Source organism: Amblyomma americanum, chromosome 4 (assembly GCF_052857255.1).
Source record: "Amblyomma americanum isolate KBUSLIRL-KWMA chromosome 4, ASM5285725v1, whole genome shotgun sequence".
Lineage (NCBI taxonomy): Eukaryota > Metazoa > Arthropoda > Arachnida > Ixodida > Ixodidae > Amblyomma > Amblyomma americanum.
This window is the reverse complement of record NC_135500.1, coordinates 217,349,152-217,421,240: the sequence shown is the minus strand read 5'-3', so window position 1 is coordinate 217,421,240 and position 72,089 is coordinate 217,349,152. Positions and strand designations below refer to the sequence as shown.

Genomic DNA, 72,089 nt, shown 5'->3' with positions numbered 1-72,089 from the left:
GAGGGAAAAAAGTGCATTCATTTTGCAAGTACAGTAGATGGAATTGGTAAAAATATGCAGTTCAGTCTGGTAGACCTGATTATCTGTCTAAATTGTCTAAAGCTGTTCTGGTTTCAAGGGAGAATCAGATTTAACAGTGATTGTTTTTGGTCTCTTGCAGCATGTCTGTGGATACGTTATACATTTTTTTTCTATTTTTGCTGTGTTGAAGTCTCTGGAGTTCAGTGCAGTCATGTATAAAGCTGCTCTTTCACTTAAATGATCTACTAATACGAAGTGCTTCCGAGTATACGTGAGGACACTGACTTCAGATGTTTAATTTTTTGTCATTATTCTATTTACTTTATAAAGTCTGCGTGCATATTCTGTATCTTTATTGGGAGTAAGGCTATAGTTGGTTTGGAAATAACGTCTTCACCAGCCTCGGAATGTGTAAAAAAAGTTAGCACTTTCTAAAGTGCTGTTGCTGACTGGGCTGACCTGGCGCAACAATTTTCTGTTCATAATTGAAAGCTCCATGCACTAAGTTCACGTTTGTTATATGCCATTGTTTACAATATTCTTACAGGCATGCATGTTCAAGGTTAACATACTGTACTTTCGGAAAAAAAAGCATACAGTTCGCAGGGCTCAGTTACGGCTGAAAACAAAAAACCGTTACTATATTGTCCGCACCCAGTGTGTAGTCTGCAACCAGCACATAAATTTGGGCATTTCATGCTATAATGGGCCACCCTGAAAAAGGTAATGCTGTACAGGCTGCACCTATAGGTAGTCCACAAAAAACAAAAATGACATTTTTAAACATGTGCAAAAATTACATACAGTACATGCCATTTTAACAAATTTATCTAACAACATTTCGTTGTAATTCATGGGGCTCATGGAGTTGCAGTGTTCGCTGAAAACAAGTTAAACTAAGGTCCACAGCCTCGTGCAACCTTTAACTACTTGCAGTCCATACAAACAGCTTGGCACAAACAGCATCCAATGAGCATTTATACTATTGTTCACTCAGAGACAGGTCATCGTGTTATGGTGCCGTTATTTTATTTTTGGTTTGGTAGCTTTTTTTTTCCTTCCCGTGCCTGTCCTCTGTGTTTTTAGGGCGCAAGGCCTCGTATACTCAGCTGGAATTTATTTATGATTTGTATTTGCTAGAATTTAATGTTTGTAATACTGCTCGTTTGCTTTGTTTTTTTTTTGCATGCAAGTTCTTATGTTCAACTGAGTTTTAGCTTTTTTTAAACTTTGTGTATGTGCGTAACCAGTTCGTTGAGGCCTTTTTTTCAAGCTTGTGTGCTGTTTTATTGTTTGGTGCTGTGTGCATATGTGTGCATTGTTCCTGTGAGGCATAATTTCATTTGAGCAGACGAAAACGAAAGCACAAATGTACTGCAGGTTTCAGAGCATGTGCAGCTGCCGCTGCCGCTGTACCACTGCACTTTGACACGTGGTGTGGACTCTGCATCGTTGAGTTAAGCAGTAGAGGTGTCATGTTTCACCATGCCCTGAAAAGCTTAAAACTTCCTTCAAGACTATGCAGACTGCTGTAGTATGGCTTGCATATTCTGCTAATAAAAGCTATACCTTTGGCTTTTCTAACTTTCTTGCTCACTCTTGTATGTCAACCAGTTCACAGTGTACTTTCACTGTTGTTGCTTTCTTGTTTCTTCTTTGGTGTGGTTGTAAATGTTTTGTCTCAGCCAATCTGAAATTCTTTATTGATGCCGTGCAGCCCTTAAGCATATTTTGATGGGTTTAAAACAAAACCTTTAAGCAATATGTTCCAGGCTGGTGTTTGTCTTACTGTTGTGTGGCAGTAACATTAAATCAACTCTACTTGCTGATTGCTCAGTTACTACCTTCCTTGAGACAAGGTTCCCCTGACTGTTCACTTAGGTTCTGCAGGTTTCTTGTAGTGCTGTAATTTTCATAAGAAAATCATCTAAAATATGCATATTTAGAGTCACTGACTTGCATTGCAAAGTAATTTGCCATGTAATACTATGCTGTGGCCTTATTTTAGACTAATGGACCACAAGCCTCTGTTTTGTGCCTGGCTGGCAATAATTATCTGCTAAGTATTCAAGTTGGCTGTAGGGAGAGCAGTTTATGATGAGGTTTGCAAATGTCTTTGGGATGATTGCATCCACTGAAACTGAACTCTCTAAGCCAGTGCTCTTTGTGTGCGACTTCCAGTGACTTGCAGAACTTAACTGCTGTTTCAGTCAGCTTCATTAAAATTACAGCAGTTTCAATTTGTCCACTTTGCTTTCGGGGTAATTTGCCTCCTCTGGCCCTGTAAGAAACATTCCTTGTGTAATTATTTGTGCTGTGATGAGATTTTTCATTCATTGAAAAAAAAAAAAAGTTGATGTGGATGTTTTTATTATGTAGTTGTACTTGCGCAAGTTATGAGGGACAGGTTATCTCTATTTGTGACTATGACAGGCATGTACAAAAGTGTGTGTGAAATTATAAAAGTGGAATTAAATGGGGAGGTTCATCCATTATATTTTCGGAACTGTTAGTCATGGGGAATGTATGAACTTTGCTGAAGCTGTTTCTTGCAGTTTTGAGGGAGCAGTTTGTATTCTTTCTCTTTGTGATGGCTGTGCTTATGATTTTTGGATTTGTGCACCTTTTGAGCCTTGCTGTTAATGTGCATTTCTTTCTGGTGCACAATATTTTAGTGACACCAGTGTGAAAGTTGCTTGTTGAAATTATCAGTTGCTCATGTGAAGTCAGAGTGTGAAAAATGTTAGTTTATATTTTTTACTGCTTTTGTCTTCTCAACACATGTCAGGTGTTAATTCCTTATGTGTAATTACCTCGTTTTGTGATGGCCATTTCCACATAGTGTGGTTCAACCATCCTAAACAAATTTTGTGTGTTTGCCTTGAACTTCCCTTTTTTTCTAACATTTTTTTGTTGAAATAACCTTATGTTCTTTGGAACTAATTATGACATCTCCACTACCTAGCATAAGGAGAAAGTTATAACCAGAGCTCTTATATCTTACCAGTTGCAAAATTTCCATAGGACCCATGTGTTTATATTCAGTGGTATGATTGGGCCAAAATTTGGGGGTTTATCATTGCTACACCTGTGATCAATAACATAAACTGCATGTAAGTCACAAACTACAAGATTGTTGTTGATAAATGCACTTGTGCCTGGCAACAAAATCAGTGAAACAGATGCAGTAACAAAAATGCATTGATATAACATTCTGAACTGGTAAATTAAGCTAAAACAAGACAAAAAAATTTCGGCTCTTCTGAGGATAATGACGACAAAGGGTGGCAGCTTTTATTTTCCGCCTCCAGATGGCACCGCTGTTTGTAACCTTCACAAAGTGGCCACTGGGAGCAGTCAAGTTTTGAAGCAGAGTTTCACAACTGGTATGTTCAAAGCTCGGGTTGTAACCAGGTGTGTGTTAACCATTATGGCAGAAAACTAGGTAGTGACAGCATGTTTGATATTTCCATACCATGAATGCTTGCAGTCTTATCTACCATATTCTCGAGGTTTACTGCAGTTGCACAGTGTTTGAGAAAGTGCTGGCCAGGGTTGTTTTCACTGTAACTGCATCAGTTTAGTCGTTCTTTTAGTTGAAACTAATGTTCGTAATATGTCTTACGTCATGTACTTTAATTGCAGGCTTCAAGGACTGAGGGGAAGGCAGAGTAGTGGCTGAGAATTGGGGCTATATTATGGAACAACTCTAAAAGCCCCGGTTGCCATCGATGCCATCCTCTTCCTATTGTTCGCCAGCCAGCGGTGACAAATAGGAGCGGGGCTTTGAGTATGGCCTCAGTTGTAGAGCAGTATAGTAATACAGCCCCTGGTCTTTCTTGCAAGTTCTTTCTAGCCTTTGTGGTTCTTATGCGAGTTGTTCTCTGCTGGGATGCATTTCTGTGGGTAGTATTACAGAGACATTGAAGGCCCAGCTTAAAGATTACTACCAGTTGTGAGGCTCTCAAGCGTCAGTTGCCTTACCTTGCTAATGGTGTTCTTCCAGACCCTGTTTTAACAAAGTGTGGTTTTGCAGGATTCTAGATTTCAGAAATGCATTTCCTCGCTGTCAATCATGACACCGTATTGTTTCTTGATTTATGGAAACTTTTTAAAAACAAGAATTTGTGTCCTCTTGAGGCTTTTTTGAATCACAATTTGATTGTACTGCCACCCGCACGCTTAACACGAACGCTCAAGTGCGTGTCTCCCACTGATATTAGCGCCGCTGGGCGTCGGCCGTTGAGTCTGAGACAATCTTAGGGTGGAAGCAGGGCATGAGCTGTATCCAACCGCCGCAAAAGCACCATGCAGCATGCTCTCGGATTCAACGCCCAGCGCTCAAAACCTGTAATATCAGTGGAGGAAGTGCAGTCGAGAGTTTGTGCTAAGCGTGCTGACAGCGGTACATGCGTGGGACAGATTGAATGCTGACGAGTTGAGGCGGTTGGGATTTATGAGTTTTAATGAGTTATGGAAGTTGAGTTTGAGTTTAGCAAGCTGTACATAAGTCAAGGTAGTTGAGTTTAATGATTTTTGATGAGGTGCTGATGAGTCTGGCAGCAGCTCATCAATCTCTCTCCTATGTCTTTCTTCTTCCCCTCTTCCTTCATTGCAGGGCGGTCTCTGCTGGCGAGGGCCATCCGTCACATGCCGCTGGTTCCACGAATGACGCTCCCACACCAGCGGTTGGGAGCGAACAGCCGGCAGCCGCAGCCCGTGCCGTCGCATCGCTTCCGGTGCAGCTACTGCGCTTACTCGACCAACTACCAGACCAACCTCAACAACCACCTCCGTGTCCACACAGGGGAGCGGCCATTTGTATGCCCCCACTGCAGCCGCACCTTCAGCCGAAACGAGCACCTCAAGAAGCACCGGTGCCGTGCTGCAGAAGCTGGCAGCAGCTTTGACACGTGACGACTGTGACGTGCCTGCTCCATTCTGTGTGGCTTTTATTTAACTGGCTGGCTGATTCAAGCTCGTAGGCTGTTGAGAGAGTAGTCTATTTACAAAGAACGGCTGAGAGCTAGGCCTGAGAGTTGTGGTTCTCTGGCCTGCTACTTTCCACTAGGGTGGGAGAGGAAATAGAGCATTATGGTAGGTGAAGGTGAAGACAAAGGAGACGTGCTGATATCCACAAAGACATAAATGGTGTGCCTGACCACAACCAGGGGTTGAGACCTGCGCTGCGTAAAATACGAAGGACCATCAAACTACCTGAAAAGCAACTAGTGCCAGGAGTAGGGAGCTATAGAAGGGAATGGAGAGCAGTCGGGAGAGTCTTTGGCTACTGCCACCAATGTTTTGAACACACAGTGTCTTATTGAACCACAGGCAGAGTACCGTTGAAAATTTCATGGTTTCAATTAAGGAGAACCCTCACCGAATTTTGGAAGGCCCCTAGAAGATGGAAAGCATCACAGCTAAGCCTGGTCACGCTGGCTCTTTGTGCTAATTCAGTGAGTCCAAAATGAAACTGGGAGCTTGATAAAGTTATTCTAATAAACTTAGGAACTGTGCAAAGGACTGTACACAAAAAAAGAAGCAGCACACAGGCTGAGCGTCTTATGTGCTTCTCTTTTTGTGTCTCGCCCTTTGTGCAGCTTTTAAGCTTATGGAATGTCATACCAACTAGCCCCCACTCCTCTCCCGCCACACTCGACCGATAAAGTTAATTGTGCAGTGGTAGTATGCACATTTTGTTTTTATTCTTTCGTTTTATACTCAGTTATTGCTAAAAAGTATGGGCATTCCATCTACCCTTTGCTGGGTGTTAACTAGCCAGTGTAAAAGTATGTGCTTTATTTTTATTTTTTGCTTCATAAAGACTATTTTAAGCAGTGTTTTCATTTTGCCTCTTAATTTTGTTATTGCAAATGCTTTTTAGGTATTGTTGCCAGAAAACTAAGTATGGAGTCGTATCCCAGTGCAAAATGCTACTGCAGAGATTTATCAAAGAGCTTGTCATACTTAGGCTAATCATATTCTGCATGCCATGCTGAATAGGAAATGTTAAGATGTGGCTGGATCTTTAGAAAGTTATATAACATGGCACACTCTTCCTTGCCTCCTAATGGCATGGCTTTTTGGTCGCGCATCCCTTATCTGTGCCTTATCACAATCGGAGTGGTAATTTTCCTTTTTTGTTCCTGATCTGTGTTGTTAGGTAGAAAAAATTTTAAGTAAGGCAATGGGAAACAGGACGGGTGTTTTCATAGTTTGCGCCATGTTAAAACCAGTAAAAAAAATAATAATAAAATATTGGCAATCAATTGGATTGCCTTCTTTCACTGTTGCCAATCTATTCGAATTCTGATTCTATACGTACACCACTCCTGAGTCTGTCTTTCACTCCATAGTTTATTCCAATTCTGACTATGCAGAATGTGTCACACTGGTAGGTCATGGCGAGTCCTCATACCACTATCAGTGCAGTAGCCAAGCGATGCGCCACTGCACTTGCAGCTGGCTCTTTCAAACGCAGCCACGGGTGGTGGCCTGTGAAACCCAGGTTGCTCTTCCCGAGAAGCATGAGAAGGAATATCTCCTGCAAGCCTGATTTTTGCACAGATAGCTCTTTGAGAGGCTGTCTGTTTTGTATATAGGCCTGCCATTTTCCGAGTCTTTTTCTTTTCGGTCAGTTTCATTTTCGCCGAGTCATTCTTCATCCAGCGTCTCCCTTTTCACCTCTGGTTTGTCAATGTGGTTTGTCATGCCTAAGTTGCACCCCTTTCACACTTATGTCACTGAACAAATGCTGAGCATAGCTTTGTCTTCAGCTTGGTTTTTGATAAGCGCACGGCTGAAAAATGAGACCTGTGGTAGCGGACAGCTAATTACTTTTGACATGGTGCTGTAGTCTTTTCTTTGTACCTTGCTACCACTTATAGCATTTTTCTGAGGGTGTAACACAGTACGTGTGAGCACCACATGCCACAGATGATGAGCACATACACACACAAGACCTGTTATGAAATAATGATTACCATTATTAATGTTCATTACCACATGGAGGAACAACAGGTCGCATCTTGATGCTTGAAATTCAGGACAGAGGTATATGATCAAGATGATGATTTAAACAGAAATAAAGTTAAAGTGTCACCTGTGCTTCTTTCTCTTGGGAGAAGAGTTAATATGCTCTGATGCACGAGTATCTACTATTTAAATTTAATTGTGGTCATGAAATTTTCATTTCGTGTGAAAAGAACACACACTGTATGGTGTCAGATTTATAGGATGTTGTGCATTTCCTTCATGTGATATGTGCCTTAGTTGATTTCAGCCTGGAGCTAGAGGTAAAGCTGCAACCACATGATCATTTTTCAGTTGCTTTCTCTCTTTTATTTTATTTGTGCTGGTCCACAGCCCATAGGTTTGGAAGTGACAGTCTTATTTTTAAAAGGGTGCTTTGAGTGTAGTTTTTGTGCATCATTATAGCACCACATTGTGATGCATTACTGCTCTGTGCGGCTAGGGGAATTCTTTTTTACTCATTTTGTCTGACTCTTGAAGGCTGTGCATTTTGCTGTAGAGCTTGTTGCATATTGCTTGTGTCACAAAACAGCTGCTGTAAACCTAGGCTTACAATAGAAATGCCTTCCTGAGGATTGTTTTTGCGACATGGAAGTCCAGTCTTTCATCTCTGCTTCCACAATGAGCGCAGTTTTTTTCTTCCAAAACAGCTTTAAAAATCTTACGTGACTTGTGGGGCACATTCAATTCGTGAGGTAGCATACTAACAAAAAAAAAAATGTATTTTGGCAAAAAGAATAGTGGGTGTACTTATTATGGGAAAATGTCCATTGTGCACCTAAATGCAGTAAAATGGTGCAGTCAGCTTCAGACCAGTCTGTTTACAGTGTCAGCAACAGTTTGTCATTCATAAAGGAACAGGGCTGACTGGGGCTCATAGATACCAGTTTCACTCATTATTATTCGTTTCAACTAGTACAGCGAGAACAGTGTGAGCAAACACTGTGTTACTTTGCAATTGTTTTGTTTAAACCATGGCATCAATTCATATAATGAAGCAGCTACTAGTGAGGTGCTTTGATTGGTAGGAATGTTGCTTTTTTATTGTAATATAATTTGTTAATATGATTGATTAGTCAAGTTGATGTGCATAAGCCAGAGAGCACTAAGGTGATAAATTAAGTGCTTGTTCCTTTTTTCTCACTTAATTGGCTCTGGCATTTTCTTTTGAGCTTAATTAACATTTCGTTGCTTATTTCAGGGCATGTAGAGAGAGACGTGAGAGGTTAGAAATGAAGAATGAAAAACAAAAGTTAAGTTTATGAGCTGCTTATGGCTTATATCTGTCTTCTAAAAGCTTCACATTGCTGCTGTTTATGAATATTACAACTCAGAAAATAGCCAGAGCACTAGTTATAGGAAGAGCATCTGTTTGAATGTGTTATTCCTTTCCTTACATGGAGCACAGCAATTATAGCAGTGCAAGAAGCTTGCGTAGGCTTTGTTGTGTCTGTTTTTATTGTTAGGATGACAGCATCATCTCCATCGTGCACTGTTGTTATCCTGCAGTGCGTTTCAAGTTATTTCTCATTAAACAACTCCCAGAGATGTGCGAATTGTGAGGGGCTTATTGTTAAAAGCTTCTGTCAGGTACTCAAGACACATTGTGATAATGCTTGCGAGGTCATGTTGGAGATGTTGAGGTTGTGAAGTTCCTCATTTACTTGCTCTTTGACATTGCGCAGTACTTTGAGCTTTGGTAATGGACTGATATCTTAGTGTCCTGTGAAGATCAGATGTCAGTCCCCGGTGGTGCAAGTTGCAGTGCTGTGCACTGTGGTGAATGCTTTCGAGGTAGCTCAGAATGTTTCAAGGCTCACATTTCTGACAACTCGCTGCACCACGTGAAGACCAGATTATTGGGCCAATTTCATGGCATTGCTTTTTGCAGCTGGTCTAGAAGAATAGCAGTGCTATTGTCTTTTGTGTGCGTAATAGATAGACTGCTAGAACCCACTTATGCTGCTTTTCTTTCTTTTTTTTAACTGGAAATGTCTGTTTTGTGTACAGTTTGTCTGTTATATATCAGTTTCAATGAAGCTTGAGAATAGGCCATGGAAAGTAAAGAATGCAGTTTTGCTGCTATTAAAGCTTTTCTTGTTTTCTTGTGATTTTTTAGAGTATTCTGGTGAAATTTGTGAGAAGGGGGAGACTCGTGCTACTGATCGTTAAAATGGCATTCCATAATGACATAAGGGAAAATGGCTTAATGACCTGTTCCAGACATACAAAGGACCACCATATTTGTAGGTTTAGCTGCGATGTTGTTTGTTGGAGCTGTGTTTTTGCATGAATGCTTTTTGATAGTGCGATGCGATTGTCCAAATGGTATCACGGATGTCAACTTTGAGTGCTGCCCTGTGTACAAGTGGTTAGCATGCTTTCTGTGGTTGGCTCGAAAAGGTGACCTGCATCTTGTCTCTCCTAGCACTTTCTCTGTACTTTCGATGAGAAAGAAAGGTGCTGACTTGTTGGTGGGTTCGGTGCTTCAACATATTCTAAAGTGGTGTAACTCGGCTAGCAATTCTTGCCCTTGTATGGTATAGCATATTCAAAATGTGGTGACTTGGATCAAGCAAGCAAGGATCCGCTGTGCACTGTTGTTGGACTCTTGGACTCTAGTTGTTGGGCTAAAGGGTAATGGACATATCTAGATCAAAGTGATATATATATATATATATATATTGTTTGCCTTTTTTTCACATTTTGATAAAACGAAATGCTCACACAAAACTTTTTGCCTCTGGAGTTTCCAACACTGTATTCTGCAGTAGTTTGCTTGCTGATTGGCCGAGAAGTATGCTGTTGCTGTCTTGAAACCTCGACTCAAGACATACATGAGTACTTGGCATCTTGTGGCTTATATCGTTTGGATTAGCCTGAATTTCACTCTGAAGTTATAAAATTACATTGCCTTAAGGGCATGAAAAACGTACCCTGCATATAACTACGTTCAGGAGATTTTGCATGAGTAACCGAAATGCCGAAGCACTCGTAGCCAAACAAAATTACGCATTTTAAGCCTTCCATTTTTATGTAGTCAGGTTTTGTGGCTGATGCTGTCAATTATTTAGGAGGCTTTTTTCACAATCCCTCTCTGTTTGCAGGAGCTTTATATGTTGGCCTGGAATGTGTAATGCAGCTCTGAGGACTGAGGCCACAGCTAACAGGCTTGTTTTTTTTTTTTCTGAAGAAGGAATGTTTTTCTTGCATTCTACCATTACTTTACTGTTGTGGATTGGGATGCTGCTACAGATGAGACAGAAATATTTATTTTGCCAAGCAAAGGCATCTGCCACTACATATGCTTCAGCACACAGGAATTCTTAAAAGTGAATGAATGCCTTAGCTTTCAATGAGGCTTGCGTACATGTGTTACCAATTTGCAAAGAAAGGCTGACTGATCTTCATCCTTGCGATTTTTAAATCGAAGTGGCACGAACGTTATAATTCTTCAGGCAGTTTGCCTTATACTGTATTGCTATTCGTAAATGCAGCATAATTACAATTTCTTCTCTTGCTTTGTGCTGGTTCGATGACATTAAAATTTCTTTACTAAAGTTGGTATTAATGAAGCTGATGGTTTGCAGCCAGTGGTACATTTTTTTGAAGTGCCTAGCATCTTGCAATTTAGGCATCATTTGAGATATTGGCGATTACGGGAATAATGAGAACACAGTGAAGATACTTTTCCATTTGTTGCAGGCAATATCCACTATCTCTCTTGATAGAGCTGTCATTAGTTAAACTTGCCTGTAGTTGAAATTTATGTAAAAGTGAGCAGAAGAGCCCTTGCATGTGCTTTCACTTTGCGTCTCGTGCAGCAAAGCTGAAATGGAATGTGCTCTGCTAAACACTTGCATTTCAATTTGGATATCATGACTTTAGGTCTTCAGATGTCTGTTAATAATACATTAATCAAAGAGAGCAGCTGTGGTCATAAAAGCTATTGCTTTCTGTTTTTGTGTAGTATTGCTGGAAAACTTAATCACCCTCCTAGTAAGAACTGAGCATTTTAACAATTACTTCTTGGCACAGAAAATTTTGCATTGCATTATGTTTTTATGGCTGTTTGAAGTCGTGCTCAAGGTTTTGTGCTTAATGAAATGTGTAGAGACTACCAGATCGTTGTGAGGTAAATGAAATACAAAGGTGCCTATTTGCATTGCATAGTCATACATCTTTCATTGCTTTCTGTGAGCTGAACTAAACATAAAACAATGACATTGGCATCTGTGCCATCATAGTTTCATACTCTTGGCGAGTGCTTAGGAATGGCTTACTCTAAAAAAAGATGTCTTGCAAAGTTAAAAGTTATGCAAGCTTTTTCATGCTTTTTTTTCTAAATGACACACTTTGGGGGAGGCCCTGAAACACTTCTTTTTAGACAGAGACTTTTTTTTTCTTTCTGAAGCCTTTTCCTATCCCTTTGGCAGTGTCAGTATTCAGAGCATGCAGGAGTAGGCAGGCTGCAGCTGGTGCAGGGCTCTCATTGCTTCATGGAAGCGGAACTTGATTGGATTTGTCTTATTGCGTACGATAAGCTGTAAGAGGCAACTGGCCCACGTGACCATTCTAAAGGGATTACATTAACGAGTGTTAATGGACAATAACGAAGAGCCCTTGTACCTGAGCTAAGCCAGTGTGATCAAGCTTAACCAAGCAGATTGTTCCTGTTACGTTTATGCAGTAATTGCATGAGGCGATGTTTCCTCACAGTGCGGCGTAGGATGGCGATGGTCGTCGCCTACCGCAGCCGCTGGTACAACCGCGCTAAACGGCAAGACTGGCAGTAGAGTGGCGTATTTTCAGCATTGCTGGTTTGCTGCCACTTCAACATTCAGTCGCCTCGCGTTATCAGTAAAGTATTAACTGCTGTAATACCCTGCTTTCAAGACTAATCATCTAAAAGTACAGTTGGCAAAACACTGTTTGTAAAGGACACAGCGCAGTGGCGGTGAACTACATTTGTGGCAGAGACTTGTGAGAAATATGCCACAACATCCTTTCTTGTTCCACGACTCCTACCAGGCTTTCTCTGTACTGTTTGATGCATGGCTCATGACGAAGTGAACGTCGGCAGCTTCTTCGCTGAAATCAAGCTATAAAAACAAACTTCGATCGCAAAATAGCCACATCAGAAATTACATACCCGCAAGACCTTCTGCTGTTGGCTTGTCTTGCAAGCTGCTTCCAGAGGATGCCTGAGATTCTGTGCCCACCCAGATCCTAAGCGACACTAGCAATGGCATTTCGGTGGCTACCAGTACATCGTGCAGTATGTCACTGTGAATTATCGGCTCATGCAGGTAGCGCTTTTATCACCCAGAATGCACCCATTGGGTTTTTTTAAAAAATGGAGATGATGTCACAAACCTCAATACAGCTTGGGAAATGCAATAGGCAACCCTGATATTTTTTCTATCACAAACCTCAATACAGCTTGGGAAATGCAATAGGCAACCCTGATATTTTTTCTACCTTAAAATGCATCTAAATGCACGCTTGAAGCAGTCATCACAGTCTAGAGACTAGCAGCTTGATATTCTGGAATAAAAAAAGACGTGCAAAAGCTCCTTTAGAATCTTTTAATCATATGTCGTCAGGCTGTCTATTTTTTGTTGTTATTTTTTTAGTGCTGTTCTCTTCTTTGTTACTCACAGAACTGACTAATTGTAGCATTGCATTTTCACTCATGTCACAAAAGCTGTCCTGGCACAGTCAGGGGCACAAGGGATAGTTAAGATGAAACAAGTTGAGCAGTGGCCCAGTATGGACTACGGCTTACAGTGTGGCATAGTGAACGACTACAGATAGAGCAGGAGCACAGCACTGTGTTCTATTTGTTGTCTTTTGTTGTGTTATGCTTTAAGCCTCAGTAGGAACATTTACCAGCTAGCCCAGATTTCTGCCTTATGTCAGTAAGGATATTTGAGGACACCATAAGGCTGCGAGCTCATTGGTTCAAGAAAAAATAACAATGAGAAAGTCGTCTAACATGGCCAGTCAGCAGCATGCATGTCACTCCGGGACTCTCTGCAAAAGCCTGCCCCCATACTACCTGTTTCACATCATTTAGTGACAGTCTCTTCCTCTGCTTCTGTCCCTAGGCATGCAGGTTTTTGCTTCACACCTGTGGAAGTATGCAACTCAGCCCAGTGGTGCGACGGCAGGGCCGAAGCGGTATCAATGCCGATTCTGCAGCTACAGCACCGAGTACTCCACGAATAGGCTTCACCATGAGCGCCGTCACACCGGCGACAAGCCGTTCCGATGCTCAAAGTGTTCCAAAGCGTTCAGCCGCAAAGACCACCTCAAGCGCCACAGAGAGGGCCATTGCCTGTCATGTCATGATTGACACTGACATCCATTTTGGAGGTGTACACCTCTTCAGAAAGTCCAGGACTGATCAGTGAAGCATATAATTCCCCCTTTTAGCATGGTGTGCACTCATTATGGGTGCCTTTCTCCAACCCATGCATCAGAGTTTGTCAGCCTCTCTTGAAACTTGCATTCTCTTGAAACCCACCCACTTGCATTGAGCAGGTTCCAGGTTCACACAGTCAATTCTTTGTATTTGCTACCTGGAAAAGAAGCTGCTTGATGCACGTCAGCTGCCACATCGCCATATCGCTAAATATGCAAAGAGGTCTAACCGTGTTTGTGAGTGGCAAGTGATGTGGGAAAACTATGTGCAAATTATGATGTCTTCTTTTAGGTATGTTGCTTGTGGCAGTAGTAACTTATAGCGTCCCAAAGGAGGCACCTATCGTGGCATTCTGCTGATGCCGCAGCTTCTGCAATGGGGACAGATGTTGTATAAAGAAGCCATTTCAAGCGTCGTCTACTCTCGCTGATGTGGTGGGTTAGCCATGCCTTCTGATTGGGAATGCCTCCTGGACCTAACCAAAATTCTAAGGGGAATTCATGCATGAGGGATCATTTTTTAACACTTTGCAGAGGCAACAAAACTTACTTTGACTCAGGATTTTGAATTGTAACTTGTTTTATGAAATCCATGTGTTTCAGTTGAAACTTTCCCCTCTTACTTTATTTTCATGTACTGTGGAGAAGGATGCTCATAAAGCTGTCTTAAATTTCACAGGAAAAGCTTTGCACTTGTCTTTATCAGTATCATTTGCACTTTTGTAGAACAAGTGGCTTATAAAGGTGTACTTTAATATTTACATTTGAGCCATAAACTTTGTGAGATTGTCATTGTAAGGTGATCGTTAAGTCTTTTTAATCCTTTGCAGTAATGAAGTTTCACCGATACTGCACTTGCTGTTGCATGGAACAGTCTTGTGAATTTCAAGCATTATGAAGAAATTCGCTGCTGTTTACAAATGTGTAGTGAAACATTTGCTTGTACCACTCCCTCTTTCCGCTGGTGCTTGATTGATAATTTTACTGAATATGGAAGCACTTGAAGCATTATTCTGGAGCCGCTGCGGTGGCTCAGCAGTTATGATGCTCGGCTGCTGACCCGAAAGATGAGGGTTCGATCCCGGCCTTGACGGTTTCATTTCGATGGAGGTGAAATGCTAGAGGCCCGTGTACTGTGCCATGTCAGTGCGTGTTAAAGAACCCCAGGTGGTCGAAATTTTCCAAAGCCCTCCACTACAGCATCCCTCATAGCCTGAGTCTCTTTGGGACATTGAACCCCATAAATCAAACCAAACCATTATTCTGTGTAAAGGCCAGGGTCCTTGCTATGTGTTTTGCATTGAAACATCTCTCTTCTGCCACTTTTGCTTCACTGGAGTCATCAGATGAATTCCCTGTGTCTTCAAGCAGAGAAGTGCAAATGTTCTCGCAAAAAATCTTCACAGTCTCTCAACTTGCATGAGCAGAACAGAAGTGTAGGGAACTTCACCTTGATTAACCTCAGTGCCAAAGTTTATTGGCCAACTTTGTATTCCCCTCTGGGAGCAGAAATACAAAACTAAGAACTGTATAGGAAGTGCAACGTCCAGCAGCTCGGTGGTTTAGTGGGCGTGGAACAAACTGGGGAAACTTCCTGACTTACTGCCAGATCAGCCTGTCTCCACTGTCGAGTGGTGCGACCTGACTGATGACCTCAAAGAGTTTGTGGGGTTTCAGCCGTTGAAATATTTTGTGTCGTAACTATTACTGCAGTGACTTATAAAATGCAGTGCACATTTGCAGTGTTGAGGTATTCCTATATGGAAGTAGGTATGGCATGCTGTTGTCATCTGTCTTGAAGACAGGAGCAAGTCTCAACTTGCAAGCTACCGAGTGATACATGACGCACACTTTAGTCTTACGACATGTGCAGGGGTAGGTCATATGCAGTTCTTCCTATTAACAAACATTTTTCTTACGTTTTAACCTTTACTGTAAAGTGATATGATATATTTTAATAGTACTTTTAAAGATATGCTCCTTCTGGAGAACTTCTTTTACGTAATGTAGCGAAATGCATGTTCATGTCTGGAGTGTTTGCCGTTTGTTAGCTGACAACATAATTGAGAGACATTGAGTTCTAACATTAGTTTCACACTGCTTATCTTTTAAGTGCTTTCTGAAGAGATTAAGGCAGAAAGCTGGGCTAGTTGGTGTTTAGATTGTGAGGACGTTGTAGTAGCACTAAAAACAGGGACGACAGGATAGAAAACACAGGCGCTAGACATCAGCTCAATTGACAACTCCTATTAATGATAGACATCAACTGAGTTGATATCTAGCGCCTGTGTTGTCTTCTTCTATCCTGTCGTCCTTGTTTTTAATGCTACTATGTCGTCTCATTCTGAAGAGTTGTCGGCTATAGCATAGTTGTTAGTTTTAGTCAGCTGTAACATCTTATGATTGTGTGATTCGGAGAGGGCATCATTTCATGTGTTAATGTGCATTATACTGCCTATTCAAACAGGCTGTTTTTTTTCAAAATTGGCGTATTTTATGTGAAGTTGACTGAGTGAAATTTAATATTTTATTTTCATACTGCTCTTGTCACTGCTTTGAGGCCTTGCATGTAGTAAAATGGACCAGTTTATATAATCTTGTCCTGCTTTGTTCTTGAAAATGTGCATTTTGATAAGCGTAGTCGTGTTGTGCATGTGAACATGAACAAGATTATATTCGGATGTTTGCCATGTTATCAAAGGCGTAGCGCCATTCATTGAAACCCTCATATGATAGCTTTGCGCCTGATCATCAGGTCCTTCACTTGCAGTTTCCACTCTTCCTCAATGCTGAAAAACTGCAAATTATAAGCAACAACAATTAGCACAAACACATTACTAACTCAACACAAAAGCAAAACAGTAAAAGGAAAAGAGATTGGTTGAATCATTAGACATGGGCAAAAACATAAAATGGGTGACTGAACTGTTTGGCCAGTACCGACCTCTATGCATGCCCACTGTCTGTTACACGTTTTTTTTTTATATATAAGCTCCAGCTATTTATTTGCTATTTACTGCATAAGCTATGATTTTTGTCTGCTGCTGATTTTGTTTGTGTCAGCTGTGCTTCAAAGAATAATGGCAGGTTGCCAGCTTTCCCATATCAAAAAACAAGAACTGCAAAAAAGGACGGGACAAGAGAGAAGCGCACGGGTGCGCTCGTCCCGTGTGCTTCTCTCTTGTCCAGTCCTTTTTTGCGCAGTTCTTGTTTTTTATGATGTTGTACCAACTTGCCCCTCACCGCACTCTTCTAAGTTCCCATATGCTAGCCAGAACACAGCTGTTTGTGTTCTATTCACATTAAGGTATATAGTTATTTTGCTAAAGAGAAATCTGCTGCATTTTAAACTGTATGAATGGTTCACCACGATGAAGGAAGAGAGTACAGGTGTCATACCCTGGAGCCTTATTTTCCAGAACACTTCTCGCTGTGATATCTAGTGACATTTTTTGCTAGAACAAAGTGCAGTTTGTAACTGACGTAATCTTCAGGCCATAGGCATAACACAGAGAATGTGATAAGGATCCTGGTTTTATAAGCTCTTTGGACATTTCATAGTGTGCTTTGTTAGTTCAGCACATTCTTGAGATAAATGTCATTTGTGTATGTCTTTTATAATGTTGTCTATATTAACTGACCTACTATGAGGTGCTGCTCCTGTTTAGTTTGCGTTGAATTCAGATACGTTATTTTATACATAAGCCATGCCCGCTCTATAGCAGCGTGAAGCTTTCTTTTTAAATGCTTTTGAAGCTTTCTTTTTAAATGCTTTTGTTGCACTTCTACAGAAAATAAAATAAGTGCTGCTGATGACTGACGGTCTTGCAAGGCAGTGTGTTTATAGTGTTGTAGTATATGATCTCAGAGAGTTTAATTGGAAGCAATCATGTTAATGAAAGCTTACAGTTAGCCTCTACCGTTCCTCCAAAAAGAGTTGAGCTTTTTTGTACCTACTAGCATCTGGCAACCATAGACACTGTTAGCTCTTTTTCAGTGGTAATCTGCAGATGAGCTCGTATGCAATGAATCATGTGTGTCCACTGTGGCATAGTCACCAATGCTTCATTTTATTTCATTCAAAAGAAAAAAAATTCTTAGAGTAATACTGGTAACCAATATTGGTGTTTTTTAAATGTCAGCTATTTCTTTTGTGGTGGTGTGGTTAATGCATAATACACCATAAAAGATGCAAGTGTAGTGCAAAAGCGAGGCACATTGATGAAGGCTGTTTGGGGTCAGAAAACCCTCTGAAAATGATAACGGCACCTCGCCTCCTTTGCTTGCTTTTTTCTTCAGCTGCTCAAAAACCTTCCCAGAAAAAATAAAAGCTTGCCTATGTCATTGGTTCAGGGAATTACAAAAAGCAACAAAGAAGATGATGAAATGGTTGATTTTATGAAAATGGTACCATCAGAAAGCTCAATGAAAATGTAAAGTTGGAACTTCTTTCACAGCGTCTGTTCAGCAGATAAATGTGGTCCACTGTACATGCACTTAGTGGCATGTATTGTTGCTATTGCTGTTGGTAACTGTTAGTGTTTTATGATGCTACAAATGCCTCATTTTTTTTTTTTGCTTGCCAGCACTCTTGGATACCTGTTTCCTTATATTTAGCGGATAACATTTAAATTGGTTGTTTTTCACCTGCAGAGGGAGTATGGCCCTTTTTGTTGTTGTTGCTTCTCATTCTGGTACAATTATGCCTGGTGCCGTGGAGCATGACACAGTTTTGCTGATCACACTTTTATAATGTAATGTGAGCATTTTGAAACGGGAGAATGTGCTGGTATTACCAAATGGGTCATGCATGGAACGGCTGGGAAATGCATTCATTTTGCATCTAATGCTGTGAACTGAGAAAGCTGGTGAAGCCTTTTGCGTGCTTGGGATATGCGACTGTTCCGGTACCAGCCTTGCTTCTTGCTTCGTCATTGTTTCAGATCTAAAAATACCAAGTTTTCAAGGTATCTAGAAAGCATTTAGAAGGAAACTGTTTTAAAATATCTAAATCATGAGATGGGCGGCTTTATTGTCCAGAATGCCGTAACTGTAGCTTACAAATGCGCAGTGCCATTTTTTTTAGTCACATGTATAGCCTGGGTGTTCACAGAGAGCCCAGAGTGGCTCTCCGATTATGAAAGAACACGCCTTTCTACAAAGTAAGCCCAGCACCTTGTGTTGTACGATGGAGCTCAGGCTCTTGGGCAAAACAAAACAGCCTTGCTTGACGCACAGAATTCTTTTGCCAAAACCCAAATGATGGGCTCAGTGCCAGCAAAGCATTAGGATATTAATTTATTGTGCTGATCTTAGTAACAAGGAAACTTTTTGCCTAGTTACTTTCTGATTTAAAGAGTATAGACACCTAATTTTGGTGGCATGTTTTCTTCTCTACAATGATGCAGAAGACATTACTACATATGAATCACCACGCGGCATTCACTTACGACTGCTAAATAATTTATAAGCATATTTTTTCTGTCATGCTGTTTCGGTTTTGGTTTCAACAGCCGAACGATGGCTTTGACGTCAAAGAGTGCTTTTAGGTCATGTGAGGCGTGGGAAAACGCGATATAGTCGCTGCTTCATCGTTTTAATTCACTACAGTGCTGAAGGCCGCCTTTCTCAAGAGCCAGAATGACAGCGAATGTAGAAGCAGCGATTATATTGCAGTTTTTCCATGTCGCACATGACATAAAACCACTTTTTGAGTTCACAGCGATCGTTTAGCTGTTGAAACCAAAACCCAAACAGCACGACAAATAAATTCGATTATAAATTATTTAGCTGTTGTAGGAGAATACAAGGTGGTAATCCATGTATAATAATGTCTTATGCATTACAAACTAGAAAACACGAACCCAAAAGTTGGGTGTTTATACTCCTTTAATAGCAGCTTTCTTTCACCTGCTTCACTCTGCCTTTGAAGTGCACTTCATTAGTGTGGTGCAAGTTGTTACTGCATATGGAAACTATTTAGGGCACAGTAAAGAAAGAAAGTGTTGTGTTATGCTTGCGCTCTGTTCTTGATTTTTGTGGGGAGAGGGGTTGAGCAAAACGTGATGTTGTAATAATATATTGTATGTTGCATTTATTAAAAAAAAAAAACAGCGCCCGTCCAGCTTCCAAAGGACTTGACCTTAAGGCAGCTGCAGCCGTCGTGCGGGGGCCATCATCGGAGTGGAAGCGGTGGCAAGCAGCGCAAGTTTCCTTGCGAGTACTGCCCTTACATGAGTGACTATCGGTGAGTCTTGGAAGAATGTTTCATGCAAAAATTCTATCTTAAAGGGACACTGAGGACAAATAGAAGGTAGCCTATGTCAATAGGGTACCACGGTCTAATCACAGAGACCATTCTCATCGAAAACGGCGCTTTTATAATATGAAAAAGGCCAAGGAATGATATACAGATGTAGCAATCAGCGACTGATTTCTCAAATTGTGTGTAGCGGCACCAATTTTTTGGTGTGGATCTCAGAAACTACACTAAACCGCCATTCGCTTGAAAATAATGGCAACCCGTCCTTTTCGGTGAGGACATCATAAGTTTGAATCAACTGGCGGCAAGATATTTAAATCCAATTTTCTTGGCAATAAATGCATCATTTGCTGCCAGACAAACATTAACAAAGCGAGAAAGAGCCAGGGAATCAATGTTTGCTTAGAGCAGTAATTGGATGGAGTTGTCCTTCGTGTCCGTTTGACTTTGCACTGACGTCATTAAACACATCTTGTCTGCCATTTGACTTGATTGAATGCCAGATGACAGCATACCATATTTACTCGCACAATGAACTTGCTTGTTTTCCTGAAGAGTTGACATCTGTTTGAGGGGAGGGTTCATTACGCAAGGGAAAAAAAAATATTGACAGACTTTTTTGGTGTCGAAATTTCGTATCGTCTGTCTGCCCATTCGTCCATCTGTCATTAAAGGAGTATAGACACCTAACTTTGGTGGCATGTTTTCTTCTCTGCAATGATGCGGAAGACACTACTACGCATGAATCACCATGCGATATTCGCCTACGACCATAAAATAATTTATAATCGAATTTATTCCGTCATGCTGTTTTGGTTTTGGTTTCAACAGCCGAACGATGGCTGTGAAGTCAAAGAGAGCTTTTGTGTCACGTGAGGCATAGAAAAATGTCCCTATAATCGCTGCTTCATCATTTTAATTTACTGCAGTGCTGAAGCCAGCTCAAGAGCCGGAATGACAACAAATGTGGAAGCAACGATACAATTGCAGTTTTTTCATGTTTCACGTGACCTGTAAGCACACATTGACGTCACAGTCCTCATTCGGGTGTTGAAACCGAAACCAAAACAGCACGAGAAATAAATGCGATTATAAATTACTTAGCAGTCGTGGGAGAATACTAGGTCGTAAATCCATGCATAATAATGCCTCACGTATCATTACAGACAAGAAAACACACACCAAAAAGTTAGGTGTCGATACGCCTTAAACAACAGTACACGGTCAACAAGTTGCTGCGTCTGCCACGTTTCTGTCGCCAGTGTGTAGCATCGTTCACTTCAAAAGAAAACCATTTTGAGCGTTTTCCTTTTGCTGTAGCACGGCACAGTCCAGCAGTTTTAACACGACAGCGTTAAGGGCCCCGTGTTGCAGAAAAGCCAGTGTCGGCGGCGGCGGCGGCATTGGCCATGAGCGAAAAATGCTTCCTCTCCCTCCTCCTCTTCCTCCTCGTAATGTACGCCACTGCTCCAACAGATAGCACGCGACGGCAGCACCTCCTGCTCATCTCATTCGGGCACATTGGGGCCGTGCGGGCACGCAGGAATCACGCGGTGAGTGGCGAACGCAGCGCACATCCAAAGCACGCTCACCATGAAGCTTGCAGCTTGCTGCCCGTTCGTTCGGCGCAGAAACTATGTTGGCGTTCGTGGCATTGGGTTTGTCGAGAACGATGTGTCTACGAACTACAACTGCAACTTGAGTCCTGCGCATTTCGGCAAGGCGCCTGGCAGCGCTTCTACGTGGTTTGCCGCTGCGCGCGTCCGTTACACCGTGCATAGCAGAGCGATTTGTCTAACGGGCAAGGCGTCGCGCTGAACGGGCGATGGCGTTCCGTGGACTCCCTGGCAGTGCTGCAACACGCTGTCACGTTCCAATTTTAAAGGCGAAGCTTAAGTGTCCTCCAATTTTTACGATAGTCAACGGCACTGGTCAATCGCAGCGAGGTAAAGCGAACATGCTGGACACCGGCCCTGAAAGTCGGGTGAACATTTTTTATGAGGTGTGAAAAAAAATCAACAAATTCTGAACCTTGGCCCTGAAGGCCGGGTGAACCTTTTTTTTTAAGGTGTTAAAAAATAATAAATTCTGAACAACAAAAGGGAGGCGGAATCATCATGCGAGCAAGTACAGCATATAGTCGGGTACAACTCAAGTCTGCAGTGAAAGTCCTCTCACATGCCAGACTGCCGATTATAATTCCTCTGTGACAAAAAGCAGATCTCCAGGTGGTCGAAATTATTCCGGAGCCCTCCACTACAGCACCTATCTCTTCCTTTCTTCTTTCACTCCCTCCTTTATCCCTTCCCTTACCGCACGGTTCAGGTGTCCATATATGAGACAGATACTGCGCCATTTCCTTTCCCCAAAAAACCACTTATTATTATTATTATTGTTAAAGCTTTTCTTGTTGCCTAGACAAAGAGCTAACCACAAGACGTGATTATAAGCTCAGGAATTTTGATGCCTCTGGCTTGTTTGATACAGTAAAACATTAAAAAACTGATCTTGTTCACTGTTGTGATTGGCTAGTGGAGTAATACAGGACGCCATGGACCCTGTCCCATTGTTACCAACTGCAGTTCTACTACAGTACGGGCAGAGTGAAGAAGCTCGAACAGGCATGACGCTGAGGTGCTCACTATGTTATACAGTCAAGCCTGCTTATAACGGCTGCAGTTATAGTGAACGCTTGCTTATTATGAATGAGGACGGTGCTGCCATCAAAGTATGTATTAGGGCAATGGCACTGCGGGCCAGATAGAATGAACGCCTGTGGCTGCACAGCTCGCTTACAGCGAACCGGGAGGCACTGTAAACGTGGCCCCACAGTCGAAAACCGCCGCTTCTTGCCGGAGAGCGACAAGGGCCTTGTAGCCTCCATGTCATCTCCCCTTTCCTACGAAAATAATGCAGTCGCCTAAAAAAGCAAAAACAATAAATGTAAATAACAGATAAGAAATATGGGACATGTGGAATGCTGATAGAACTTTTTACCAGATGCAGCCATCAAGAATGCATGCCTTGAAAGGTGATGCCTAGCACTGGTGGAAAGGGCAGTAAGCTTCACGTTGGCGGCTATAAGTGCATGAGCATGAACGGCAGCCACGGGTTGTCACCGTTTGTCATCAAAAATGCTTGCAAGGCAAAGTGCTTCGGAAGCTACGTTCTTGAAGCTACACACACTACATAAAAGCCTGAATGATGTGTGACCTCTTTTTCTATTAGACGAGTGTGTCACTATGCAAAAGTTTTGAGGGAGCATGGAGATTACGGATGGCTTGTTTGCTGAGTGGCTTGTTGAGTTTGACTTTGACATGGGGCGAAAACAAAAATAGGAAGGTCGTTCTCATGCTCGACAACTATGCACGGCACATCCTGTGCTGCCTTCCCTTGCTCAGGTGGCTGCGTTCTTCTGCCGCTGAACATGAGGAGCAAGACCAGCAACTTGATATGGGCATAATTCATGTGCTTAGGGTGTCCTGTCGGCAGCGCATCACGAGCAGAGACTGACAGCAGTTGACAGACCAGGTGCCAGGATGTCCCAGTTCAAATTTCTTTGCTGCCCGCTGTAGAATGATAAGGTCCTGTGGATAGAACCGAATGCAGAGTGCGTCAAGAATTTCTTCCTTAAGGCAGAAGTTTATGATTCCAGGAGCAGTGGAGGGCGCTGTCAAACACCCAAGTTATCGGATGCATGTAGATTTCTGGCAATGCGTCGTGGATGTGAAGCTTGCCCAACTTGATGTCGCCTGGGATGGCTTCATTGGTGTGGATGATCATGCCGACATCGGAAAGTGCCATACACTGCCGAAAATCGTAGTGCACAAAGTATGAGAACTCCTGCACTGCCAAGAATCTGATGAGGATGATGACAAGGAGTCTGACCTACCACCTGCTACCGTGAGCGCTTCCACCACGATTAGTTATACCATATTGTGTCCCTAAACCAGCTTGTTGGTTTAGGGACACAAACCTAGCTCTCCAACCTAGCTTTCCTAGCTCTCCAGCGCAGAAGTATGTAACTGCGCTGGAGAGCTAGGAAAGTGCCATAATAGACTGCAGTTTAAATAACCAGACTTGCATAAGGGACTTACACTGTTGTTTGTTTTTGGCTTTTGGCTGTAACTTGGGAAGTCCACTTACTATGAACCTCGGATACAACGAATGCAACTCATGCGACCGTCAGGCTCGTTATAAGTGGGCTCAACTGTATTACCAAAAGTGGTCACAAAAGTGGAGGAGTGGAAAATCACTACTGTAGTCGTATTGGTGCAGCACATGTATCATATGGAGGTTGTAGATTTGGTCAGCACTGGAGCTGGAGATTTTTCTGTTTCCTTTTATTTATTTATTCACGTTGCCTCACAGGCTCCAAGCATGGAGTATTGTGTGAGGGGGGGATTACATAAATAGGGGTAATAACAGGAGCATGAATGACACGATTATATAATGCTGATTGACTGTTAGTACTCATTAAACAGTAAGAACATCATTATACAATAGTTATTGATGCGTCAGTAATTAGAAAAAATGGCTGTTATTTCGGTCCTAAAAGAAGCTGGATCACGAATATTGACGATGTGTTCCGGAAGACCATTCCAGTGAACAATAGCCTGCGGCAAAGCGGATGAATTGAATGCAACGGTTTTACCTGAAAGGCGTTTGAAGCTGAGATGGTTGTTTAAACGGCGCGAGGTGCGGTGAGGTTGGGCAAGAGGGAGAGTCGAAAGATTAGTGCTATAGACTATCTTGTGAAATAAGCAGATTAGGGCAATTAATCTTCGTGATTGCAAGGTACAAAGAGAGAGCGATAATTTAATGTTTGTGACGCTTGAGTGACGGTCATAGTTTCTGGAGATGAAACGCGCAGCACGATTTTGGACTGATTCAAGGGAGTTAATTAAATAAGCCTGGTGAGGTGACCAAATGGATGATGCATACTCGAGTTGCGGAGGAACAAATGTTTGATAGGCGAGCTTACGGGTAGTAGCAGGAGTTCCATGAAGATTCCGTTTTAGGTATCCTAAGGTCCGGGATGCTTTAGCTGTTATTTTCTGTATATGAGTGGACCAGGACAAGTTACATGAAAAATGGACACCGAGGTATTTGTAAGAAGACACCTGAGAGACTAAGCTGTTATCGAGCATGTAATTGAACGAAGAGTTAGATTTTTTGCGGCTGAATGTCATTAACTTGCATTTTTCAGTGTTAAGTGACATTTGCCATGATGAACACCAAGCGGTTACATGATCGAGGTCCCTTTGAAGTGCAAGAAGCTTATTACTCTACACATATTTATTTTTCAACGTACTGTCAACCTTGGAAGGGTTATTTAAGAAGTGGGTGAATAAGAATTGACACTTATTTACAATTCTAATTATGGCTACTGTTTAGAACCAAAACAAAAACACAGAGTAGTCTGGATTATATGCAAATATGCAAATGTTTTCAGCAATCAGTAAAACAAAAGACCTCCTTCTCTGCAAGCTCAGCAAATTTATCAGATGTATGTTCATTCCATTCACGTACAGGTTGTGCAAAGTAGGAGAACAAAAAGGTGTTATTAGTGCAGGAAAATTCTTCTAATCTATTTTGGTGTATTTATCAAGTCCCGTGAGTGCATTTAAAATTTATAAATTCGAGTAATTTAGCTTAAAGGAGCCTTGGAGTAATAAATACAAAAACTGAATGCTGCAGCTTCGCTCAGCTATCCAGAGAATGAAGGCCTGCACATTGTGAAAGTTACGCTTGTAATGGTTATAAAGCATACCATTTTTTAAATCATTTCGAGCATGTAGATGCTACTTTTCATGTGCCGAGACCAAACTACATTTGCAAATTCCGAAATCAGCCGAATAAGTGTACTGTATGCAAAGCATTTAGTTCCAAAGGTAAGACTGTCTTGAAGGTGCACTAAAGAGGAATCTGAACCCGTCTTTTTACCATGGGAGATCGATCTACATGTTCCAAGCATTCCTAGAAGGTTCAAATTATTGTCTTGTGCGGCCGATTTTGCCTAATTTATATCGGATTAAACTTTCCGGCTCCCGCCTTTTTTTTCTTAGCTTAACGCTGAAGGTAGGAGGAGTCAACCAACGCATGGAGTGCATTTCAGCCAATCCCGTGGCAGCTTGCCGCTCTTCCATCGGCGGAGTGATACGTAAATCAAAGAGTCCACGTGTATTTTTATTTCCGTGGGCCTAATTTGTGGCTATGTTGTCTGCGACTGAAACTAAAGCGAAGCCGCCACGGGACTGGCTGAAAGGCACTCCACAAGTTGGTTGACTCTTCCTACCTTCGGTGTTGAGTTAAAAAAAAAAGGCGGGAGCCGGGACACTTAATCCTATTGAAGTTAGGGAAATCGGCCGCACAGGACAATAATTTGAAGTTTCTAAGAATGTGCAGAATATGTAGATCGAGTTCCTGCAGTAAAAAGACAAGTTCAGAGTCCTCTTTAGTGCACCTTTAAGAAAAAAGAGCTTCTGCATTGCTTTGCAGGTTACCTTAGGCACACGTGCTGTCCAGGTAAAGTTGGAAGAAGTGATGACTTCCAAATAATGATGCTTAGTAACGCTTAGGATGGGGGCATTGTTAAGGAAATAAGAAATAAAATAATTTCCTTTTTTTTTTTCCTTTGTAACACTCACTGACACCATTTTTTTCTAAATTGATTGATGTCTGCCAATCATTACCCCACTGCCTAACCATTTTAATGCATTGTTAACTTTAATTTGATCATTAGTATCCTTGACATTTTAATAAGGCACACAGTCATCTGTAAGTAGTCAGATTTTAACGTCAACTTCTTTCAGGATATCATTTATAAAGAGTTAGAAAAAGAGTGGAGCTATAAGGGTGCCCTGGTGCACACCTGAAACAACTGGAATAGGATCAGAAGAATGTTCACCAAACTAGTTCTTGTCAGACAAAAATTACTTGTCCAGCAAGATCCTGGCCCATCTCGGAGTATGCTGGTAAACTTGAAAATTTGTTTAGCATGAGGGACCCGATGGAAAGCTTGTAATAAATTGAGAAAGAGCATATCAATTTGAAATTGGTCATTGTGAGCTTGTGCAAGCACGAATAGTTTCTGTTGCTTGAGTAACTGTGGATAACCCGCTGTGGAAGCCACGCTGGTTCAGATTAAGCATATTATAATTCCTAAAATTCCTGTATTAAATCTCAAGTTAATATGCTCGAGCATTTTACAACATGTACAAATTAGGGATATAGGCTGGTAATTTTAGCAATTTTTCACGCTGCAGGGTTGTCACATATTTATTCTGAGTAGTATATCAGGCACAGGTACCTTCTCATTAGTTCTGTGTACCGTGTTAAGAATTTATTTGGGACTCCATCTGGGCCGCTGCATTTTTTAATGTGAATATTCAATAACATATAGTTGGAGAGACAACTATTACTAAAGGTAAATGGGTTCTGTAAAATATACGTAATGCTTAAATACTGTCTGAAATTAGTTATTAAAAGCATCCACCTCATCTTTATTTTCTACTTTGGATTTTATATGGATACTGTGTTGAGAGTGTATATATCGCCAAAAATTATGGGGTTTTTGCATTTCCGTCTCCATCGAAGTGTGGCTGCTGTGATAGAATCCCAGCCATGGCAGCCACATTTTGATGGAGGCAGCAAGAATGCCACGGCTGTGCGTGTTCGTGAACACCAGGTGGTCGAAATTAATCCGGAGCACTCCGCTATGGCGCCTCTCATAGCCAATGTGTTGCTTCGGGATGTTAAACTCCACATGTCATGCCATTCCATAGAAACAAGCCTTGCCTTTACATTTGTTTTACAAAGCCACTGTTCGCTTGTGCATATGTGAATGTCAGTGACTGTTGGTTTCTTTTGTTTGTCTGCCTCTGCACCACAATGCAGAGCCAAGCTGAACCGGCACATGCGGCTTCACACGGGTGAACGGCCATACCAGTGCGAGGTGTGCGGGCGGGCATTCACGCGCAAGGACCACCTGCAGAAGCACCTACCAACCCACGATAGCCGCCTGCTCAAGGACATCCTCGGAACGGGGAGCGAGCGCCACCATCACCACGTGGGGAGCAACAGCACCAGCAGCACCAGCACTAGCTCTGCCACCACCAGCTTCCTGGGCAGCCTGCTCAGCACTAGCTCCCAGCACCCATATCGGTGCAAGCTGTGCGGCCGTGGCTTCATCCAGAAGCACCACTATGAGCGGCATGCCAAAACCCATGACGACCACTTTGTTGACTACTAGTGTCACCCTTTTGGACTTTTGTTCAGATGAGAAAATGGTCATGGTTAAAACCTGCCTGAGTGTAGCCATGTGGTTGCGAAAGAAAGCTATATGTTTTTTTTTTTCTAGTCGGAAAAACTTTTTGTTTTGGAGGGAGCGCCTTCAACCGTTGCCAGAACACATCTGTATCAGCTAAGCTAGCCAGTCAGCTGGAAACTGTTGGGATGAGGCAAAGTTAGTCAACAACTCAAAGTGTAAGCAACATTATTTCAGTGTGCAGCTTTCCCTTGTAGCCATCCGGCTGCATTTTTATGGCAGTTGGTTTTTGATCCTCCGGGAAAAAACTTACTTATGCGGGGAACCCTACTGAACTTACTGCTGTAACCTTGTGTTCCCTGGTTGTGTTAGGGCTATTCATTACACTACTTTCTACGCAGCTGGTGTAGTAGTGCCCATTTCACGTCTTTCGGTTGCCTTTTGCGGGTATGAGCCTAAACGGCTTGTATTGAAGGTGATGACTTCGAAAGTGGCTGACAAAATAGCTCTGAAGTGGGCTTCAAGCTGAAGTTTACTGAGTTGACAGTGGCAGTACAAAAGCAGTCACCTTGCATATTTATTAACAGTATGCATATTATTATAAACATCATAGTTTGATATAAGCCTCAACTATTGGATAGTCTAAATTGCTTATTTCATTCCTTTTTGCACATGCTGAATTGTGCCCATCTCACTTTGGCTGGCATAGAGAGTATGTTAAGTATTTTCTAAACTCTGTGACTACCAGGTCTCATTTTTAGAGGTATTTCTGTTCTCATTTCTAAGCTGCTTGATAATTAGCTTGGGGCTAGCTGTTCTTGGCTAGCCATTAGGAGCCTACTTGTGCAGCAGCTGGTCTGGGCTACTCTCACCTTTGTGGAAGAGCCAGGAACAAGTGCGGATTTGTGAACACTGCTGTGGCACCGTCTTAACCCTTGAAGTGGTGTTGTGGTGTGTGTGTGTGCCTCACACAGAGAAAGAACCTAACAAGCCGGTGCTCCTCTGAACGCTCGCCTGCCAGCAGATTTCACGATGTGCTACCCTGAGGCTGTATTCTGCAGTGACTGTTTTCAGGGATTATGTAGGAATCGCTGCATGCTGATTTGAATGCGAAGCAGAGCAGGGTGTGGCAGAAGAACTTCACAAATGACCTTGCTTGCTTTTATGCCAGTTGGATGCCTTGTCATCACTGAGCATATTAGCAGTCAGGTGTATCAGAGCATCACTTAACCACCTTTTAAAACCACGCTTGTTTCCACATTGACATCATCAGTGATAACAGTGCTCTTATCGCTATATCGGTTCATTCAGTAAGCCCTGAGAAACATGCCATTGCCACACTCGGAACTTGGTCATATTCAGTTGAGTGTGCCAGGCACATTGCATTCAGTGAAATCTGCAAGCAGCATGGCAGCATCAACAAACAATTCTTGCTTTAACAAGAAACCATGCTAAGCATCTCGTAACACAAAAGCATCAACAAGGTTTGTTCCAGAATATGGCCCCTGGTCTTGCGGCTGTTCCTGTGAATCAAGCTAACACTGGAGGTGTTGCTTAATTGGAATGGAGTTTTTCAGCCAAATTGCTAAGTTGCCTACTTTCCAAGAACTGGGGCTTTCTTTTTGTTTTGTGGAAGTGTAGTCTGCGTTTGTTGGGAAATACCAGCAGATTCACCAACATACATTACTATGTCATCGCACTTAATCGTTGTTAAGTGCTCCTAGTCAAGTTAGAAAACCTACATTGAGAGCACAGTGCACTCTTACCTTTTTGTTACTGTACAGTTCCACTGGCCTTGGCATTTGTTGAGCACATTTCATAATAGTGTCTGATGATTTTGCACAGTGCAACAGGGTAATGGCTTATGGGAAAACTAGACAAGGGAAAATTGACTTGAAAGAAGAAGGTTGGTAAGCTTTGCTTAATATTAATGCTGCTACCATTAAGTGACCATGTTGCATGTTTCATAAAGCTGTCAGGTCCGACCTAGTCTCAATAGCAAGAGTCCTTCCAGCGTTTTATTTTGGTTTGAGCAATATTATTGACAGGTGTAGTTGGATTGTAATTCACTGTTCATGGCTGCCCTCATTCACACTTCTACGGCAGCCTATTATATACAAATGCACAACAACTTTGTACATCTTTGGAAGTGGAGGTTTTTTAGAAAACTAAAACAGATGCTTGGGCGAGTTGGTATGACATATTTCTGAAAAACAGCGCGAACTTGAACACGCCCGTCTGTTGTCTTCCTTCTGTCCGTGTTCAAGTTTGCGCTGTTTTTCAGAATTAGAAAACTACTTAGCTTCTTGGATGAGTATTTCATTTGACCTGGCCAAATGGTTTAAGGTGATTTTGTGAGTGGTGCTGAGTGTTGTCATCATATTTAAAGGAGTATTGTTTTCATGACAGTGATATTGGTACTAATTTTTCTGCAGATGAAAAAATCATACAAAGTGTACTGACAATCTGTTGACAGTAATGGGCAATTGTACTTCCAGTGGTCAAAGCTTAAACTAGTACAAAGAATTGAGGACACTGACACCTATCCCACATTTTGCAGTGGGTGCTTATTTAAGGGTTGACATGAACTTCAAGGAATGAGGTGTTTTGGATGAAAATGTTGCCTCAAGGAATCATAAAGAGTTGGAGGTACATGCTAACCTGTCCGCTGTGGCGGTTTGCAATTCTTTGGTCTTCATAACTGTTGTTTTATAGCTCATGATTGGCCAGTTCAAGCTTTAATGCTGTTGAAAGTATCGATCTCAACTTACCTAGATAGTGCAGTCTTTCACTAACATGACAATCTTGTTTACTATGGCTAACAGTTAACAATCCAAGGATTCACAACACTGTAGTAAGCTGAGTCTTTTCTACTAAAATTTTAGTTGACATCTGTGCTGAGTAAGCTTTGTGGGACGTGCTTAGTACTAATTTGCCATTGATCCATTATATTGGACCATCACCAGTTTTGCTCATTTTCATTCCTTTTATATGGTTTTCCAATGCAAACGTGACAAGCATATTTTGCTATCAAAATATGTGAAGGCTTTCTTATTTGCAGTGAACGTTTAATGTTTTTGTGTGTGTAAAGTTTGTCTGCTTTTATTTGAAGCTCAGGAGGGGGGAAAGGGCAACGTGATCTCTCAAGGACTTGCAGAGTTTTATGTCATTATTTGCAATTTTTGTGCGATCACCGTAAATATTGTTGCACTGTGTATCGCTATTCTCACGCTTCACCCGAGAGAAGCATGGTGCTGCAGTCAGTCTGTTTTGTAGACGTTATACTGAAGCGCTGAAGCTTCTTTGCATGCCTTTATTTCTTCCATTATGATGAAACTGTGGTAGGTTTAGTATTGTTTGTTGTGCCATATTTATCTAATTTATTGTTATGTTGTAGCAAAAAGGTAGACAACACAGGCCTGCTTTATCCACGCTTCTAAGTGTCATTTCATACTGCCTGCCTTCTTGTTTCTTAAAACATCTGAACAGCGACAGTTCTTTTTTTTGGTTTGGCTACAGAGATGTATAGCTGCATTATCAAGCATTGTTTAAAAGTCACGCGTTATGTAAAATGTATTGGTTGTTGTCTCAGGTTTTTGTTTTCAGCATATTAAGAGACAAAAAGGCATGTTGCCTTTCCTAATGGCCCGTGTTGTGGTTGTGAAAAATATTTGAAATCACACCACTCTCTTTTCATAGTGAGAGAGCTTCTGTCTTTCTTTAGTAGTCAAAATAGGACAATCCACTTCGTCAGGTTAACTCCAAACCCATGGTCTCTGCTCAACTCCGGCCTCATGGCAAAAAAGAAGAGTTCTATCCTTATAACATAGACTGGTGCTAATATTTACATTGCTTTTCTTCATTTCTTGTCCCTTGTGTGAAGCAGGCCTACCGCAGTTTATGGCCAGTGTTGTTTCATTGGTGTGTAAACTGTCGGCACATTCTAGCTTCAGCTTTTGTAATTGCACTTAATCATGCAATTACTGCTGCTAGGGTGTTATGTGGCCCACTAACGATTGTACTGCCTGTTAAAGTTTTATGAATTTACATTATTTTTTAGGCTAGATAAATTCTGTGTGTCTTTATCTTACCAGGCCTATTTCTTGTCAACGCACATTTCTGTCACTCATTATAGACTGCCCCTTTCTGAGTGTCTAAGAACAGCCGCCATGGTACGGCACATGTTGCACATAAGTGATCGTGACAATTCATCCAGTTCCTCTCAACAAGGAAATCACCTATATTGTAGTGGCATGTACCTTGATGAGAATGTGCAGTCTAGCTTATTGCTAAAAAAAACAGCAGGAACTGAAAATTGCTTTGCTTTGGTCACTTTTTATTCTCGTTGTACTGGATGACTGAAGGTAGGAAGTCAAAATTGATTTACTGTTGCTCCATTCTACTCTATATTAATTAGTTACAATTAAGTTAGACTGCAGTGTGCAAATCAAGCCTGCCCACGAGTGTCCAGTGACACACTTCCTTAAACGTGTACATACACATGCAGTGTGTAAACATACATTTTGCTGTTTTTACTATCTACGGTGTGGCTTGATGCAAAGCTTTCTTATGGACCCAGCATGTGTAGCCTTGTTGTGCCGTGTTGTTTCTGTTTATTTGTGGAAAGCACTCTTGTCCAAACACATAACAAAGCCCAGGTGGATATCTACACAGTGTAAAGGCTATTTATTCAAGAGATACATGTAATATATAACATAAATAACATAACATATTTCTTGCAGGATAAGATGTAGCATGGCTGTGCTAAGATGTGCTGAGTTACTGAGTGTGCTATTGTGTGTGACACAGTTAATTGTGTAGATTTTGCAGGTTTGCAGTGGGAAGGAAAAACTGTCACACAGCGCTCATGCATCCTTTTTCAGACATGTTTCCCGTAGTCACAGCAGCATTTTCTTTTGCATGATTGGCCTCTGAAAAAAAATGAGTTGCCTGAAGACATACTATGGTGCGTATGAATTGCATCGTTGCAAAGTCCAAACATGCACAGCCTAACAGGATCACTGTGCCACTGCTCTTTGATAGCAGCTGCAGATGTGGTGAATGCAAGGCTTAAAGAAATTCTCTGTCAAACAAATCTTAGCATGCCTTTTCTCTTAAATCATGGCCAGGCTAGCAGACACAAGTGAAGACAGATGTGATGTGCTTGCACATGTCTGCTCACTGATTGTTCCACGTCGTATCAAATGTGCTGCCCATTTGAGGTATGTATGTCCACTTGTGCCGAGCTGATGTAGATTCAAGAGTGAAAGTTTGCTCAATGTGTGTTTCCTTGCCTTACGTGGTAATCTGATTGTGTGCCATATTAGAGAAAGTCTTGTATCCCATACTGTTGTGGTATTTTACCTCCCCTTGTTTTGCTGTGTGTGTTTGTGTGAGGGTGGTTGTTGCAGTGCATTGTGTGCCGAGAAACTGCTGGAGTGGGTACAACACAGTTTATTCTTTTTTGCCTTACTAGTCCATTGCTGTTACAATGAACTTGTGCACTTTCTGTTTTACGAAGTAATCCAACAAAATACAGAGCGTCAGGTGTCAGGTGTCAACTTCACACATGTGTGGCAGCTTGCTTATTTAATTAAACAGACTGCAGGAAGCCATGTAATGAGATATAAATGAAGTGTAGGCACAAGGTATGAGTACAGCGAACACTGAATTATTTTTTCCTAAGTTGAGGACTTAGTAGCTTCTATGAAATACGAGGTATAGATTTAGTCAGTGGGGTCAGCATCAATGTCCGCTTATCTATAGTCTTGTATTTCTCTTTTTCCTGTCTTCTTCTTTTTTTTTTAGTGCCATGACATGTACATTTGCTGCTGGAACCCGCAACATCTTTTGTTAATGTAGTTTGTGCAGAAATTGTTTGCTGACCTGCACAAGCATGCTAGTCAGGCTTCCTTTTTTCACTGGTCTGATTGTACTTGCTGCTTGTTTTCTTCGTCTCCTGTAGGAGATCGCAATAATGTGCAATCCATACGTGCATGCTCTGTTTACACCATGTGCATGCGACCTGACTTGCTTGCCAAAGGTTTGTTCGACGTATCTGTACAAGCTTTTGTACTGTGTCTGATTTTATTTCTTAATTTTGCATTCAAGATGCATCGTTCTACACCACACACGTGTGCATATAGGCTGTGAGGCATGGAGGAGAAATGTGCTTTCTTAATGTTCACAGAGGTTTATTTTGATCCTGCCTTAATATTTTAAGCAGCAGGGTGTGACAGTGCGTCTGGCAATCTCACTTGATGTTGTGTGCTGTTTTTGTTGTATCTTATTCAAGTTTTCATGCTGCTCTGTGGTGCACACTAGGGAAACAGTGGCTGGCGTTCAGTGGCCACTTACGTATTCACATCCATTCAGTACTTACTGCTTGATATGCAGTATTCTTTTCGAAAAGTGAATCATGAAGGATTGAATGTTGATGTTTATCTGTGTCACTTCTGAATGTGACATTCTTTTTAGCATATGTGCATCATCTGGAATGACGGCCTGTGGGGCGAGTTGGTGCATGACTGAAAAAAGCTGCGGCGCAACGACGACAACACAAAAAAGAAAAATACAGCACGTTTTTTAAAAATACAGCACGTTTTTTTTTCTTTCTTGTGGTGTTGTCGTTGCGCAGCAGTTTTTTCAGCATCATGTGGAATTGTGTGCTTGTCATATAAGTCCTGTAGTGTGCTTTGAATGAGATCGTAAGCTTTATCAGATTCATGTTTGTTGTTTTCTGTGAACTGAAGTTCGGAAATCAAAGCATTTTCAGGGTAAGATCTTCCACTGATGCATTAATCATATGCATTTTTAAAGGGCCTTGTCAGTTTTTCTGAATGGATATCTAATTGTAGGTCTGATCCATGGTATCAGCATTTGCAACGTGAAATTCATTGTGCTCAAAACAAAAGTAGAATCAAGATATATGGTCTGCATTAAGTTCCCACAAAATCTTTTTTTCTTTTAGAGCCACTCTGAGTGTTGTGTGTTAATATATATATATATATAAAAGTGTGAATTGATACACATATTTTCTTTTGTATTTATTGCAATAAACAATCAGAATCACACATGAATTATGTGTTACTGCAGTTTTCACATTCGTTCACTGGAATGTGACTGTACCTTGCCTTTTTTACAGTAAAGCACACAAAAGCAACTCACATGTCCAGAAGTCAATAGGCTCTTGCATTGCCAAATTTTTACCGATCATATTCCTATAGTCAAAGTTCTAAAATAATGAATAAGCTCTGGAGCTTCCATGCACCAAGAAGTGCTGCAAAACAGCATGTGCTCTTGGACCGCATGTGCTCTTGAACCGCGCGGTCCAAGAGCACATCCTGTTTTGCAGCGCTTCTTCTTGCATGGCTGCCTTGTGTGAAATGTCTTTTGCAAAATGAAATGATACGAGTGATGCCATAATCTAGGAATTTTAAGTTTTTTTTTAATGTGTAGCTGCGAACAAAAAAACAGGTGTTACTGATTGGGAGACTTCAGCTCTACTTTGTCTGGCTCAGGTAATGTGCGAAATAATAAAATGAAGAGCGCATTAATTATCGATTGGCTTCACCAGAAAAGCTTTGCGCCGCATATATAGATCTAGATACCGACTGCACCGTTATGAAAGGTTAGCAATAGAAAGGAACAATAAAACTGTAGGTTGAGTCACACGCTTCGCAAAGGTCACACGCTTCGACCTCTTGGACACCGAGCAGTTGTGCGCCGCGGTCATGAAGCGCAGCATGTTTATGAAGCAGCACGGAGCGCTGTCATGCTCCGACAAATGGAAGACACATGCAAGACCGTCACTCTTCGCTAATGTGTCATTAAACAAAACACAACGTATCAAGTAGCCTGTTCGATGCATTAAATGTACTACACCCATTGTCTAGTACCCTACTTTCTATGGCGGACGACAGCATCACCTGCGTCCCTGCGTGCCGATCCGAAACCGAAACTAGCCGCAGCGCATTCCGCGGCTCGGTTATGGCGGGCTGCTGTAGAGATCGGAGATCGGTAGAGATAACCTGCGAGAAAATCCGTACTCCGTACTGACAAGACTGATACCAGAAACCAGCCTGTGCTCTGTTATCTTTGAATCACGTGCTTCGATCCGCCTAGCCCGGTGCCGCGAAACGAGACAGGCGCTTCGTTGCGCACCCCGAAGTTTGTGTTCCTGCGCCCATGACGTGATGATGCTTTTAGCGCCGGCGTTGTGAACGTTTCAACCGCCTCCCATTCACTAGTTGATCGCGCATGGAAGCAGGGAGTACACCAGGCGCCTCCTCCGAGCATATGGCTGCGCTCTGAAGCAACGATCCGAGCTCTTCGCTCGCCCGTTACTTGTTCCGCAGGGATCACTCGGCAGCCAGAGTGAGAATCCGTCTCCGGAAAGGATCGTGGTTGGGAAAGGTGGGATAAGCGGAGAACTGAGAATCAATGACCATGTCGCTGCTCACCAAAGATGAGGACACTACAAGTGAATCACTACTTTCGAAGAAACGCCGAACGCTCAGAGGTAAGATCGGGCTGGCAAACGTGTCTCCGTCGTTACGGTCAACTTTGGAAGAGCGGGTTTCGACACGGGCAGCGATCAGCTGACGCGCAATGCAGCGAGCGCAAGCCCGCGTGCTTGTGTCATGGCTCTGCCGTCAGATTGCGCGGGCCAGTCCATATTGTTGCGAACCGCGGCTCGATTTTTGCGATCGAATCCGTTGCTACCGGGTCATATGCATGTCTGGTAGGTGGTGACCTCGCGGTGTTAATTATAGTTTCTGTCTGTTTTCATTTTGTCATATAACTATTATGTCACAAAGTTAAGGGCCGGTCGAAGTGTACGCATGCTATAATTCATTTTGTGGCCTTTATGCGAACACCAGCTGTGACCTTTATCAGCGATGCACAATAAAAATTTTATGCTGTGATCGAGGTGCTGCAGCTGTTCAGAACTGGCATATATTGCTGCAGTTACCGAACAGCTCTTCAATGCCGACTTATTAAAATCAAGTCTGCTCGCTAGAGTTCGTTATTTCAACTCATGAGTGTGCTTAGCGTCTTCTACAAAATTAATTTTCCGAGTGCAAAATGAAAAAAGAAATATGTAGTCACTGCGCTTTTGGTGGTCTATGCCAACCATATTGAAACTATGCACACAAGAGCTGAGCAATTTGCGGATGGTGCTGTATAAGTCATTCTAATTGCAACATAAAGTGAGTTAGATTGATGTGTTACTTTTCAGGAATTTAAAATATGCAGAATTCACCAGTAAGTGAGGTTCCTTAAGAGGCAAAATATTGTAAACGTTCAGTACCTGTGGCTCCTCACCATGCACTTTTCTGTACTACAAGTGATGACGATTTTGCTACCATCAAGCTAATTTGCTCAGCCTCATAAACTCATAAACTGTTTACAAGAAATAACAGCACTCGCATTCAGTGGTAAAACAATTCAAATATACCTTGTGGTTTGGGCAGGTTTCTTTTTATGCATGTTATGAAGTAATACTGACAAAGCACAAAAAAGAAGCCCCTGGGTAGTTCATTGTACCCTGGGGTGTCGCCATTTGTTGCTGGCCCAGTCGTGGTCAGCACTGTGCATTAATATTACTCGACTTCATAAGTTCAACCAGTGCAGTGCAAAATACAGATTCCTTCAACTGTATGTTCTTCGGCAAAGCAAAAACGGCTTTCTGGGCTGCAAAAATGGGGACATAATGATGAGGGATCCGACTTTATTTGACTGCGGTAACGAAATGTAAATTCTAGTAAGTGGTGTTTCTAGTCCCTTATAGCTAGGTACGCCGAATATATATGTTTATTCTATTTATTACTTATTTTCTTGTACTGCAGCCTTGCATGTGTAAAAATCAGCAGCATATGAGGCACTGAAAGAACAAGGAAACATCTAAAAAAAAAGAGCTACACATTGCAGAATCTAAAAATTCTTTCAAAGGGAGAACATGATAGTAGGACCAGGAAGGGAGTTCCAAATTTCGGTAGTACACAGAAAAAAAAACAAACAGTATTTGAAAAAGTCAGTAAGAGGACTGAAGATAACATGTTTATTTTCTGATAGCTTATTCTTAATGATGATGGTTTTTCTAATCTTTAATAGCTGCCAAGTGACTCGTATCATGGAGAGTTAACTGACATGTGCAAGATGTGAGGAAAGTGGGGTGAGCTCCAGACATGATGGATAAGAAGGTGAAAAACCTTGTCATGTCAGTGAAATAAAAATGGACAGCCTTTTTTCAAACCAATTCCAATTTGTGTATGTTAGCAAGCTTATGGATTTTCAAAACGATGAATCCTTATTCAAGGATTGGGCAGATCAGGGTTTTCTATGTGAGTGACTTGGTATCTAGACAAGCAACACAAAAAGTGCGGCGCAAGTATCCAAGCCTCTGGAGAGCATTGTTAGAAATTAGATCGATGTGTCTGGACTATAACATATTCTGCGTGAATGTAACTCTTTTTAGGCCACTGTCTTTGAATGAATATGTGACCAAGATGTGTGCCTCTAGAATGACATTAACACAGACTTAGTGAAGGTACTTTCCCATGTAGTGCACCACTTCCAGAAATTTGAGAAAGACTTGTTTAGAAATCCATAATCCAAGGGCGATTTAATTGTATAATAAAGCACGCAGTCATCAATATACAAGGCATGTTAATACATTAAGCAGCAGATCTTGATGTATAACAAGAAAAGAAGTGGCCCCAGTATAGAACCTTATGGGACGCCGGATGAAACAGTGATGATGATTAGTGGAATCGAAATGTGTATTGTGAGCATTGGAAAGAAAATAGCTATCCAGTTAACAATTAAGTTTAGGGTTTTTACCTATAGAGTTCAGCTTTTGCAAGAGTTTGTGGTGAGAGATAGTGTCAAACGCCTTCAATAAGTCTATTAATATGCAGTCATGTTCATTCATATCAAGAGAACGGATGATGTCATGAGAGTATTTAGGCAATTGTGTGGTGGTGTTGAATTCATTACGAAAGCCATGCTGGAGGTTACTCAGGACATTGTTTGAACAAAGGAAAACTATGATATGCTTGAAAATTATATGTTCTTGCAATTTACAAGAATGGGCTGTTAGCAAAATAGTTCTATAGTTGGAAAATGTCTGCGTGTTACCAAATTTGTGCAGGAAGATAATTTTTGCTTGCTTCCTTGACGAAGGAACTGCATTGGTTAAGAAAGATTTTTGAAAAATAGCGGTGAGATATCTGTTAGTCCAAACAGTAAATCGTACTAGAAACAAGTTTCGTATGTCATCAGATGCACAGCTCCTTTTAGTGTCCAAACCACGGTTCAAATTAAGAACACCTTCATTAGAAACATGAACATTGTCAATTGAAAAATTTGAATTACAATTGAGGGAAGAAGCTTTCAGGTTGCCTGTCATAAACACTGATTGAAAGTAGGTATTGAGTGCAGGAGCAATAGGCAAAGGGGGTGACAGTTGGGTACCTTATTAATCATGAAAGTATTTAAAGCCATGCTATTAGGCAGTAACACTTATGGTGGTTGCTTTTGAGAAAATTATTTGGAAACTGCTGTTTAGAAATTGAGAAACTTTGTAATATCAAGGAATTCACTACATGGAGGTTTATTACATCCATGTTTAACTGTATACACTGTTAATTTTGTTATCAGATCAAAGTAAGTTTGTCCTGAGGCGATGAAAGCTATATAGAAATGTGAATAATAGGTTAAGTACGTCTTTCGAGAATTAATAAGGCAGTCTGACGGCTCCTAAACTTGCAGGGATCTACGATGCTGTGCAGACTCGTCATGTGCTTGCACTCATGGGGTTCTTGGGCTTTGTCAACGTCTACGCGCTGAGGGTGAACTTAAGTGTTGCCCTAGTTGCCATGGTGAATCACACAGCTATACTTGCCAACAACACGCCTTCATCAGGAGAGGAATGTAAAGCAGACTGGGCCAACAGCACGAAGGAGAAAGTGCAGGTCAGTGGGTTCAGTGCAGCTCTAGTTGCATTTATGAAATTATCCTATTCCTTTGCCCCTTTTTCTTTTGTACATTTTTGTCATGCTGCCCTCTATTTAGAATAAGACACTTATTGTGAGCAGCCAGAGATTCGCTTGTTTATGTTCGAATAACCTGTGAGTCATGAGAGGAATGCAGTACTTATCATAGGTGCAAAAAGATAAGCAGTAAATAGAAGCATTAAGAAGCAAAACCACTGGGTGCAAAAGCGTGGGCAAACATTTGCAGTGCGAAAACAGGTACACTCATCATTTTAGTTCATTATTCACTGAACAGCCTAAAATCATAGAACAACACAACTTGAAAGAAGTGACGAGTTTCAAAGAATAAATGCAAATCTAGCTCCGAGCAGATGCAGAGTCAGTAAGTGTGAACAATGCTGTTTGAAAAGAAGGAGCATCAACAGCTGATAACTGTGGCCTGAAGAGACACAGTCCACTTATTTAGGATAACAAGAATGGGGAGCACTTTTTTTCATTTTTATTTGGTAAATAGCATGAGATACTTTGCATGCTTGGTCAGTTTAGGAGGAAGCATGATGTCGAAAAATTCAAAATGTTGAAAAGTCACTATAGTATAGACGGGTTTAGCATTAGCCATTAGATTGATGGGGAAAATTTCATGACATCTTCATTGCCAACTTGCATATCTATATTTTTTCTGATTTTTCATCTCTCTTTCTCCTTTACCAGGATGGAACATTTGTGTGGAACGAATATGAGCAGGGTATCATACTGGGCGCATTCTTCTACGGCTATGTCGTCACCCAGATTCCTGGAGGTCGGCTGGCAGAGCGAATTGGAGCCAAGTGGCTTTATGGCATTGGTGTGCTTGTCACTGCTTTGCTGACCCTTCTAACTCCAGTTGCTGCCTCCTGGAGCATCTATGCCTTCATCACCCTCCGAGTCATGATGGGGCTTGGGGAGGTGGGTGTCACCTACCCTGTGGCTTCTGTTAAAGACTGTTTGGCATGTTGGCCTTGGCAAGAAATAGAGAGTTGCTGCAGGCACCAAGTGACTATTTTGTACTGAGAGTGGCATCTATTGGAATCAGGTGTAAATTCTTTGGCTATCGAATCCTGTGTCTCATTTGCACTGAAACTTCATGTGGAGGTGGCATTTCATGTTCTATCTTGCCTGCCATATCAAAAATCTAACGAAACCTATGGTCTGTAGTGAATAAAATCAAAGGAGCAATGGTTTTACAATAAGTAATAAGGGACTGGAAGTATAGTTAGGGGATATATCTATCTATGATAAGTGGTCATGGCAGATTCAGATTATGAGAGAGAAATTAGCAAGTGAATAAGAATTGGCCAGAATACATTTGGCCATTGCTCTCAATTTATGGACAGCAACTGGCACATATCTCTAAAAAGGAAAGTATGTAACTGATGTACTGCGTGAGTACTCACCTCAGCTACTTATACTGGGAGACTAACAAAAAGTATTTAAATTGGGCTAGGGACAGTGCAGCGAGTAATTGAAAGGAAAACAATGAATTATAAGAGAAAGAAATAAGGTAGCATTAATTGAATTAATTCCTTATTGGGGTCTATGTGCTTTAGGGCTTCTTTTCATTCGCTTCGCATTACTATGGTCAGATACAGCTCAAGAATGCAGTGGTGAATACCCCTCAAAGGAGGCCCTCCAGCCACTGGCATCATCCAGTTTTCATGACATCGCGACTGATCTCCTATCGTGACATTGCAGGTTACTGGCAAGTGCCTCCGTGAACTAGGATTAACTGTGATGTCATGGAAATTGGTTGATGCCTTCGGCTGCAAGGCCTCCTTGCTGCTGCGTTCTTGAGTCGCATTCGGATATAGTATATAATTCACCCATATCGCAGTGAATTTGTCATTGAGTAAGAGGTAGGGGATTTGCTTACAAGCTTTCCAATCAGAGCCAGATTGGAAACTATGCCCCCAGTAGATGTTTACTGCTTTGTGTCTCTAAACCTTGAATGATGTTCACTTTCAGCAAATGACCTGAGATTTGTGAGACTAATGCATAAAGTAAAATTCTGTCCACCCAGCATAGTAACTCATTTAGTAGCAGTATATGTACTCAAAAAGTTTATCCTTGTTGCACACAAATGTAATTTCAGTTGCATAACAGTAGTAGAGTGTAGGACGCATCAAAATGAAAATGTGGTGTCAGCTGCTACCCTTCAGCGTTCACTTCTAAGTAGCATTAAACTAATTATGCACGGCTTTTGATACACCAAATTTTGTGTTTTTAAGGCAGCAGTGCAGAGTCTTGCATAGTTAGTCACGTTCCGCAAACTAGTACGATGCACTATGAGGTGACTGCTAGTATGGAGCAGGGAATGTTCTGTTGCACGACTAATCTATTGTCAACTGCTATTGTCAGAATTCAGTCATCTTGGTCTTATGGTCGGGCTCATTACCTTCTTTCTATTCATGCAGTCAAAGCTAGCGGAATTTTTCCTTTTTTTCATAACAGCAGTCTGGAATCAAAACTTCAAAGACATTTATGCTTTTGTATAGGGAATGTAAGTTTTTTAGTCTCCGTTCCCTAAATGTTTAACGGCCAGCTGGCAACACTTTCATTGACAAACTTCTCAGAAGTTCCCTTTTGTAAGCTCTCTCCTCCTTTTAAACATGTATGTGCAAATGCCCTGTGCAAATAAACCATTCAGACAGCATGTCTTTTGCACCAGTGCATCATTTATGGATTGCTTCGTGTTGCAGGGAGTGACCTTCCCTGCAATGCACGCCATGATAGCTCGGTGGCTGCCGAAGGACGAACGCAGCCTGCTTGCCACCATCATCTATTCGGGTGGCCAGATCGGCACTGTCGTGGCCATGCCCGTGTCTGGGCTGCTGTGCGATTCCACTTTCCTTGGTGGTTGGCCAGCTGCTTTCTATGTCTTTGGTGAGTGTCTAGCCTGCAGAAAGCCGCCTTAGTTCTCTCTCGCTGTCTTCTCAGTGAAACCTTGTAGATGAACAGTTGTTTCTTTTTTGGTGTTCTACAGACTGTTGCGTTACTCACAGAGAACCACTGGCTTGTTTTCATTCACATTTCGCCCGGAGGTGGCAATTGGCAGTCCGTTTTGTTTCATACTATGTTTCGGAGGAGTAATGGATTGATCTATGGAGAGTAAATTGTAAATTCGCCGTCTGTTTCGTAATTCCAGATGAAAACAGATTCTTTCACAACTGCTGAATTGGCAGCACCTTCTCTCGTTGGCAGCTGAAGGATGAAAGTAGGTGTCCCAAGATGTGGAATAAAGAGCGCTGTCCATCCCCTTGGTCTGCATTTAGTAGAATGCTGGTTGCGTCTATCAATGGCAATGTGGAGCAAAGAGACAGGCTGAGGAGCAGACTGGGATTGTTATTGATAATGTCTTGCTGGTGGAAATTGCTGCATAATGCACTTTGTGTGGTTTGTGTGGTGTTACTGCATGACTTGTATAATTGCTGCAGAGCTGATGGTTTGTGATTGGAAAGAGTATCGCTGTGTGGTGATTGCAGGGATGTTGAAAACACGAACCCAAAAAACGCGCCATGGTTTGGAATTACTGCCATATTTTGTGCTCTTTTGAATAAAGAGAAGTTTATTTTTAAAGGGGCACGGGCGTCTTCGAGCTATTTTTATTACTTTTGGGCTAAATGTAATGAAACTGTACGGTTGTATACAGTTTCTTGTGCTAATTTATAAAAATGTAATGAATTTTTACAATGCCAATTATTTGTCAAGATATTGCAAATTTAGTCTTTTATTTGCAAAGAAAGTATAAAAACCACTCCTCAGAAAGCTCTTAACATGTGCCTAGATAGTACAAACCACAAGGAATGCAGTATTGGAAGTACTTTTCAAATTGATTCAATATTAGTTATTTTACATTGCATTGAAGTTCAGTGATAACAGGACTGGTTAATGAGCTGTTTTAATTAGAATGCGCAAAAAATTTACAAGCATAAATTGAGAAATCTGCTCCAAACATTGCATGCTTTAATTATTTAGCAGGATTTTACAGCAAAAATTATTGCGCAGTGTGCTCTAGATGCTGAGATATTTCGATATCCTCTTCGTAAACTTGCAAACAGTTATAATTTGTGCCTGGGAAAATTCAGAAACACAAAGAGAGGTGAGGAATAAATTGGAATTACATCTAATACTTAATCCAGCAAATCAAAAATATCATAGATGGGTATAATATAGGCTGCAGATTTCAAAAATGATGTTACCAAAAGATTGATTTTTTGTAAGTTTTCAATCGCAAATACCCCTGTCCCCACTTAAACAAATCAAGTTTTGAACGCACACATACTAACTCCCAGCAGAAGAGAGAAAAAATATGAATGAAAGCAGTACATGCAGAATAGTGTTTAGATTAGAGTTGGAAGAACAGGCTTTGCAGCATTTCATCATACTGCATATACTAGTTTAGTATCTCCAGTTCAAGATTCTGCATTGTTTTGTGTCTTTGCCCCCTTGTATGCGAGCATCTTTTGTTCATTCTTATGTTTCAGGCCTTATTGGTGTGGTGTGGTTTGTGTTGTGGGCACTGTTGGTCTACAACAGTCCTCAGGAACACCCACGCATCAGTGACGAGGAACGCATCTACATTGAAACAAACCAGGGTGAAGAACAAACACGAGAAGTAAGTTTCTTTTTGCAAGCATTTTATATTTTCTTTTATGCCAGTACTGCTCTAATTCTGTACAGTGATAATTCAGGAATTCACTAGTGTGGAGTTTTTGCTCATCAAATTATCTTATGTAAGTTTTATGCACTGGAAGACTTGCAGCTAAAGAGTGGTGAGTACCAAATGTGAAAGTACAGAGTTTGAAATGAGCTGGCTATGTAATATCTTTTTCTGTGGCTGAACAAACACACCACTCAGAGAAGTGTGTAAGCATGAAAAATACTCGAGCCTTTTTTCATGTTTCTAGAGCAATCAAGTGTATAAGCTCTCGAATGCAGTTTTGCTTTTTTACACAGTTTGAGTCTTCGTGGTGTTAACATGTCCAGAAGCTGCCCATACCATGGCGCGCGGTGCTGACCTCAGTGCCGTTCTGGGCGCTGATGGTGACCCACTTTGGCCAGAACTGGGGCTTTTACACGCTTCTGACCGAACTGCCCAGCTATCTCAAGAATATCCTGCACTTTGACATCAAGAAGGTTTGTATATGTATAACAGGACTTTGTCTATACCCTCTCTGGAAGTGGCAGCCAAAACCTCACTTGGGAGATGTTGGCATGGGAGCACGTCTGTTGGCAGTCTGCTTCGCATCTTTCAGTGTTCATGCACCTTTGAATAAAAAGAACGGGCTTTTAACATTAATTTTAGGCTCCATTCCCAGGTGAAAATCTTCAACTGGAAATTCAAATGGGAGTAACTGGTTTCAACTGGGAGTAACTGGTCCCAGTTGGAAAGCAACTGGACCCGTTTGGAAGTCAACTGGTACTCTTAATAAAGTTGAATGGTGCAAGGGAACGAACACAGGAAGACACAGAGACAGAAAGAGCACCTATCTCTGTGTCTTCCTGTGTTCGTTCCCTTGCGCCATTCAACTTTATGATGAACCAACTAGCCCATTAGCAAGTACTTCTGGTACTCTTAGTGTAATTATGAAACTGATTTGCCACATCCAGTTGTGGTCACATAATTGATAAATTGCATGCACTGGGATTATAGTCACTACTAGAGCTTGCTGTTCTCTCACAGCCAGTTTGTGTTCTGGAAGGCACAAAAGACATTGTAGGATCTATAGTTTTTACAGACATCGACATTACAGCATGCACTGTTTACAGTAGGATCGGCAGCTCAAACCTCGTTGATACGTTTTTTTTTAGTTGTGGTTCTAGTCACATTGAAGATGAATTGATTAACAATACCAATGAAATACTTGAACAACTCCATATTTTGTCACAGTCGAATAAACTAAAAGATAACGCAAAAAAAAACTAAAGCAGTTATTTTCAGGGCAAGAAACAGGCCACTCAAATTTAATCATATTGTTAAATATGCTGGACAACAAATTGATATTTTACATGAACATAAGATCCTAGGAGTTATTTTTTCATCTCATCTTAGCTGGTATTCGCAAGTCCATAGCCTCTGTAGAAAACTATCTGCAACAACTGGAGCACTCTCTCGTTGCTGAACACTTCTCCCTACGAAAATAAAGCTGCAAATATATTGCGCTCTATTCTCATCTCATTTAAATTACTGTAGCTTTATTTGGCTAACCACATCAAAAACAAACATTCAAAAAATACTTGCACTACAAAAAAAAGGCCATTCGATATATTTTCAATGTTTCGTTCCTGCACTCGACCCAAATGCTATTTCCCTCATACAAAATCGTCAGAGCTAATAACATATATGATTTCTGTATTTTGCGTTCTTTCTTCTTCTCAACTACTGAGCAGAAGAATTTTTTGGTACAAACTGCAAGTCTTACACCCAAAAAAACAGTTATACCTACTCGTAGTACTGAAGTATGGCATACTCCACATTTCCGCACAGTCTACAAATTTCAATCATTGCAGCACAACCTCCCACAAATACTCAATCAAAATCAATATGCCAAGATAATTTCATTTAAACAGTTTCAAGAACCCTTTTGCAAACTATAAGTAGTCGGGTTTCTGATATATGTCTGCTTCACTGACCTTTTATTTCTCGTACCTGTATGCTATCTTGATTTCAGTTATGATTGTACAAATCTACAGTTTTATTCAAATATGTATGTATGATGTATTTTTCGGTTATTTCTGATAATATTTGGAAACTAAGCTTGTTTGCGTTTTGATTACTACTCAAAGTTATTATTGTATAGTATCTGCTATTCTAGATCTATCCATTGTTTCACTTAACTATGGTTAATAACTATGTCGGCACGGTCTTGTAGAAGTTTTCTGGGCCATGTCAAGCTGTGATTCACAGCTTTTAGCCCATATATCCTTCCAAACTTCTGGTAAAATAAAATGAATTGAATTGAAACATATTATCTGGGAAAACATAACCACTTGATTTTGAGAAATCTGACTATTGAATGAGGCAAAAAGTCATTTATTGACAATTTCACTTGATAAAAATGTCGATTGACATTTTTTTGGGCGGAGGCACCGCCTCCTCCTCCTCCTCCTCTTCTTCTTTGCCTCGTTGCATCGAAGCACAGCAGAGAAGCCACCACGGCGGGTCATTGCTGCAAAAAAAACATGCCGTGTTCCCTCTCGTTCGGCCCACCTAGCTGTGTGTTTGTACATGTGCGGCTGGTCAATAAACATATTACACGACCACAATTTGTCAAAAATTTTAATCATAGTAGCTGGGAAATCATGTTTTCCGGGAATGTATTAACCGGAAAAAGTATAGTGCAACTCTATGGGACATGTTTAATGTCAGTGATTTTGAGCGTACGAACCGGGAAATCGTATGAACCAGGTATATATCAACGAGGTGTTACTGTATATAGCATTTTTCTTGCAGTGCATGCATGATAGAAGGCGTACAATGCTAACTCATTTGCTTGATACTCATAATTAGTTTGTCAGGAAGCAAAGTGACATTGTTTTGTTCCTGCTTGAGGCCACTGAAAGTACGGACATGCCCTGTTGTAGAACGGGTTCCTCTCAGCTCTGCCATATCTGCTTGGAACATTCACCAGCTGGGGAGCCGGATATATGGCAGACCACATCCGGCGGAAGGACCTTTTCTCTACCAGCATCATAAGGAAGTTCTTCAACTCTGTCTGTGAGTGGCTTATCTTTGGAACAAAAGCCCTGTTTATGCAGTTTGCCTATGCAACTCGGACTGCGGTTAAGAGTGTGTTCATAGCGTTTGTGCTATACCCGTTTCATGAAGCTGGAATTGTCTACAGGAGAAACATTCAATGGTGAAAGTATTGTGGGCGTTCAATAAGGACATCGGTGGACAATAGAGAACACCCAAGATTGAAATTTTTCCACAGTATTTATTTTTCCAAAACAGGCATAAACCGCAAAAAATATATTCTGGCTCCACACTATATAGTATTGAAGTGACTGGGCCACTGCTTGAAGGTCAGGGAATTTTCTTGTAAGGGTGATGCCTTGCATTATTCTTTTTTTTTGTTAGAACTATTCAAGACTGGAACAGTCTGTCTGCCATCGAATGTTGTATGTATTTATCAAATGAGGCTTTTTTCCATGAATTGAAACAATTTGTTCATATGTAGTTATTCTGTAATTCCCCTGCTGTAATGCCCTACACGGCGATGCAGGTAACAAATAAATACAATAAATAAGTTGTCTACCTAGATACGAAGCAGAATTGTCTGAGGAAATTGTACTTACTACTTCTCAGTGAAATCTTTCGAATTCAACACAGTAATTCTACTTTGCCTCCAGTGATCAGATGCCCTCAGAATAGGAGGGGACTTCTTCTTGTTGCAGAAATCCTATTGCTGCCTTTTTGACTATTATCATCAGGACAATCATTGCCCATGCAGAAATTCCTCAGCGAAAGAGAGAGTAATCACTGGGGTACAGGTCTGGACTTTAGGGTGGATGGTTAAGCTCCATGAAACAACATTCTTTGACAGCAACTTGTGATTTATGAGACATGTGATCTGATGCATTGTCGTAAAGCAGCTGCACACTGGCTGGCAACTTCCCCTGGCGCTTCTGTTCGACTGTCTCACATAATTCCTTCATTGTTGTAACACTGATGTCCCCAGTAATTGTTGCCTTGTGTGGCATGCATTCTAGTTATAAAACACCTTTTGTATCCCGGAAAACTGTTGCCACGATCTTTCAAACTTACTGCTGGACATGAAATTTCTTTGGAGTTAGTGACCCGTTGCACTTCCATTGCATGGACTCTTGTTTGGCCCCTAGATCGTAGTGGTAGATCCATGTTTCACTACCTCTAACGCTTCAAGAATAGTAGTCTCCCTGATTTTTTCTAAGCATGTCTAAATTCTCTTGGCTAAATTGCTGGCAACATGCTTTTTGCGTAGATGTCAACGTTCATGGCACCCACTGGGAACTGATCTTTGTCATCATTGAAATATGATGAGGGACACTCGAAACCGTGCCATTTGAAATGCCCAACTCGTGAGCATGACTGCCTTTCAAAATCATAGCTTCCACTTCTTGGAAAATTTGCTCTGAAGATGCTTTGGCAGGTTGCTCTGAATGGGGGTCATCTTTAGTGGATTTCTTACTGCATTTAAACTGCTTGGCCCTAAAGAACGTAGGAAGTTGCCTTACTACCATATGCAGCAATTATCCTTTCTTGGATTTCTTTCGGACTGCCTTCATCCATTGCAAGAAATCTGATGGAACAAAGTTTCAAATCCCTTTTTTCTAGACCCACATATGCATCTTGTCACTTTCGGTGCTTTCATCAATCTGAACTGCTACTGTGTATGTTGCATTTTCAGACATGTCTCAACCTGCACAGATAAGCTCAGCTGTCTGACATTGACAGAAGGCACTGGGGTAATGCGACATTATTGAACACCCTTGACACCAACGGTAGACCAGTCAACATAGCATGAGAAAGTGATGCTGGTGGTGTAATATATTAGTCCTGCCAAATGTGGAGGAGAACATACTTCCTGCGCTCCACTTGTTTATGACTGCAGCAACGAAAATAGTCTGCCTGATGCTTTCTAGATTATCTGCACACAGTTAGAAATGTTAAGTGCCTCATTTATACATAGCTCCTTTCGTGTGCGATGCGGCAAATTGTGCAGAATACTTTTCACCATCCCCTTGAGGGACAAAGTGGCAGTGATAATTGTACTGCTATCCCCCACCCTCCTCACCACTGCCACTGATGTTATTTTTCTAACATAGTCTTAGCTTTTGTGTTTTTTTCTTTGTTTGCATTCTTGTTTTCTTTGACACATGCAGCATTCTTTGGAACTGCCATCTGCCTTTTTGCTGTGACTTTCGCTGGCTGCAATGGAGTCCTGAATGTCGTCCTCTTGACTGTGGCCATGGGCCTCAATGCATTTGCTTTCTCGGGCTACATGGTGACTCATGTCGACATGTCCCCAGACTTTGCAGGTGTGTATGACAAAATTCATTTGTCGGTGGTTGAAAAAAATAACAATGTTAGCAACACTCGGTGAAAGCTTTTCTTAGCAATGAAGGCTATAGGGGCGGAGCTTCCATAACTGTGTCATTCCGCAAGTAGTCCAGCCGTAGAACGGTTTAGGCCTGGCCGCCTGGCATATTGCTTCCTCTGCAGCAGCTTCATTCCAGCACCTCTTTGTTGCTGGTGTATGTGGCATCAGCTATGGAAGCTGCTTGTAACAAAACGTACCTGTACTCGCAGATGGCTTTCTGTGGCACTGCAGGCAAAGGTGGAGAACCGAAGCACAAGTTTCATTCCACATCAGAATATAGTCTTGAAGATGACAGTGACGAGGCCAACATGTTTGCACAAAAGATCCTAGCGCTCTTTTGCGTGCAACAGCAGAGCAACATTGTGAGCCACCCCTCTCAATTATAGGATTAGGCGGCAGGGGAGAAGGCAGCGGTCAAGGTATTGTGTCGATGACAGAGGCTGTGATCTCTGGTTTCCGGAAGGTTGGGGGAGGGGGGGGGGGGGGGGGGGGGAGGAAACAACCCTCGTTTACTGGCCGGACGACGACTTGGCACCGCAACATGGCATCGTGATAAAGGCCCATCTTCTTTTCTTTCCTGCCTAGCTTTAGCTGCAGTGCCACAGGAAGTTGATAGTTAGTGTAGAGAATTTGTTGTAAACAAGAAAAATATTTTTCCTGACATTCCTTGGCATTTATGTTGAAACATGCCTTAAATTACGAATATTGACAACATGCTTTGCTTTAAGGTAAACTAATTATTTCTAGCGGGGTCTATATTTAATTGAATAGGAATATAGGGCATGTTTTGGCTCCATAGCTTCTGCTGTATTGCTACAAAAAGTTGTGGAGTATAGTTGTGAATTAATGGGTGTCTTGTCTGCTAAACAGAAACAAATTGTTATCATTCTCATTATATCTTTCCTTTTTGTTTTACTAGTTGTTAGTGTGTAATAAATATATAAACTTGATTTTAAATTAAAATATTGTGCAGTGGGGCAAATTTGATAGTTTGAAATACTTACCATAAAAATGAATGAAGATAAAGAGAGGGAACATGCAAGTGCTGCACAAGCACTGACTAACAACCAATACAGATGAGGCAGAAGAAGCTGCCATAGCCTTAGCCAATGTCACGAGACAGTATTAAATTATTGTCACAAACTTCCTAATGGCAGCCAGAAATTTTGCTAGAGGGAGGATAGGCAGAATCGCCGCCTCAGTCGTAAAACTTAACGGGGAACAACTCGAGCAGGGATTAATAATCTGGACGGCTGTGCATCAGTCCATCGAGGGGGGGAACAACGGTGCACACACCACAGCTCACAAAATTCCCAGCCGAGACCTTGAGTGGATGCCTGGTTAAAATAACGACCCTCCGTACACATTTCGAGAAATCCTACATCAAAAATTGAGTAAGCAGAAACACCCCCTCCACACACATTATTAAATAAGGAGGAAGAGATAATGCTTTAGCACGTACAAACGAATGCTTACCCATACCCATGTTTACTGAATAAAATCTTCCCAGAAAGATACCAACAGAATACAGATTCTGTGGAGCCAATGCCAATGCCAATTTATTTTGCATGGTTTGGGAATATCAAGAAAACCCAGATCTCGAACCCAAAGAAGAACCAATAATTGAGAAGTGAGAGGATACGCTGCCTAGCTTGGACCTCGCACACCAGTCAGTAAAAGTTTCATTCCTTCCTTTGATGAAAGAGCACCACGTCCAGCATATATGCTTGTCTCGTAGCGGTGGTAACAGTTTTGCGCTGCATTTCGAACCTTAGAATGGACCAGCTACCTCACCAGCAAGTACATATTTCTGGGCCACCTTTACAAGTAGCTGACAATCGTGGCATTGCATGGAAGTCTGCAAAATAATGCGGCATTCTTAATAACACGCATCATACAGAAAAGGGTGATGTAGAGAAGCACATAAAAAGCTTAGCACTGTGTAGCACATTTACCAGGTAATTTTTTAATCTGTACAGATTTTTATTTCAAAAGCCATGAGAGATACGCAGTGTGTGCAGGTGAATTTTACAGTATGGTGGATATTATGTACTTGATAGAGCTCAATAAATAAACAATTTGGAATGAAGATCCCCGAATCCACTCCGCACTGGCTTCATACCACCCTAGTTGCACAGCTGGCAACCGGCTGATTTGCTATGCCTGCGGCCACCCTGGCCACGTCGCGCGCCTCTATCGTCGCATCACATGCGAAACTTATGAATGGTCCCACCGACCTTTCTATGTGAGACTTGGCCTGCGATGATGCTTTTGCTACCCTCCGTCATCTGCTAGCTTCACCGTCTATCCTTTGTCATTACGACCCTAGTGCCCCTACTGAGGTCAACACCAACGCAAGCGGAATCGGCCTCGGTGCTGTCCTTGCACAGCCCAAGACCAGATTTTCTGAATACTTAATTGTGTGTGCCAGCCGTGCTCTCACCAAAGCTGAGTCTAACTACACTATAAGTAATGGCTAGCTGTGATGTGGGCTTTCACAAAATTCCGCCCATACTTATATGGCCACTCCTTCAACATACTTGCTGATCACCTAGTTCTTGTGCAGGCTGGCCTCACTTAACGATTCCTCAGGATGCATTGGCCGATGGGCCCTTGGTCTTCAAGAATTCGACATTAACATCATTTACCGGTCAGGCTGCAGACACTCCGACACTGATGCTTTGCCACGCTCGCCTCTGCCCTCTCCTGTGCCCTCTGGACCAATATCTGACTCCCTACTTGCAGCTCTCACTACTTTGGACATGCCCTCTGAACAACGCCATTTCATTTCATTCTTCCTTGATGTCCTCCATGCGCCCTCTGTGGTTTCCTTCCCTCGGGCCCTTCGTCGCCAAGCTTCTCATTTTACGATCCGGGATGCTCTCCTGTACCACTGCAACTATCATCCAGATGACCAGAAGTGGCTTTTGGTGATTTCACGACGATCACTATGTTCGCTCTTGCACTGCCTGCCTGCAGCAGAAGTCGACTCCTGGCTCCTACACAAGCATGTTACAGCCATTACCATGTCCGGCTCACCCTTTCGATCGTGTGGGCGTTGACCTATGTAGGCCTCTTCCATTCGCGCGTGCCGGGAATTGATGGATAATTGTCGCCGCAGACCACCTGACTCGGTATGCTGAAACCACTGCCCTCCCTGTGGCTGCTGCTTTCGACGTTGCATTCATTATTCTTCATCTCTTCGTCCTTTGTCACGGCGATCTTGAAATTCTCAGTGATTGCAGACGCACTTTCTTATCTGAAGTTGTTCACGAGCTCCTGGTTGTGTGCCACGCAGTTCATCACACCACTACTGCTTACCACCCTCAAACCAACGGCCTTACTGAATCATTTAACTAGACTCTTGGGGACGTGCTCACCATATACATTCGCTCCGACAGCTCTAATTGGGATCAGGTCCTTCATCATTTATGCTACAACACTGCATCTCAAGCAACGATCGGCTTTTCCCTGTTCATTCTTGTATTTGGGCGCAAGCCTTCCTGTCTTCTAAACACTATCCTTCCCTACAACCCCGACATCTTGGAATGCACCTCCCTTTCTGAAGTTACCCATCATGCTGAGCAGTGCCGCCAGCTGGCTTGCTCCTTCACCTCCAAACATCAAGGCCTCCACAAACATCAGTCCAATCAAGCCATGCCCGCTATTCACTTCTCCCCTTGATCATTTGTCTGGCTCTGTTCCGCCTGCACCAAGATTTTCCGCTACGCACTTTGGCTTTCACCGTATATTGGAGCGTGCATCACCTGTCAACTACATCATTGAACCGGTGACACCTTCAGACCATCACCACTCTGGCGGCGATGTCGTTCATGTCAGCTGCCTGAAACCGTATTACAGCTCCCTTGTCATATCCTTATCTTCACCTTTAGTTGCCAGGATGGCTTCCTCCTTCCGCCGGAGCAGTTGGAATGAAGAAGATAATCATGCGCCGGCGCTAATAGCGATGAAGCTCTTGAGGCAGCCAGCTGATGCTTGTGCTGGAGGATTACTCCTTGTGGCTCTGGTTCTTGTCCCACTGCTTCATCGATTACTTGTGCAAGAGTCTTAGTTGTTGGCATTTCCAACGTCCCAGTAAACCACCCTTCAAATAACAAAATTTGTGTAATGAATTTTTTTAGCTTTGTTTTCAGGGGGCAAGATTGTATTGTGAAACTGAAGGCTGTCAACAACAAAGGTGAGCACATTTTTAAAAATTTTCTTAATCGGCAGTTTGGTTTGAAATATTGCATGACAGAAATGCTATTTTGAAAGATTGTTGACTTGGCTTCCCGCATTGCACATTTATAAAATGGTGTCGCTGCACTTAGTATTGGCACAAGAATCATGTTAATCACTTCTGCATCATAAAATACACAAAAGGCATCGATATTTGCTGCATTAGAGATGTGAGCGACGCCATTCTATAGATAAGCAGTGTGGGAAAGCCAACTGAACAAGTTTTCAAATGCGTATTTTTGACATTCAATACTTCGAACCATATTGCCGACTAAGAAAATTTGAAAACTGGGCTGACCTTTCATTTTGATCACTGGTTTTCAATTTCACAATATAATCTTGCACCCTAAAATATAAAGAAGAAAAGCTCGATTACTTATATTTAGTTAATTAATTGTGTGTTTATTGAGCTCTGTCGGCTACGTAATGTCTGCCATGCTATAGAAACCATCTGTACCAACTGCATTGTCACATGTCTCATGGCTTTTTAAAGAAAAATCTGCACAGATAAAAAAAAACACCCTGTCGATGTGATGTCATGAAATTGAGGTCTTTGAAGTCACCTGACTGACTGTTAGGTTGAAGCATTTGCACTTACGTTCTTTGAGTATTGAAAACCGAAATTAGACTATGCAGCTGATAGGCACAGATCAAATGAATGAGCTCCAATTAAGTTGCTGAAGGCCCTTCATTGCTTGAACCTGATGCAGTAGACATCACTTCCCTTACCTTTGTACCGGCTTTTTTTTTTTTTTTCGCACATTAAGAATGGTCATTTCTACTCCCAGGCACTCTAATGGGGATGACAAATGCTTTTGCCAACCTGGCTGGCTTCCTGGCACCTCTTGCTGTTGGAAGCTTGACAAACAACAATGTGAGTTTATTCATGGCATTATGGACTAGCTGCTTACCATTCCTACCATGTGACACAGAAGCCACTAATCCCAGTAGTGCATCAGCCACATCTTTCGGTTTGAACACAATTGCCTTGAGGCCACCAACCTAAGTAGTGCATCACCACCAGTTTCAGATTAAAGACAATTGCCTCCACCTTGTTGGTGGATTCACTGCCTTAAAAAAGCAGTTAAAAAAAAGCTCGCTAATGGTGTTGGCATTCCCAGTGAGAGCATCATTTTGGCGCAGTTCCATCACGCTCTGTTAGTTGCTATTACAAGGTGTGATGAGATGGAGCAGGTCAGCTTTTCATTGGAGTCATTTTCTTCTGCATTTTCTTGTTTCTCCACGCTGCGACTGAGTACTAAAATTTAAAAATGTACTATCGAAGACATACCATGTGGATATCAAAACAATTTGTTGACATACAGGGACTGGACATAAGATAGGGTCGTTTCATGAAACCATACTCAGGCAGGGACTTGTGTCACCGGCAAGGCAAGTATGATCTTCCCCTAATAAAAGTAGCGCTGCTCAAAAACCTTAGGCTGCATCTGTGCATTTGATTTAATTCCTTCAGTTTGATGGAATGCTTGATATAAAGAACTTGGCACTCTTCATGGCACTGTGAGATCATATTTGTAAGACTGGATTGTGCACCAGGAAAAGTAGTATATGTTGCTGGCTTTATCCTGCACATAAAGCAGAAGCCTTACTTTTTAGTTACATCATTTCATGATGCTTTTTAAGATTATTAACTAAAATGAGAAAGCCCAGTGAAATAAGTGGGGCTCTGGGATAAAACAAGTATCGGGTTCTTATTTTTCTTTAATAATAAGAAGCTTTCAGCAATAGAAAGCATGGATTGAATAATTGAGTGAAAAAACAAATATATGCCTATAGTTACTGACCTGATAATTATACATGGCACTGTAATTATTAGTCACTTATGATCTGAATAACAATTGCCTGTAATGCTTGTGTGCATTTCATGGATGTTGTATGCGTGAGCTTGATGTTGGCCCCTTTATTTCTCAGAATGTCTGCTTTCAGCCAGTCCCATATTCCCTTAGTTTAGTAGCAATGTAATTTAAGTGTTTCATACACTTTCAATTTTTTTTCCCTTATTAGCAAATTTACAATTTGGAAGAGTGCATAAAACAGTGGCAAAATGCTGTTCAGGTACCATCTTCGTGGCATAGGTGTTTCCTTTACAAGTGTTTATGACTGGTGCATTGTGCAAGAGATGAATAAAGAAAAAATAGTAAAAGACAGCTCAAGAAAAATCTGTTTTGGCAATTCACATTTTCCCAGAGCCTCTGCAAACAGATTCAGGAATAAGACATAGAAGGTTGCAAGATTTTTAGTGATGTGTATAATGCAGTGTGCAAGAGCGCAAAGCAACATTAACCAAAACTAGCAGCATACGTTAAGGAAATTTCAGTTTGAGTGCTGAATTTCATGAAATAACTCTTGAGACTGTTGTGGCATGCGTTAATTTTTCTGCACAATACAGCTTACTTTCTTCCTCTTCATATTCTGGCTCTCTCGCAGGAGACAATCGCCCAGTGGAGCATTGTGTTCTACATCGCTGCGGCCGTGTATGTGTTCACGGGCCTCATCTTTGTTTTTTGTGGTTCGGCTGAGCTGCAGCCATGGGGGCTGTATGCACAGACGTGCGGCGGCAACTTTGCAGGCCCCCTGGGCACGCTGGGAACAGGAAACCTTTCAGCCAGCACCCCTTACCAGGCCACGCACGATGACGGCACACCTGAAAGCCCAAAGTCAGATGATGCCTTCCCAACCGAGGCTTACTGATTCGCTATTTATTGCAGGTACCGTAGAGCCATTCAGGTGCATGGTGAGATTTCAAACTTTCCCATGCTAAGATTGTGGCTACCCCCATTCATAGTATGAATCAGGCCAGAATTTTCCTCCATGCTTCTTCTCCATCTGCACAGTTTGTTTTTGTGCTTGAAACCGAGTATTTTATTTTTATGGCCCAGTGCAGAAATAGCGTTGGCGAAGTGATGCAAAAGGCTGCTATTAGAGGTATGTGGTAAGGTGCATTGCAAGTGAAATCCAATGCGACGGCTTGCGAATTGGGTGGAGAAATGCCACTTAGTCTGCAACTCAATCAGAATGCTGTTAAACTAATTTTAAGCATCCATTTGCAAGCCTGAATAGAAAGCATTGGTTCCAGAATGCTATACAAGCACCGCGCAGTAATTATTGTGAAACATGTTTTCGATAAACAGCGGTATGCTAAATTCGTTGCATCTGGGTTTTGCTACATAGCAAGGTCTGGGATGGGGCCTATACGCTGCCACATTTTAGCGGGCACTGCTGTTGCCAGCTGTTGTGTTAGCTTAAACCATATGAGATATAAAGCGGACTTTCTTTTCTGAAATAACATAAGAACTGTACTGCTGTCTTGCTCATTACTTATTTCACAGTGCTCCTCTAGCATAGCTCACTCTGTTGATCCAGTGTAAAAAAAGAGTAACATAATTTAACATATTTATAATAATGAAGAAAATTCATGGTACAGGCAGCGTTCACCGAATGATCTGATGCCCGCACACTGACACAAGCCATGTTATATGTCTGCTGCTGAAAACCAGCAGTGAGTGGTGACACCATCAATGTGGCAGTGTTGGCTTCCTACGCGAATAGCATGTCAGATGGCTGAATATCGTTGCTAGGACTGGTCCAAACAGCATCACCATACTCCATTCTACTCAACCAACAAACAAAATGCACATTTTCTCTTTCTGTTTTGGAGTCATACCTGTATGTTAAAACCCTGTGAGACTTCCTTATCGGATGTGCGACAAGCCTACAGACCCTTACAAATTGGCTTAAATCGAATTAAGAAATAGATCTTGTGGCTTGCAGTGTATCGAAAACAAGCAGACAGGTTAAGAATATTATAGCTAAAAAAAGTCTTGCATCTTTCCTTACACTTTGGCAGGCTAGTATGATCAATGTGTAATGTAATTGATGCGCAGTGTTTTGATATGGCAGGGACTCTTTGTTGCACCATTGGCATTCTTTAGGCAAGCAAGTAGCATTTGCTTCCACGAACAGTTCATTGATTTTTTTATTCCTTTTTTGTGCATAGCATTGCTAAGCGTTGGGCAAGTTGACAGCTCATTCTTAGAGTTCGCAGTGGGCTCCTTACAAAAAAAGCAGGAGATAACAGGTCATGCCCATCTGTCGTGTTCTGTTTTTATCCAAAGTGTTTTCATTTAACTCTGTCTCCTTCTTAAATCACACTCATTTTTCATTTTTTTTAGGCATGCATCTTTATTCATGTTAATAATTTTAGGTCATTATTTTAATCTTTTTCTGATACTCTGAGACAAATGCAGCTTTATTGTTGGGGACAATAACTTTTGTAATTAAAAGTTGCTTGTGGGATGAGATAACCTGTAAGTAGCACGGATATGCCTGACCTTATGCCTTTGCATGCTACAAGTGGACTATCTTTGAGCCAGTTTTACTTACTGCGGTGGCCAGCTTAAACAGAAGCAAAAGAGTATATACATTGAAAACAGCTGTAATTTTCTCTGAGAGTTCAGCAGACCTGTTGTGACCTGCACAAAGCGTTTAAAGCTCACTTGAAGGAAATGCTTTGACCGTCAAGATTCAGCTGTAGCCAGTTTTATCAACACTTGAAATTGAGGTTAACGATGCAAGTCCAGAGACATATTCAGCTGAAATCTTCAATATGACCTTAGCCGTTCTCCTCTTGTCCCCTGATGTGGAACCTATCGTCTTAATGTACAATGTTTCTTATCTACTTCTCTCATGGGGTTGTACCTCCATGCGTTATCTAGTCCATTTTAAAACTTTATTTTTTCTATTAAACTTACAATTTTTGTGTATTATATTCACACCCACCTTTGGATAGCAAGTGTGTGTTCCATTTGCCAAGGTGCACATTTTAATGCTGTCACGCAAATAGAGTAGGGTTTGAATGTGGAATTGTTACAATGAGTGGGAAAGAATTCAGCAGTGTTTCAAGCAGTAACCTTACAGATAGATCACACTATGTAGCTACCTATGTGTGCAGTAGATGGCATGTAGCAATTAAATTTTCTTTTTTAATTCTTCATTACGGCCTTGTATTAAGCTATTATTTTGCACACACATGATGTATTTGTGCACATTTGTTTTAACTGCTCTTGTTTGTTATATGCTAATGTTTGTTGTATAGTTTTGCAACATGTACCGTAAAAACTGGACTATAGGTCGGACCGAAATATAGGTCGACTAACTAACCAATTCTAAAAATGAAAAAAAAATCTTTTTCAGTGGAAAAAGTACCCAAAGACAACCTTACCTTGAAACAAATGCGAGTCAACAAGTTGCACAATGGTGGCAGTATTTTAATTTAAATGTTACACCCGGCCAGTTTTGTAACAGTATCGCGTGCCCATCGGCCGGCATGTTTGTTTGTGGCGCACAGAAGTACAACACCGTAGAGCAAAGCCCTTCCTCATCATGAATCGCCGCACCCAGAATGGCGAGCCCTTGAATTGCGCCATCGTGAGTCTAGAGGCACGCGCGATCTCTACTGCATTCACGCAGATGCTTTCGGCAGTCACAGGCAGTGATCTTGCACGCAGCACAACCTTTCGTTCCAATTCTGGATACACTGCGGTCCACCCACGAAATGATTTTTTCTGCTGGTTGCTGCAAGTTGTAATACGCAGCTTCTGCCTCCGCCAGTACTGAATGCCCCTTTCGGATACTCCAAATTCATGCAGTGCTGCCAGATTGCTGTGAGCTTCCACATAATCGCGTTTTTCTTGAAGGCAACGATGAATTGTCTTTTGCTTTTGCTCATTTTGAAAGAAAATGTGAAAAAGCAGCCTTTCACCAAAATAGCTTTGCAACAACGGAAACGCAAAATGGTGGTGAGAGAACGCCGCTAACATCGCCACGCCGCACTGCTGCTGATGGCGATGGTGACTGTTGACTTCAGCCGCCCATTGTTGCAAGACTTCGTAGTTTTTCCGGCAGTGACCGGCATATAAGACGGGAGTCAACTTTTCACCACGGTTTTTTGAAAAAAAGTTCGACCTATATTCCGGTTTTTACGGTAGTATTGATCATTGTGCAGTTCTAGATCATTTTGGAATTGTTCTAAATGGTGGTATTTAGTAGTAACACACTTATCAAGACTGAAAAATGTGTTGTAGCACACTTGCACAATTTTTTTTTACACTTCTTTTAGTGGCTCAGTGCCACCACCACGAGTACTGCTTTTCATGACTATATATTGCAAAGCTGCGAGCACTTCGACAGGTGGCTTAACATGATATTAAGTCCAAAGAGCACCTTCAGTCTAATTTGTTGCATCAGTGTTGCTGTGCAGGACAGTATGGAAATCACAAACTACTTTCCATATTTGTTTCGCATGTTATGCGACTGGCATTTTCTGTTTTTTTTTTTTCTTGTATTCTGCTTCATTATATGCAGTGATTATAAAGGATAGATATTCAGGTTTCATAACCAAGTAATTTGCTTTACAAAATGAAAAGTATGACTGCAGAGTGTTAGGATTAGTAATTTGCTTTACAAAATGAAAAGCATGACTGCAGAGTGTTAGGATTTCCTGTAGGAAATCCTAACACTCTGCAGTCATACTTTTCATTTTGTAAAGCAAATTACTTAGTTATGGAGGATTTCCTATAGGAATTTTTCTGCTTTTGAAATGCAGAACAAAGACCAGAGTTAATTTTCTTGCTGTTGATTCAGTGTTGGTGCCTATTTTTTTTTTTAACATGTGTTCAGCATGCTGGTGCAGTCTTACACTGGCGCTGATGTTTCTTCAGGCTGTCAGATCACAAGGCACAGAGTTACTCATCTCTCTGCCATAGCTCTCTTGCCAAGTACAGATTGCACTTCTGTTGAAAAACTAATGTTAGACAGCCATGGCAGGTGTACGAAGTGAAGCAAGTGCGATGTTCCAGAAGCTTTGGAGACCCAGGGCTCCAATACTTATGAAGCATTTACAATCTATGAACGCAAGCAGGTGAACTCACTGCAGCCCTATGTATACTGTCTTTTTACTTGAGCCCATCATCAACATTTCAACATTTCTTTTTTTTTTATTGTGAGCTCACGACAATGCTGATGCAATTTTCATTTTTCAAATGTTTGTCCAAAATATTAATATTATCCCTAAACATCTACCGTCACATTCAGTAGTCCATGGTCAAACAAGCTGCCAAAAAAAAAAAAGTTGACCAAAAAAATTGTTGGTTTGGGGCCATATATATCCCAAAATCAGGAGGTGCTTTACACTGCCTGTACAAACAGTGGACAACTACAGATTGCACCTTTAAAACATATACTGCAAGCAAATTAATTTCTCTCATTGCTCTAATGTCCATAAACTTTCAAGGCTAGTAATGCAATCTATCTTGTATTCCTGGGACTTGTTTGTATACTTTTTAAATATTTTGCAATTTTTCGTTTTTAGCACTTTGTTTTGCAGATGTCAACCGGTGCACTCTGGTTGTTGATATTGATGTAAATCTGTGTCATCAAACATTAGATTTTATTTGTATAATGTTTGTCTCAGAATAGGCTAAAAAATAATAGTTCTCTTCATTTTACTTATGTCAATACATTTCTGCCTAAATTCTATGAGCAGGTTAAGCTGATTTATTTTTGCTTGCAGTCTATGAAGCTAAGAATGATGGGCTTGTTTAGTAGATTTTCGCAAAGCAAGAGCATAGTGCTTTAGAGGAAAAACTCAAGAATGAGGTAGCAGATGCCCATCAAAGGAGATCCTTCATCGAAAGGTGTCGACCTATTGTCATGACGTCACGTCAGCTGTCTTGCAACAACTGCTAGCGAGCACCTACTAGCGGTCATAGCAGGCGCAAGGTGTTTGACTGCAGTGTCGTGACAATAGGCTCACGCCACTCGTTGAAGGGCCTCCTCTGCTAGGCATTATTGGCTACTTCGTTTTTGAATAGTGTCTGGCTATAATGCAGACGTACCTAGACAAAGAAAGGTTAAAGGACAACACAGAACGCTAACTACACTGGCATTTACTGTGAGAAAGGTATTCTATTTTAGCACACAACAACACCTGTGCTGTGCATGTTGTGTTGCTGTGGGCTTATATTGAACACCATTTGTGTGGCGCGTACAGTAGTTGAACTAATTCATGTGTTGTCCTTTAATTTTACTTTGTTTGCTTATGTGTTTGGTGATTCCTTCATTTTTATGGAACTGGAGACCCTGCCTCTAATTGACGAAGCCATTTGAGGCTCTTTTACTGCTGAAGTGGGTGAATTTAGCTCATGTCGTGCACAGTGCTTTGCTGGAAAGTTCAAATTGCTGTGTGCGACATCGCCATGTATCACATCGACTAGCTGTCCTGCAGCTGTAGCATTTTATTAGGCCCATGTGTAGCTCTAATATATTACTATGGAATGACAGCCTCCTTCAAAAGTTGAAGCATATTTTCATACATGTTTTTGGCTGGTTGGAATCCTATACACAGAGTACAGCCACACGACGACCAATCTTGCTATGGCAATCATAGTAGTAGAGTTCCATTTTTAATACACTATAATTAGCGTCTACTCAGTGCAATTTACTTTATACTCATACCTTGGATTATATTCTTTGTTCCTAGAGTGATGCTGCATGCAAATTTAATTTATCCTCTCAGAATGGTATTTAACTGCCTGATTGCAATATTTTTATATGTTACTTAATTACATTTATTTGTTGTGATTTTTATTCCTTTGTTTTGTTTCCTGTGATAAAGCTGTACAAACACTACTTCTGTCCACTTGTTTATTTAATTTGGTAATGCCAGGCTTTGGCACCCATGCTTTCTTGCAAGAAATACATTTGGTAAAAGCACACTGATGTATGCTGCAAAGGCTGCATGCATTAAGAGTGTATGCTGCTGTTTTCTGCATGATGTCTGGTCATGTATGCATGGCATGAAGACTGGCCACGTATGCACTAGAAACAGTACGCTCTGGCATTACTGTTCTGTAGATTGTTGTGGGAGATATTTGTATTGGTCAGGGGTATGACTTTTTATTTGCAAGGTTTAATGGAGTGCATGCTCAGTTTCTGAGAGGTAAAAGTTCCTCATCCTGCTATGGGGAGTCTGTATTACAAATAGGGTTACTTTTTTTTTACTTTCAAACCTGCCTGAGCAAGATGGAATCAAATCTTCTGCCTATTGCAGAAAAAAAAAATGGCCATTGCTACATGAGAGCTAAAGTATGGTCATGGGTAGCCCATGCCATTTCGCATTATGTCAAGAAGAATGTCATTATGCAGCCATCAGCTTGTTGGCCATGTACCTTTCGAGTGACCTTCTGAGTGAAGGTCTTCCATACCATGTAAGTGAAACAAAAGAGTACATTTTTGTATGGAAATACGTTTATCTTTTGTGCAGAGAACTGCCACTTTCAAGTCGTTTGATGCTTAAAGGAAAAAAAAGCAGGCAAAGTTTTAAGGTAGCAAAATGATATTTGCAAAAAACCCTGCTTACCTTAACTAACGACTTCAAGTGATGTGCACTCTTGTGGTTGTTTTGTTGTCCTACATTGTCTGTGCCCTTGATGACCCTGGCGCTGTTTATGATGAAAGTCTACAAAGTCAGATTATAACTCGATATATTGCTGCAACAAGTGTTCTTTGTTCTAACCACATATTGTTATATCTGGTCTGATGATGCCAGCCATGCAGACACTGATATTACTGGTTAAGCTTGTTAATGTTTATATCAATGCAAGTGGTAGTGTTGTGAGTGGACCAAACTTTGCAGCACAGGTGAAAAAAACTGCACTGCAGGTTACAGTTAAATAGGCACCATATTTTGTGCCCTTTCGTAAAGAAGCCACTTAAATTTCGTTGCACAGCTTTATCCAGTCAGCAGATATTACATGAGCTACAGTTAATTGCATGTGAAGGGCTCATGCAAATGAAATGTTTGAACTAATACTATTGTGCCCTGTGGTACATCAGCTTGTTAACTGATTAGCAATTCGACACGGTAAGAAATACATTTTTCATGTGAAGACATTGACTTCCTTCGTGCTACCAGTCTGCATAAAAAAAAGTTGATGCTGTCTACTTTGTGTAAAGGTTTGTCAAGAAACATCGCAGAATAATAGCACCTCTATTCAAAGCATTTCGCTGCTCACTCAACCATGACAGTGGCTATTGATGTATGCATGGTGGATATCTGCAAGGGTCTTCTTGGCCTTGCATACTAGATTTAGCGACTGTATGGAAAAGTGATCTGGTCATGCACATGCCCTGATGTGTATGTATATTGCATTGCATCTCACAGGTTGTGCTTAGAGTTGTACAGGTTTGTGCAGATGTTTCCATGCTGTTACTGTTTCTCTAAGTTCAAAGTGGCTCTCCAGGGAAGGGGAGGCTCTTATGTGCATTTACTGTAAAACCTCGTTAATTCGAAGTCAATGGGACTGAGAAAAATATTTGAATTAACCGGGTTTTCGAATTAATCGAGCACAGCAAAAGAATGGGACCCGGGAAAAATATTTCGTTGCGGGAATGCCAACTCGTAGCCCTTTCTAGCAAAAAAAACAAGGTTGACTCCAAAATAAGTCGACGCATACATCCTCCTCCACTCCGTCCCGCTGCGCTCTTTGTTTTGTAGTTTCCCTCCAACTGGGCGGCATCGTGGCACGCATGCAAACCGAATCAATAAAAGCCTAACGATGCAATCAAAAGGACAGCAGTCTGAATTAAGCCAATAGAGATCAAAATTTAAAAAAAAACTTGGCAGTGGCTTAGCTCGGCTATGCCAAGATATACGTAGCGAGAGGTATGTTTCCCTGGCTGAGCTTGTTGTGGCCATTGTATGTTTAGCAATGAGAGACATTGGGCTCCATCTCGGAGGCTATGCGCCGTCTATTGCGCTCGGCAGTCTGGCATCTCCGTTTGGCAAGCCGTTCCTGTCTCTGTTTGAGCGTTTCCGCTGCTCTCTTCGCCTTCTAACGGTCATTCTCTCTTTGTTGAGTAGCCAAGTGCCCGGCGACGACCTCAGGATCGGAAGAGTTAATCTTCTCTTGTCTATGCCGCCGTTTAGCAGCGGCTGAACTCTCCTCTGCATCCATGTCAAACGTTGCGATACAGCCGCCCATTACATCTCCGCCTTTTATATGCAATGCTGCACATGCTACGCGCGGTTCGGGTGAAAGAGCAGCGTGAGGCGAGGCGGCGACGAAGCGCGCGGGGCACCTGTGGGGTCTCTCTGGTTACCATAGTATCGGCGCATGTGCACAACTGCTCATCCGCACAACTGCTCATCCGCGTGACGTCACGCACGGCTCCGACGGTGGAGCGGGCGCGCAGCCGCGGCGACAGCGGATCGCAAGCCATAGCTGCTGCTCGTCTCCGGTTGCCATGGTAACGGCGCATGCGCACAACTGGCCTCTCCCGGCCACCGTGAAACGCTCGACTGGTAGCCCAGTGTAGCTCTCGCTACAAAAAGGCCGCTCCTCCCTGCGCGCACTCGCGTGCGGCCTGAATGACTAGCGGCAGACTGAACTTCAAGCGATCCTGTAGTTTCGGATTCCGGCGCGACGCACGCCTCGGAAATTACCGGAAATAATCGGAAGTAAATTGATTTATGGGCTTTAATCGGAAGTTTAAATTGCTCACGCGCTACCTACCGCTCGTCCGACGAAGCGATCGCCAGAGCGAAATAGCCGGGTAAACGGCGCGCAATTTGAATTTTCTTTAGCGGAACCGAATCGCATACGAATTGAAGATTTTATGACTACTGGAACCCCATGCCTCCTGCTGGGAGCGAGGACATTTATAAAGGAGACTCGTAAGTAAAAGATAAACCTTTGGCGCTTACTGCTCATGATTTATCACCTGTAGAGCGTGCCAAGATCCTTTGTAAAATGCGGGCAGCGTGCGCCAGCGGAACGGTTCGTTCGATCGACAAATGGGTAAGGCTGAGCCCTTTAGATTGGGCGCCGGCTCACGCCACTTATCTGTGACACGTAATATATTTTGTTCTTAAACTGCAGACGGGGAGCGCTCGTCTTCGCTTTTAGCGCGAGCCATTCCATGACCTCCTGCAGAGTGCGGACGAAATTTAACACTTGCCTTGATTTAAGCCGCCAACCAGGCAACTTTTGCAAGGTTATTCCTAGCCGCTTAAAATCTATTTTTCCTCCACTGTCCTTAAACCCGTATGCTTTGAATAAATCAGCCTCGTTGCTTTCAGCTGTAGGGTGAAGATGTTTGTTCAGCCGTTTGTTCAATTCTTTGTTCAACTGTTCAGCCGTTCCCTCCTCTCCGCACGCACCGCATAGCGCGTCTGCCTCTCTGTGCTTGTCCTTGATAGTCTCAGTCCGCAACACTCCCGTCTTGGCTTCGGACAACAAAGAGCTTCCCCTAGATTACCGCAGGTAGTGTCTGGCAATTTCCTGCTTGAACGTTCTGTTTGTTCCCTGTGCCGATTTCTTCTGCATCCTTGGTTTCCACGGACTTCTCTCCGTTTCTTTACCCTTTTCTTAACAGATAATTTCTGTCTCTAGTATAACATCTGTCTGATAATCTCTCTGATAGCACATATGTATGTATGTTTGCCCATAGCCTCCTTTGACGCAGAGCAAAAATAACTACAATTCACCAATTGCTATGCCGCAGATAATCACGGTGGCTGTCTAAAAAAAAAACTAAAAAATTGACGCCTATTTTGCCCCCCTTCCCCCAACTAAGAGTAGACAGGATGAAGTGCGATTTATAAATTTTCTCACAGTGGTTAGCGCAACCATGCATCTTTTATAGATACAAACAGAAAGGCTGCTATCTCTCGTTCCTGCGCAATTTTTTTTACGCCAGAACTGCCTAATTATACATTCTCGTCAAAAATAAAAATTCTATTTTGTGTTAAGGGCTCGCTGGAAAGCTCTCTGGATATGGAGTGCTCGCTGACACATTGGCAGCCTGTTCTGTCTACCTCTTTCTCTATTTTACTGTTCCTTGCTATAGTCAGCTGCCGTCAGCCCTTTAAATGGGGAGAAAGTCACGTCCTGCGATACTGGTGATGCTCTTATAATAAGGGAGTAATTACTCATTTGCATCCACCTAAGCGCAGCTATACGGCTACAAAGGAAAGCTATACAGCTTTCTCGGAAACTCCGCAGCTTAAGAAAAATTCGTCCTGGTCTGGGGTTCGAACCCGGGAGCACTGCATAACCGCAGCACTCGATCTGAGCTAACTGGGACGGCAAGCTTATGGTACGGCGAGAGCGAATTGATCAGCTACTCGAAGTGGGAACAGTGTTGGTCAAACGTGATGCTCTTCTCACATGGCGGACGTATACCAGCCACTAACGGAAGCTGAATCTTGTCGAGCTTTCTCGGCAGTGATCTTTTGGTAAGCTGCTATCTGCTGCTGTCGCTTTCTTTGTTTGTTTATGCAAAACACACACATTCCCTTGTGTATGCAGAACATGCGTGAATACAGGGCTCGATCGCTATAACTGCGGCTGCAGATCGAGCGACGGAAACTAACTGGATGGTATGATGGTATTGTGTCTGAACATGTGTCTTTCATGCATGTGGCTGCAGCATCGTCCACAGCACGCAATGCCGCTTTCTCTGCTTGGCAGCTTAGCACGGCGAGAACCTGGCCCTCATTTGGCTTCTATGACCGCTGTATACGGCGCCTTTATGAGCTGCATGTTGCTGCTCACCTGAGTTCCGCAAAAATGCCCCCCCCCCCTGTCCATTTCATCCTTCATCTTCCATGTGTACCTCTGCGTTCAAAGGTATCAAGCTCCTTTATTTTCCGAAAATTATTCGAGACGAACTTCCCAATTAACTTGGAGGGTCCATCATTTGTAATCATTCTCATGAAAAAGAAAGCAAGAGGAACGCTGCGGAATTGCAATTTCAGGTCACTTGAAATTAGGCGATTTTTTATGTTTATATTCCGTCTTTATGTGCTGCAGAAGATGAGACAAAAAATTTTAAAGTGACGTCAACATCCTCGAAATCGATCTTTGCAAGTGCCCCTTGCTGTCATGAAACAAATTTGCTTGGATATTGAGCAAAAATTGCGTCGGATTCGATGTTTCGCCGTCCGCATGCCTCCATCATGCCGTGCACGTATATATCAAAATCCCATTTTTCCCGAATCCTTTTTTTTTGTTATTCTTGGACAAGGTAGCATTATTATGATATGAACATACGATTAGCCGTTAATACAAAACTTTCTTTACCAGTAAAGATGCGTAAAATCTATCATTTGAAAATTTGATGTACGCTGAAGATGACGGCTGATGATGCATTCCGGGAGTTCTTTTTTTATCGCCCGTCCGCTGTAGAGAAAACACGTGTGCGTTATGTTGAAATCGTTAAAACAGGCTGATAATCCCGTCCAGGGAATGTTCGAGAAAGTAGTGGCTATAGTGACGTAGGCATTTATGAAACCATAATCCATTTCTGCTGGTATTGATCCCTTTTCAGCACAAGATATTAGCTTGCACATTTCAAGTAAGGTTCGGCATGTATCGATCGATTAACCTTATGATTTAATCCAAAGGTGCTTTTAATTGCAGTTTTTTTTCTTTTTTGCCTACTAATCGGTAGAATTCATATGTCAAATTATTCGAGCTTAGCACTTGCAATTCTACATGCACTAGTCAGAGGAAATGCAGGATTAAAAAAAAAAAAAGCCTTCACATACATATATCGAAGTGCTAGCAGTTCCAAGCGAAAGTTGTATATTTTAAGCGAAAGCAGTTCTAAGCGAAAGAACAGCTGTTTCCACATCGAAACCTTTTCTTTCTCTTTTTCCAAGTTTTACTAAGTGAGGCCAGACTGCCGTCGTTATAACGTCATCATATACAAGCCGGATCTCTACAGCACGGCACAAACGTGCCGCTCGTGGTTCCCGACTGCCCGTGTCCTGCGCCAGCCGCAGCCAGATTTCCTAACATAAATTAATCTTCCCAAATAATTTTCTTTCGCCTCCGGCAACATTCTGATTGTGCTCTTCACTAATTAACCGGTAATCAGCTAAGAGAAAGTGTGCTTTACTGAATTCAATTCATTTTTTTTTCAAAGATGCCTTAGGGCACAGTGAGAAATGTGGGAGACAATGCTTATCGCAGCACCAAAGTGAAGTTGCTAAAGCGCACACTATACACAATTTACAAAGTACACACAGACACGCCGTTCATAAGACGGCTTCGACGGCTCCATGCTCTGCCTGTCGGTACGAAAGTGAAGCGTGGATAGACGGAGGGCAAACGTACGAGTCTTATTAATCCACCAGTGGAAATACCCACATCGTGATGCTCACTTAATGTATATGCACGCTGTTTATGTGTACATACATGCTTATAGATAAACACTATATACACGTATCGGGCAGTTGTTTACAGCGGCGAAGAAATGTTACCGCTGTACCGGCTGTGCTGTTTGTGCGGTGTACATTTGTCGCGAAAGTTGTGTGCCGCAATAAAAACTTATAAGTGTTCGTCTAGCTGCCGTTCCCGCCCGCCCAACGTATAGCGTATCTACAAGGGCCCACTTTTCTTAGCTTACTGGTCTCTGTATTTTTTTCTTCCTGTTTATTCGCTGTGTTTTGCATTAGCCTGGCTCCATCGCATACTTCTTCAATTATAGTTATTTGCTCTGAACTGTCAGTGCCTCTTTACAGTTGGAAACATTGCCTATGGTTGTGGATTTGCTGGAGCTGCTAAATGTTTAGAGTTGGCTTGTGGAAGTATTCGAGACACGCGTTTTTTCATGCCGGTAACGGCTATCGCCAGGCTACGGCACGAAAACGGGAAGGAACGTTTCTTTCATTGCTGGGGAATATCTCGGACTGACTTGGACTCATCGAGCTAGCATGTTGTATGTGGAATTCCGGGAGGAATCGGCGCTATGGAAGCCTTCAGCGGTGCATATAAATTGAGGATCCAGCTGTCCAAACACATTGCTTTGTTCAGAAGCCGAACTCTGTTTTGCTGTATCCTTGTCGACCAAGTCTGGCCAGCTTGCCCTTAGACCCGTTCCCTTGTGTACGTGTTCGTGCGCACATTGTTTGACTGCTGCATTAAAAGGCTGTCGTTACTCGCTGCCCAAAGTTCCGTTCATTATTATTTGCTTCATAAACGCACTATACCGAGCCACACGTGTGCAGTGGATTGCAACTCCTGAAAAACTTACGTGTCTGGCAACACTACCGCAACACAGAGGTGGAGGCACTTTCGCCAATTGGTGCTCTGCTAGCTCTGCCTGGCTGTGCTTCGATTTCTAGGTTGTGGTGTGGAATCAAGGAGCTTTGTTGAAGGCGAGGGGGTAAAGGGCATTCGCTAGGAGCCGGCGCGATCGCTTAGCAGCCAGCGCCACCAGCGAGCGGCGGTGAGTATGCTGGATCGTTCCGGCGCAGCCGGCGTAGCAGACTGAGGTGCATAACGCCGCTTTGCGCGCATAGGATAGGGAAAGGAAATGGCGCAGTACCTGTCTCATATATCGTTGGACACCTGAACCGCGCCGTAAGGGAAGGGATAAAGGAGGGAGTGAAAGAAGAAAGGAAGAGGTGCCGTAGTGGAGGGCTCCGGAATAATTTCGACCACCTGGGGATCTTTAACGTGCACTGACATCGCACAGCACACGGGCGCCTTAGCGTTTTGCCTCCATAAAAACGCAGCCGCCGCGGTCGGGTTCGAGCCCGGGTACTCCGGATCAGTAGTCGAGCGCCCTAACCACTGAGCCACCGCGGCGGGTAAACTACGATGTCGTCCTTTCGTGAATAACAACCAATTTCATCCCAGAACAGCTAGGTTCTGAAAGTATGAAACGTGTGAGCCATTGGAACGCGTGTAAGCAAAACTTTCAGAAACATTTTTCTCGTTTCACACAGTACCATGCGGGCGGCTGTTTAACAGTTGGCGGGTGCTTCGAAGAATGTGACAGAATATGCTACGTCATTTCGAAGCTATCTTTATTAAACGCCACGATAAACGTGCGTTGTGAACGAAGCACCCCCAAAAGGCGCTCTATCCGCTCGGTGCTTCCCTGAATCGCTCAAGCTTCTCGTGTAGCTCGACATGCATTCGAGTGCTACATTTGCTCACTAATTCAGTCGTTCAAACTAGGCAGCATTAACTGAGAAAGCAGCCCTCGTACGTCATGGAAAGTGCATGCATGGATACCCTCGGCTGCCTCTGACTCCGGCGTCCGCCAGCGCCACATGTAATATCAGTGTTTAGTCGTAGGCTACAGTTCGGTTGTCATGCGGTTTGGGGACTGTCTTGGATGCAAACCTTGCTATCATTTGAACGGCAGTATAATGTAGCGTGTGCACCATAAATGTGAGACTGTACTCGAAACTTGCGTGATTTGGGGACACACCCAGCGGATAGCGCGCTTTTTTTTTTGGGGGGGGGGGGGGGGGGGGGCGGCAATGTATGGGCCGCCTTTCCAACGCACATTTATCGTGACATTTTAAAAAGATAGGTTTCAAATGACAAAGTGTATACTTCCGCACACTCTTCTGCAAAGCCCTTGCCAAGATTTAACGAGCGGCCGCTTCCATATGGGTGCTCTGTCAAACGAGAAACATAATTAGGCAAGTTTGTATTTGGCAAAATTGCAGCGCTTTCGAAATGACGCCTCATACTTTCAGAACCTGTTCTAGGATGAAATTGGTTGTTCTTCACGAAGGGACGACATCATAGGTGCATTGCGAAATCAGAAAACTGCTTTGCAAACTGTTACCACATATTCCTATGGGCGCTAAGCCTACTTTTCATCCCCAGTCT

General features: G+C 42.1%; 3 protein-coding genes across 3 annotated transcripts; all 3 read left to right on the top strand.

Annotated features, from left to right (window-relative positions):
• The first annotated feature begins 3,153 nt into the window (after positions 1-3,153).
• Positions 3,154-9,151, top strand: LOC144129345 (zinc finger and BTB domain-containing protein 8A-like). Its single transcript, XM_077663396.1, has 2 exons — positions 3,154-3,407; positions 4,640-9,151. Exons 1-2 carry the CDS (start codon positions 3,293-3,295, stop codon positions 4,936-4,938), a joined length of 414 nt encoding a protein of 137 aa, XP_077519522.1. The 5' UTR covers positions 3,154-3,292; the 3' UTR covers positions 4,939-9,151.
• Positions 9,152-19,585: 10,434 nt separating this feature from the next.
• On the top strand, positions 19,586-35,084 carry LOC144129346 (zinc finger protein 711-like). The gene is made up of 2 exons (XM_077663397.1): positions 19,586-19,729; positions 27,644-35,084. The coding sequence occupies exons 1-2, from the start codon at positions 19,716-19,718 to the stop codon at positions 27,996-27,998; spliced, it is 369 nt and encodes a 122-aa protein (XP_077519523.1). The 5' UTR covers positions 19,586-19,715; the 3' UTR covers positions 27,999-35,084.
• Positions 35,085-35,981: 897 nt separating this feature from the next.
• On the top strand, positions 35,982-61,506 carry LOC144129343 (sialin-like). Its single transcript, XM_077663395.1, has 10 exons — positions 35,982-36,534; positions 39,789-39,991; positions 40,724-40,957; positions 42,748-42,931; positions 44,533-44,663; positions 45,035-45,184; positions 47,633-47,765; positions 49,913-50,068; positions 55,158-55,243; positions 56,818-61,506. Exons 1-10 carry the CDS (start codon positions 36,456-36,458, stop codon positions 57,079-57,081), a joined length of 1,620 nt encoding a protein of 539 aa, XP_077519521.1. The 5' UTR covers positions 35,982-36,455; the 3' UTR covers positions 57,082-61,506.
• Positions 61,507-72,089: the final 10,583 nt, after the last annotated feature.

Bases quoted from the DNA above. Each gene is read 5' to 3' on its own strand.
- LOC144129345 (XM_077663396.1), top strand. From the start codon at position 3,293: ATGACGACAAAGGGTGGCAGCTTTTATTTTCCGCCTCCAGATGGCACC. The intron at 3,408-4,639 runs GTATGTTCAAAG...CCTTCATTGCAG, and splicing joins GAAGCAGAGTTTCACAACTG to GGCGGTCTCTGCTGGCGAGG.
- LOC144129343 (XM_077663395.1), top strand. From the start codon at position 36,456: ATGACCATGTCGCTGCTCACCAAAGATGAGGACACTACAAGTGAATCA. The intron at 44,664-45,034 runs GTAAGTTTCTTT...TAACATGTCCAG, and splicing joins GTGAAGAACAAACACGAGAA to AAGCTGCCCATACCATGGCG. The intron at 47,766-49,912 runs GTGAGTGGCTTA...TGACACATGCAG, and splicing joins GAAGTTCTTCAACTCTGTCT to CATTCTTTGGAACTGCCATC.